General features: G+C 42.4%; 1 protein-coding gene across 4 annotated transcripts; it reads left to right on the forward strand.

Moving 5' to 3' along the window:
• Positions 1 to 25,795: 25,795 nt before the first annotated feature.
• DMBX1 (diencephalon/mesencephalon homeobox 1) lies at positions 25,796 to 60,034 on the forward strand. 4 transcript variants are annotated; one of them, XM_038413589.2, is made up of 5 exons: positions 25,796 to 26,172; positions 47,248 to 47,407; positions 53,362 to 53,540; positions 56,156 to 56,510; positions 58,213 to 60,034. In XM_038413589.2, the coding sequence occupies exons 2-5, from the start codon at positions 47,254 to 47,256 to the stop codon at positions 58,611 to 58,613; spliced, it is 1,089 nt and encodes a 362-aa protein (XP_038269517.1). In that variant the 5' UTR covers positions 25,796 to 26,172; positions 47,248 to 47,253; the 3' UTR covers positions 58,614 to 60,034. The 4 variants fall into 4 exon arrangements, with proteins under 4 accessions (XP_038269517.1, XP_038269514.1, XP_038269515.1 ...); XM_038413586.2 differs by having other exon boundaries at positions 47,248 to 47,406; positions 53,346 to 53,540; XM_038413587.2 differs by lacking the exon at positions 25,796 to 26,172 and adding an exon at positions 28,412 to 28,546.
• The last annotated feature ends 12,055 nt before the right edge of the window (positions 60,035 to 72,089 follow it).

Consider the following 72,089-nt stretch of genomic DNA (forward strand, 5'->3'; position numbering starts at 1 on the left):
GTGACATGCACCCTGTACATTGGTTAGACAAACCAACGCCTGCCAAAATAAACAGTACCCACATTGTACTCTAAAGGCACCTAGTGATTCATCCACTGTCATGGTATTTCCACTCCCAGTCGAACAAGTGGCACAAAAATTTAAAGCACCAGACAAAAAAGTAATCAAACTTTTCCCCCTGCAAACAAAAGCTGGGATACGGTTCAAGTTTGGGGTAGAGATTTGGGTTGAGTATTTGTACGCTGGTTTACCCATCCCTAGCTCTCACACCTCCCCCACCAAAAAAAAAACATTAATACAGAACTATCTTTTAATGCAATCAAAAGCTACTGCCAAAGAAAGAGGCTTCAATAGCCTATTATCAGCATTGTGTTTGTTTTTCAATATTGACGGTGTGTGTAATATAATCCTTGTTTATGATAATTGATTTTCCTTGGACTGCCTTGCTGGGGATAATATGCACACTTTTTACACTCCTTTTAAAGATCAAATGGCATATAGGCCTGGCGATTTGAATCTGAGTTGGCCAGAGCATTTAATACAATAAGAGTGAGCTTAAGGGAAAGCAGTTAAACCCTTGATATTTTTCTTACTGCATAGCCTAAAAAACCTTGAATTGAGAGGGAAGTTTGCATCTATTTTCTCGTCGTCTATTTTAAAGGCTGTCAGAGTTGGTTAGTCTCTCTCAAAATTAGTCCTTTGGATCATCTTCTTACTAAAAACAAAATCTGAGCTTTTTTTTTTAAAGCGATAGCAGATTAGGGCAAGAAGCTTTGTTTAGCTAAAGCGAGGGATTAGAGGAGATTTGCCCCCATAAAGTTGTGGTTTGATGGTGCTTTTATCCCTGGATGTTGCTAAAGCTGTGTTGCTTCAGGATTAGGAGCGTACAAAGAGTCTCCTTGTGCTGTTTCACAGCCCAGAGAAGGAAGGGGGGAGAGGCTGAGACGGGGGTACACAGGCTAGAGAATTGGTCACACAAACCCAAAGTTTAAATCCACTGACACAAACGTCGCTGGACACGTCGTGAATGCAAGATTTCCAAGACTTCTAGTGGGAATGCTGGATGGCAGAGCTGAATGGGGTTGATTTCAAGGTGGCATGAGCCACCATTTCCCGGACTCGCTTTCCTCCCTAAAAGACTTGCTTGGAGCAAAGAGAGCAAAGAAACTACAAGAACCCAGCATGGTTCAGGCATTGCTGCTGCAGAACAATGCAGCAAGCTGGGGAGCCACCAAGACCCTGTGCCATCTAATCATGTCAACTGAATGTTATAGGTGCTGGCTGATTAAATGGAAGGTGCGGCGTCGCTGAGAACCGGCCACCGCAAATTCTAATAGAGGGAGACAAGAATGGTTGATTAACAGACACAGCAGCCAAAGACACTACTTCTCCTCTGTCTTGCACCTTGGGGAGTCACTTAGACCTGCGTGAGATGGGTGTGAGACAACTCCAAGCTGACTCGGTAACACTTCCTTCCCCTCTTTGCATCGGTGTAAATGATTCCATAAAGTACAAAGCAGGAAAGATCTCTGACTTAGCTACCTAAGGCCCCAATCCGGCAAAGACTTATGTGTATGCTTCACTTTGCACATGTGAGCAGCTCCACAGAAGTCAATGGGTGAAATCCTGGTTCTGTTGCAAAAACTCCCACTGACTTCACTGAAGCCAGGATTCCACTCAAGGAACTCACCTGGGTAAAGTTAAGCACGTGAATAAATCTTTGTAGGATCAGGGCCTAAGCTCTGAGCACAGTTTTGCAGACAGCCTAGAAGATCAGAGACACGTCTCATTTCTCCCTCCAAAGGCTCCAGGGCATAAGTACGTTTTCCTCTGCACTTTTGTTTTTTGAAGGTGTCACTACTGGGGAAGTGACTTTTATCTAAAAGCCATTGCCAGCAGTCAGCGGTGATGTCTTTAAAGTGCTATCCACCCAGAAGTACAAAGTACTCCTGAAGCTGAACAGAACCCAGGAGCGCCTGGAATCCAACCCTGGAAGAACTCTCCACTGAAGAGAGTTTGAAAAAACTGGAATTATTTCCCTTCGAGAGGAGACACATCCATAGACTCATAGATCTAAAAGCCAAGAGGAACCATTGTGATCACATTGTCTGGCCTCCCGTACAATGCAGGTCAAAAAATTTCACCCAGTAGAAAAAAAAAAGACATGATAAAAAAAGTCTGCAAATGGTCTCGAGAAAGTAGATGAGAAACTTCTCTTATCCTCACTTCATGACCCAAGAGCAAAGGGACATTCAATAAATGGAAAGATGGCAAGTTAAACTGATAGAAGGAAATACTTTTTCACAGCACACAACATTAGCTTGTGGAACCCATGGCTCCAGGACTTCACTCCAGGACTTGCCCACAGGCACCGGTTCCCAGCCAATGGGAGTACGGAGCCGGTGCTCAGGGTGGGGGGCAGCATGCAGAGCCCTGTGGCCCCCCCACTGAGGAGCCGGACTTGCTGGCTGCTTCCGGGGCACAGCACGGTGCCAGGACTGGTAGGGACTAGCCCGCCTTAGCTCCGCAGCACTGTCGAATAGGCTTTTATTGGCCCAGTTCACTATGCTGACCGGAGCCGCCAGAGTCCCTTTTCTACTGGGTGTTCCAGTCGAAAACCGGATACCTGGTCACCCTAACTGCGGGGCTCCTTGCACTTTCCTCTGAAGCAACTGGTGCTAGCCCATGTCTGAGGCAGGATCCTGGACAGGATGGCTCCACGGTCTAACCCAGTCCAGCAATTCCCACAATCCTATGCCTAAATTGCTAGACTGCATGGCCTTGGGAGGAAGCAGAAATGGCTCTTCCTCTCCAGCAGCTTTTCAAAATTCTCCCAGGGGGAATCCCTGTGTGAAAAAGGCCTCTCAAGTTCTTGCCCACACTTCGCTGCAGAGAAACTACAAGTCCCAGCATGCAATGTTCCATCTAGGGAAGTAGAGCCTGAGATGATGGGATCTGGGCAGACTTTGCATCTCTCCCCTTGCAGAGCAGTCTTTGAAAAACCCATTCCCTTTCTTCTCCCCTGGACACTGCCCAGGTTTCAGATTAGCCCCTCCTTATTTCATCATAGTCAGGGCATTACCTCTTCCTCCCAGTTAGCTGTGGCATCTCTCAGAATATTAACTACATTCCCAGTGGACTTGGTACACAAAAACTGAGAAACATTACTGCCTTTTCCCAGGTGGGACAAAGTACTTCCATATTTGGGGTGATGTTCTCCAAATAATTTTCTTTTTAATTCTCCAGCTGGGAAGAACACACATTCCATTTATGAGCCATCAAAAAGAAAAAAAAAATCTTTTTGTGATCAAGGTTTTTGTGAAACACGGATTTTCAGGCAAATGTCAAGTGTGTGTTTGTGGGGGGCTGTGTCTGTTCTCCCCCCTCCCCACCTCAGTACTGTGTATGACTCCATCCTCTACATCACAGAGAGTTATGGGCTGGCATAGCAAGGTGGGAATAGACCCTGTTCGGTTTGATTCACAGGTCGAACTGTTGGAATTCGTACACATCTCTGTGTCATAAAACGGTCGTATAGCCACGCAGCATGCTGAGCTCCCACAGCGGCAAGAAAGCACTAGCAGTACGGAAGGACAAGGTCAAATGTAACTTTGAGCTGTTTTTTAAATGCATGCTGTATATAAAAGTGTAATCAGTTTTTTTCAGAAGTAGGGGGAAGGAGCAGCATTCGGAGGAAAAAGCCAGAAGAATCCAAACAATGTTTTTTATAAAAGTGCCTTAAATAGTAAATAAAATAATACAATACTAATAATAAAGTAACAAAAACAACATGCCAAGTCACTACAACACAACACTGATCCTACGCAGAGGTCTCTCTGCCTGACATATCAATGGGTGGCCTTGTTTGTTATACATAGGAGCCTAAATTTTCAGAGATGTGACTAGGGATCTGGAGTGCCTCCAATTTTTGGAGGCCCCACTGGTGACGCCTTAGAGGGGCTTGATTTTCAAAAAGGCCTGAGCACCGTGTCTCTGAAAATCAGTCTCCTTTCAAGTGTCTCAGGTTGGGCATCCAAAAAATTGAAGTTTCAGAATAGCAGCCGTGTTAGTCTGTATTCGCAGAAAGAAAAGGAGTACTTGTGGCACCTTAGAAACTATAAATTTGTTAGTCTCTAAGGTGCCACAAGTACTCCTTTTCTTTCCAAAAAATGGAAACATCCACGGTTTGAACGCACCCTGGATGCTTTACAGCTCCACATTTCACCCGTGTTCCTAGAGTACACTGTAAAAAACGGGACTGAGTGATAGAGAAAAGGGAAAAAAATTACAAAAATCCTACAACACTGTTGACGTGCAAGTTATTTCCATCCCGAGACAACTGTAATTTATGTGCCTCCCCTTAATTTATATTTAAACTCTGTTCCTTAAGGGAAAAGTGGTTGAAACACCATACACCTAGTTCTTGTATTAAAGCTGAGAGAATGCCTTTTTGCAGGGAAATGTCTGATCTCCACTGCTTGGGAGTTTGTCAGTCTTCTCCTTGTGAATTCATTCCTGTGAAAGAAAGAAAGAAAGAAAGAAAGAAAGAAAGAAAGAAAGAAAGAAAGAAAGAAAGAAAGAAAGAAAGAAAGAAAGAAAGCTTGTTATCATGACAAAGTCTCATTTTGATGTGATTTGTACAGGAAGCCAGTGACTCTGAAGGTGTCTGGATCCATCAAGAAGTAGCCTCAACAACGAACATCACAGTTAAGAGTCTGTAGAACGTTTTAAAAATTGATTTTGTTTTTAGCACAATGGCATCACTCCTGGTTCATAACTAGGACAACTACTACAGCACTACAAATACACAGTAAATGATAACAGCAGCGAACTGAATTGTACCATAGACTGTACTAACAGCAGAGAGGAGCCCAGTCCTGACTACATTCAAGACATTTGGGGAAGCTTAGGCCAGGATGCACCTATGCCAAACACTGGCCCAATATTGCTGCCCTTGACTATGGTCTGTGTATTTAACTATACTGCCCCAAGAGCACTGCCAAGAGTTCCCTTTCTTGGCCTACCTTGCCCTACTGGGATGGTAATTTGCAGCTGGTTTATACCAGCAGAGAGTCCCCCATCCTTCCCCACCAAAGCAACTCAGCTGCACTGACCTGCCATTAGAGAAAATGGATCCAAAGTGCCACCTAGTCCCTGCTCCGCTCCAGGGAGGGAGTGATCTTGTACACAGCCTGCCTCCCCTCTATGCCTGAGTTGAAGGTAGTCTGTGCAGAGTGGCATAAGGAGGTATATGGGGTGGGGGCTGGGGGAGAAGGATGAGATTCATACATCGCTATGTGCGCAAGTAGTCCAAATTGCAGTGTAGTCCATTGAAAATTACAAGGCTAGCATTGACTTGCCAGGTACACGATCCCTGCTGCTCACCTGAGACTTTTACAAGAGTCAACCCCAGCCTCCATGGATTTACAGATGGGGAAACAGAAGCACTAAGAAATCAAATGACTTGCCAAAGCTCACACAGGAACTCTGCAGCAAAGCCAGGAACTGAATCCAGTTCTCTTAACCCTCCGCCCCATACCTTAACCCCAAGACAATCCCATGGTGGTCACCCTGCAAGTGTCAGGAGTTCCTTACTTCCAGTCTTGAAATCAAGGGGGCTACTTGCCGGAGCCAGGTGAGCAGCACTTGATTCCTGGTTACTGACTTAAATCTTCTATCTAAAGGGCAATTGGGAGGGAAAGGGGAAGGAAATTAGAAAAGTTGTCATTACACAGTTGCAGGTTGGTTTAACTTGGTGTTTGATGTAGATGAAAAATTCCAGTCTTGTTTCTGAAGCCATCATGATACCATCACCTCACTTGTGCAAGTTTTTAAATGGTTTCTTACCAGTGGCTGATTCAGGTTCTCATTCTCCTTTGGTTACACTGGATCTCTAGGTGGAACCTGATACCATCGATAATGGAATTCTTCTCAGCCAGCTAGCGTCCACTCCAGGATGCTGGCAGCATCTTCATTTGGCTCTGGCATATAACGGTACCTCATATTGTGCCGATGGATGAGTTTATATCGGATCCGTTTGGTCTATGCTGTGGTGAAACTCAGATCACCTGTTAGGAAACCTTGTTCTCCTTAGCTTGCATACTGCATGTTCTCCTTAGGGGTCTATATTTCGTCATTATCACCTGAGATTCCAACCTCATGTACATTCCTTGTAGGTCTACTTAGTCCTGCCTTCAAACTAGCCAAGTATTCTCTAGGCCCTAATTGAATGACTTCATAAGGGACCAGGTCCTCAGCTGGAGTAAATCAATGTAGCTTTTTTGTCTTCAATGAAACTAAGCTGATTTACATCAGATGAGGATCTGGCTGATGGTCTAATAAAAATGAAACCAAGTGAAATCTGGGATGCTTTCATTGCATGCTGGGTAATTTTTCCTTCTTGGAAACTTCCTTTTCCTTCAGTTCTTCCAGTACAATTTTAGCATAATATATATTTGGTGCCAAATTGGCTTCTACAGTCACATTCTTGCTCTCCCTAAGAGGCAACTCCACAGCTTAAGGAATATTTCCATCTGCAGACCTCTGCTTGTTAAGAATGACACGGAAAGGCTGCTCACATCCCTCTAGACTTGATTATCACAATTCCTTATTGTAGCAGATCTCTCAAAATGACCCCCCCAATGGTTTCACTTTAAGACCGGGGTGTTATCCAGGATGGCAGCAAAGGAAATGCTAAGCACAGCACTTGCAGTGTCGTTAACCATCACAATTCAGCATATATTTCTTATCCCCGTTTCCCTACATTGCCCTTTTGCTCACTTAGGTAACCATCCACTGACTCGCTAGTATAGCCACCTCAAACCCGATGACTATAACAGGGTTCAAAAAAGAACTAGATAAATTCATGGAGGATAGGTCCATCAATGGCTATTAGCCAGGATGGGCAGGGATGGTGTCCCGAGCCTCTGTTTGCCAGAAGCTGAGAATGAGCGACAGGGGATGGATCACTTAATGATTGCTTGTTCTGTTCATTCCCTCTGGGGCACCTGGCATTGGGCCACTGTTGGAAGACAGGATCCTGGGCTGGATGGACCTTTGGTCTGACCCAGTCTGGCCATTCTTATGAGCCAGAGTCTTTAGTGCTTGCTTCTGCTTTGACTACATTGGCCCATGACCTGCCCTTCATCTAATAACATCCCTACATGCCTACATCCCCATGGCCTCTAAGTCCCCACTGGTCAGCATTTCCAAAGCAGCCGAAGCGTTGCTGGCATCTCACAGCTAACAAGCTGCTCAGAGCCCTGGCTGCAGCCGAAGCCTCAGAGGCCCTGACGTGGGATTCTCAAACTAGGTGGGGAAATGTCTGTTTCTCGCCAGTGGGGCCTGATCCTGTAGGAAAATGCAGGGCAAGAAGGAGAGAAAGGTATTGGGTGTGAGCAGGAGAGAGAGAGAGACTGGGTCAGCTGCTAGGGCATGAGCAACCTAAGCAGATGACCTGGCTCAGGTGTCCGATTCCAGGACAGCGGTCATGGCTTAGGACCCCACGCTGAAAGAGGCACCTATCTCTGGCCTGTCAGCCAGGAGCAGCTCAGTTGCTTAGGCGCCTACACCCTGCCCCTCTCCTCAGGATTTCACTCCTGAACTTTGCTCAGCGAGCCCGCTTCTGAAAATCCCTTGCTTGGGTGCTTAACTATCCCCAGACACTCTATAGGGAGCCCATGTGGCACAGTGTGCCACCTAATGCCGGGCAGAAAATTCCCCTTGTCTGCAGTCTGCCTACAGCCAAGCAATGCCTAAATCCTTTTAAAAATCTGCCTCCACCCCACCCCAAGATGGTGGTGAAGGAAGCTACAAAAGTACACCATGTATGGGACTGTATTTGTACATAGCATGTCTTTGCAAAGGACACTGCTTAGGAGAATGGATACCAGCTCACCTAGAGTTAGTCAGTCTAATTTGACCATAATCATTATTCCACTGTGTAGGAAAAGTCTCTCTCTCTGGTTGGTCGCTAACATTTTCTTTGATTTCTACACAAGGACTGGCCTATACTGAAGGGTTTTACCAGTTTAACTATGTCAATTAGGGCTGTGAATTTTTACCAAAAATAGTTATACCAGGTGCAAACCAGGCTGTGTCACCACTTGCCCTGAGACCCTGGGTGCCTCATAATGCTTTGTTGTTGTAGCTCTCAACCTAAGCCACCCACAAACAGCAGGTGGGTCACACCCTGAGTGGCTGTGTACACCCACAGCCCTGGTCCAGCACTTCTAATCCCAGCAGCCTGTCAGCAACACTCCAGTCACACTCTGGCCTCTACCAGCCTTGGTTACCCCTTGCAGGGTGACCCCAACATGCTCCCAGTCCCAAATTCTCCCCAAAATGTGTGTTCTATGCTGTCCGGCCCTCTCCTGGGCAGTTCAGTATTAGAGGTCTGTGGTCTTGTAAGAGGTGAATATTCTACAGTTTGCAACTTTCACAGGAGTTACCCAAACAGTTCAGTTTAACCACAACACTGGATTAGTTTTGATTAAAGAATAAAACAAGTTTATTGAACAACTAAGAGAGAGAGATTTTAAGTGAGTACAAGTATTAAGGTCAGAAATGGTTGCAAGAGAAATAAAGATAAAACTCTTCCTGTCAGCTAAAATTCAACAAAGTAGACTTGATAGAAGGTAAAATCCTTACCACCTGTTCTCAGCAATAGGGCTGAACAAATTCTCTGGGTCAGGGTTCCCCACCTCCTCCCAAAATCAGAGGGCTGGCTCCTTTGTCTTTTTAGGTGAGAGAGAGAATACCTTGGGAGTTTTGGCCTCTCACTTTTATGGCCCAGTCACCCTTTGAAATGTGTTTTCCTGAAGGTCACCCCTAGATAAAGTTGAGTCCAGCTGTGAGGACAGAGACATGGAGTTTCATGGTGAAAGAGGTTCCCTGTTATTTGCTCAAATGCAAATGGATCTTCCACACACACACACTCCACCCTGCTTCCTTGCCAAAATATAGCCACTTGACAGGTGATTGCCAATCAACTTTCATGACACCTGGCTAGAGGTGTCAGCTTGCCCTTTGCCTTTGACAAACTGATTTATCCCTTCCCCAGGCTTGTCTGGTAAAGACGTCAGTCATAATTTCAGCTTATGTTCCTAACTTTACATATATTTCACCATGGTATTATTAACCAGTGAGTTATTAGTTTTCCAATTATACCTGACAAGGCATATTTTGTACAAAGATCATTACAATTGTGTGTAGGGTGTGAATACAAGGATGCATTTCGTCACACTATACTTTAGAGCTTTACCAATACACCTATGTCAGTTAGGGGTGAGAATTTCCACCAATATAGTTATACCAGTGCAACTCATAGCATGAACACAGTTACACTGGTATAAAGGTGCCTTCATACCTGTATGTCTTATTCCTTTTCCTGAACAGGACTAGGCTACAACAATATAAGGTTTTTTATACCAATACCACTTGAACTCCACTGCTCCAAAGAGCTTACAATCAAAAGGGTTGTCTACCGCAGAAAGTTTTGCCAGTATAATTCACATGGCAAAACTTTCTACAGTAGACAACCTCTTTGATTGCAAGCTCTTTAGAGTAGGAACCATATTTTTGTGCTGTGTTTGTACATCACCTAGTCTATGACTAGGGCCTTTATCTGTTACCCCAATAAAAAAATCACAAAAATTACTATATTCAAATCAAATGAAGTCTAAATCTATCCAACATCATAGATTCCAAGGCCATTGTGATCCTCTAGTTTGACTTCTTGTATATCACAGACCAGAGAACTACCCCAAAATAATCCCAAGAACAGATCTTTTAGAAAAACATCTGATCTTGATTTAAAAATTGTCAGTGATGGAGAATAAACCATGATCCTTGGTAAATTGTTTCAATCGTTAATTACCCTCACTGTCAAAATTTACACCTTATTTCCAATCTGAGTTGTCTAGCTTCAACTTCCAGCCATAGGATTGTGTTAGACCTTCCTCTGCTAGACTAAAGAGCCCATGATTAAATATTTGTTCCCCATGTAGATATCCACCGTCTATGATCAAGTCACCTCGAATTTCTCTCTGTTAAGCTAAATAGATTGAGTTCTATGAGTCTATCATCTTGGTGAGCTCTGCAGCAATGACCCAATATCCATTTTACCCAGACTGCTCACCGTAGCCCTTGTACCTAACCCAGGGGTGAAAGTAATATTAAACACTTACCGGTACGGGGACCCAGCTCCGGCCCCCTGGAAGGGGCAGGGCCTCGGGTGGAAGGGGCGGGATTGGGGGGGTCAACGGCGGTGGTAGCAGCGGTGGCAGCTGGGAGCCCCAGGCCCTTTTAAATCGTCAACCCTGGAGCAGCTACCCCTTTGGCCCCCGCCATCGGTACCCCTGCCAGTACTGTCCCTACCGGCAGGGCCACCGACAGGTGGGGGCAAAAGGGGCAGTGATGTTAAAGCACTGCCATGGCAGCCCTTTAACATCGGCTGCATATGGGCCGGTATGGCTTCTTATCGGTATGCCATACCAGCCCACTTTCACCCCTGCTTAACCAGTATAACCAACACTTGAGAAAAGCCATAGACACAGGTGGGTGATGTGCCATTAATAGAGCCAGACTTCTTCAGACTGATGGCAGACAGATAGTCAGATCCCTCAGTGAGCTCTAATTAACAAAGCTCACACTCCAATCTTTATCTGATTGGATGACCATGTTAATTAAACTTGTCATACTCATTGTTCTGTTCTAAACATGCTTAACTCTTCCCTAAGCCTGTTTGATGATAAAACGCGGTTATTTTATCAATCTAGGCACTTATATGGCCCCATCACTGTTTTATCTTCGTACTTTCCATATACTTGAAAATAGAAATAACAACAGTTAGCAGTGAGGAAAATTCAGAATTTCCACAGGAAACTTGGATATTTCAACAACTGCGTTCATCACAAAACAGGACCAAAAATTGAAATTTCAACATTTTCCATGGAATGCAAATTCTAAAAAAAAAAAATCCGTTTCAAAATGTCGAAATGTTGACGTGTTCAGGATGATATGTGTGGCTAAGCAGAAGGGGCTGTTCAGGTTGGTAGCACTTGGTCTTTTCCATAGGGGAAATGGTTTCATCCCAACTACAGGCTGCATTAAGCAAGCCTGGAGGTCATGAATGCATGGATCAGCATGGCCAGGTCTGTGTCCACTAGGACGGGGTTCAACCTTCTGGCCCGATGGGCATTTTATACCACTGTGGTTAGTTAAATATCTAATAGCACTGAAGAGTCCAAAAGAATCCCAAGGCTGTGGGCTCTCAGATGCAGATGTCCTCAATAGTATGGGGGTGGAGGACTTCCTTCTTCCTACCTAGCATCATCTGTACAATGCCCGGGTTCCATCTCTAGCTAGTTGCTCTTCACTGGGGGCTGATTTTTCTTTTCTGCTACTAGAGTCTGAATGCTGCTGCTGCAGATAGATGGAACTGCCTTCATGGTATAGGTCACGCAGTTCTCACTAAAGTCTCTGCTAATAAAGTGCTTTCATCTGCTATGAATCACGCAGTCTGCCTATATTCCCATCTGTCATAATTACATATTGTTACCTGTTGTTCCAACAATTGGTTGGCATAAGTCGACTATGACAGTGAATAAAACCCAGTGCTAATGTGGAATACAGATGCCATTTATTTCTTCTTTCACATGCATCTGAAGGCAAACTGCTTTCTTTCCAAACAGACTTTGTATCAAGCTATGAATAGTTTATTGCACCAAAAGGCTGAAGCATTTTCAACTGACCTTTCTATTGTGTATTCTGATTTTTCCCTCCCAAACACTACATAATACATGTACACTTCTTCTCCTTAAGATTATCTATGCTTGATTAAGCTTTCTACCAGCTCCGGCTATTGCAGAAAGAATTATAAATCTGAGATAGCAAACTCATCTTGATTAGAAAAAGAATCTTTCCTTTATCCTGTATAAATCTTGTGGCTTTTTTTTTAATAGATGATTGCAAGAAACTGGGGTTGTATGACTTGATGATGAACCTCCTAAAAACCCAACCTGTCATCTAAAGTCTCTTTTGCATCAGACGACCTTCAAAACAAATCAGAAGGTAAAAACCCAGCTGGCATAGTGGTCTCATTGACTCCGTCAAGAGCTGCATGGCTTTAGAAATGCATTATCAGTCAGCAGCAATTTTTGATTTGTCCCCAGTGTGGAATTGTAGACATGGGCTTCATAGTGAACCAGAATGTGTTCATATTCCAAATGTTGACAGCTACATTTATATTAAGTTGATTCCCCCTCTGAAATTATCACAAGTGTAAAAAATTCTTTCTATAGATAATGCCAGCCTTGGCTACAAGGTATGTTGGTCTGGGTTTGAAAATTCACATATATTTGAGTCAACAATAGGTTAGGGGGTAGGAGAGGATGGGAAAAGTAGAGTCTATAATTCTTAATCATAGCTTTGCAGGGCTTAGCTGTACTCCCACTGTTGAAAAATGTTTCAAAAAGCAAAATAAATGATCTTCTAGTTACAAAAGTATTGATTTTTCCCACATCCAGTAATAAAGAGCAAGTCACCTGTAGGTAAAACTCTTGTAAAATATATTTTATACTATAATAGTCTGGAAATAGAGTTATATGCAACTGAGAGAAAGAGAGAGATGACAAATCTTTTCTAATAATGTAGTGGCTCAACATATTTCATGTCATGAATTACCTACCTAAAGTTGTTTTTTTTTGTTTGTTTGTTTTTTAAACCAGCATAGAAAGAATCTTCAGTAGTGCAGGCTTTATGGAGCTTGGTACTTTAGGGTTTTGTTTTGCAAATGCTACTGGGTCATAAATGAATACACCAAGGGCGAATCCTGATTGCGCTTGGTGCCAATGTCAAAACACGCACTGACTTCAATGGGGACAAAATCAAGCACCAAAGATTGAAATAAGTCCATGATGCAGAGGCCCTCGGCACAACCCATGATCCACCTTAGGGCAGATCTAAGAGCTGTACAGGTGTCAGACCCTGTCAGGGTCTCCAAGCTAACCTAGGGAAGCCAGTGTGGACTGTAGCAGTGAAGGCCAAGGGAGGACCCAGCAGCTCCAAGTGAACACAAGAACTGGAGCTGCTAACCAAGCTCAATTTTCTCTCTCCTACTCCACCCATGTTCCCACACTTCTCCTGAAAGCTGTGTGTGAAGTGGGCTTGACCCAAAGGAAACATATCCATTATTTCACACTTGGGCCAACGTACAGCCCAACTGAAAGCATCACAGCCCTCTGCAAGTCATACAGCTACCCCAGGGCCTGATTCAACTCTAAATCACACTGGAGCGAATGCAGATACATTTAATTGGTTGCCATGAAATTACTCTAGATTCCCAGAGCAGAATTTGATCCTACTGGCAACACTGAAGTCAAAGGCAAAACTCCCACTGAGATTGAAGAGACCAGGATTTGGTTCAAACTGTTCTGTAAAGATGTTGGAGTTAGATGGATAATTCCAGTCTTGATAAGTTGGTTTTGGAACAGTTTTTAGTCCCATTGAAGCCAATGACAAAACTTCCATTGACTTCAGTGGGTCAGAGTGGGGTAGAATCATAGAATACTATGGTTGGAAGAGACCTCAGGAGGTCATCTAGTCCAACCCTCTGCTCAAACCAGGACCGACACCAACTAAATCATCCCAGCCAGGGCTTTGTCAAGCCTCGGCTATATTGGGTTGGGTTCATGTTCATGGGAAGCAGAGCTGCCTTGCCATTTTCACTACCAGCTCTGTAGAGAGGTAAAACCTAACAGACCTGAGAGTCAAAGCTGCCCTACTCTTCCCACTAGCTACATGTGCTGGAGGGAGTCCTGGGCTGGAAAAAGGAGAGGAAGCATCATGCAATGGCTAGGGCACTAGCATGTGCCTTGGAAGATCAGAGTGCAATTCGCTGCTCTCCCTGTGCTTCAGGTCCCCATCTTTAAAATAGGGCAACAGACCTGTCCTACCTCACCGGGGCATAGTGAGAATTAATTCATCATGGATTATAAGGTGCCCAGATATTTTGGAAATGGGGGCCAGAGAAGAACCAGCAATAGCAAAGGTGAAGAACCACTGTGATGATATGCAGTATTGTTGTCGATGTGCCAATCCCAGGATTAAATAGCGACAAGGTGCGGGAGGCAATATGAATCAGTGACTTCTATTGGTGAAAGAGACAAGCTTTTGAGCTACGCAGAGCTCTTCCTCATGTTTGGGAAAGATCCTTCGAGTGTCATAGCTAAATACAAGGTAGAACAGATAGTTTAGCAAAAGTAGTTAGCACATATTCTAAGGGCCCATTGGAGGTAGTTATTCCATTAATATTCCTATAGTCAAAAGGACAAAACGGGGAGTTACTGGGTTACAGATGGTTGTATTAAGCGAAAAACTTTGCTAGACACTAAAAATCATGGTCTTCATAGGGATTTGTAGCTTATTACAACAATCTGACAGAAGTTGGTCCAATAAAAGATATTTCTTCACCCACTTTGTCTCTCTAAACCACGGTGATGGACTATTTCCAACTACATAATATTAGCAGTCCCTTGATGATGACGCTACTTGAAAATCTAAAGATTTCTAGGGGACTTCTCTTTCTGTATTTGTATTTTAATAGTATTTAAAGGCCCTGGTTAGGATCAAGATCCTATTGTAGTAGGAACTGTATTATATTCACATATGAAGAGACAATCCAAGCCAACCAAAAAAATTACAATCCCTTTCCCAAATTCCTTAAAATAGGAATGAATGAGGACTGTCACATGTTCTCTTTGAATGTGTTCATTTCTTCACAAAACTTGAATGGAAATCACTGTGACAGGTGAAGTCCTAGAAGCTAAGACCTGTTGCATCATTTCTGCAGTGCTGATGTGTTGAACACTGTGGCTTTTGTGGTGCATGGTGAATATGGCAAAACATTCAATGAATTAAAAGATGCTGTTAGTCCCATGCTCATTTGGGGCCTGATCCAAAGGCCAGTGAAATCAATGGGAGTTTTGTCCATTGAGTTCACTGTGCTTCATATCAGGTCCTTGATTCAAGCCTGAAAGCCGAGTTCCAAAACTTTTGCATCTAACATAGATGTGCGAGTGTGTAGGCTTTACATGCAGGAATCATGTATGTGAATGAATCTGTCCTCATGCCCTGCCAGTGTGACAGGGCAGCACTACTGCAGATGGGAAACTGAGGCATGGAGATCACATGACTTGCCCAAGTTCAGTCAGGGAATGGGTGGCAAAGCTGGGAATTCAACCCAGATCCCCTGAGTCTCATTGGAGTGCCTGAACCACAAGACCACCTTTCCAAACCGAGAGAAGCTGATCAGTACTTCTAGTAAACATAAGTCAACTGTAAAACGAACTAAACAGGGTGGCAGAGCTGCAAAAGGAAAGACAAGTGAGAGAGTCTGAGATCCTTTGCTGCTGAATTTTACAAAGCTGAGTTAGGAAAAGCAGAGGAGACAGAAAAAAATGAGCATTAAGGATTATTTTTCCTGCAGTGCATAAGTTGTAAAACACAGAAGAAAGTGGAATATTTTATGTCACTCCAGGAACTAGAGAGCAGTGCCTAGAAATACCCACATTCCTGGGCATTTCTGCAGCCTTTTGCCTTTTGATAAGTCTCTTCAATGTGCAAATAACAAAATCTAAATCGTCACCCACGTGTACAGCTACCAACCTTTAAAAGAAGTGGCTGGATCATTTTCCAGCAATGAAACGCTTTTCTCAAGCCAGCCAGCATCCCACAGTGTTTCCAATGAGCAGAGAGAATATAAAAATCACAGGGAAGACCATGCCATAAAGGAATCTTAGGAAGGCAGGTATATGGATTTGTTCGCTGTGAATTTAAGCAGAAGAGTTGCGAAGCCATAAAGGTTTATTTCCTGCTAAATTAATCCATGAGTGAATTTCAAACAAAGTTCCCCACCACTGGGACTAGTCATTCAGGCACCAGTTCAAGAAAGTTCTTCAGAATGCGCTTAAGGCCATCCCTGTTCAGCAAAGCACATGCTTAACTTTACGCATATGCATGAGTCAGATTGAACTATGGCCTGCCTGCCTGACTGACGTGATGTTTAATACTAAGGTTGGTCAAAAATCTTCCATCTATACTGTTTCTCAGCATAACAGTTTTCTGACAAAATAAAATTCCTCACAAAGAGCATCAGCTTCCTGTGGAAAATTATGATTTTTTTTGGTCAAAAATCCTAAATGCCCCCAAACTGAAACATATCCCTTTGGAAATGCTGCCATTATGCCTCATGGGAGTTGCAGTTCTGTTGCCTCATATGTCCCCATTCTCTTCTGTGGGCCAGGATCCCCAGCCAGACTATATCTGCCATGCTGCACCATGGCCAGCAACTCCCGTGATGCACCAAGAAGGGAGACCATGGGGCATCATGGGAGATGTAGTCCAACCAGAGAGCTCAATTTATAGAAGAGAATGGGAGCTTGTGGCAACCAAACTACAACTCCCCTGATGCATCACAGCAGCATATTTAAATTAGGGCTGTCAAGTGATTAAAAAAATTAATCATGATTAATCTCACTGTTAAACAATAATAGAATACCATTTATTTAAATATTTTGGATGTTTTCTACATTTTCAAATATATTGATTTCAATTACAACACCGAATACAAAATGTACAGTGCTCAGTTTATATTTATTTTTATTACAAATATTTGCACTGTAAAAAAACAAAAGAAATAGTATTTTTCAATTCACCTAATACAAGTACTGTAGTGCAATCTCTATCATGAAAGATTTCAGAGTAGCAGCCGTGTTAGTCTGTATTCGCAAAAAGAAAAGGAATACTTGTGGCACCTTAGAGACTAACAAATTTATTTGAGCATAAGCTTTCGTGAGCTACAGCTCACTTCATCGGATACATTCCGATGAAGTGAACTGTAGCTCACGAAAGCTTATGCTCAAATAAATTTGTTAGTCTCTAAGGTGCCACAAGTACTCCTTTTCTATCATGAAAGTTGAACTTACAAATGTAGAATTATGTACAAATGTAGAATTATGTAAAAAAAACTGCATTCAAAAATAAAACAATGTAAAACTTTAGAGCCTACAAGTCCACTCAGTCCTACTTCTTCTTCAGCCTATCGCTCAAACAAGTTTGTTTACGTATGCAGGATGTAATGCTGGCCACTTCTTGTTTACAATGTCACCTGAAAGTGAGAACAGGCATTCGCATGACAGTGTTGTAGCCAGCGTCACAAGAGATTTATGTGCCAGATATGCTATGCATATGTCCCTTCATGCTTCGACCACCAATCCAGAGGACATGCGTCCATGCTGATGACGGGTTCTGCTCAATAACAATCTGAAGCAGAGTAGACCGATGCATGTTCATTTTCATCATCTGAGCCAGATGCCACCAGCAGAAGGTTGATTTTCTTTTTTTTGTAGTTCGGGTTCTGTAGTTTCCAGATCAGTGTTGCTCTTTTAAGACTTCTGAAAGCATGCTCCATATCTCGTCCCTCTCAGATTTTGGAGAGCACTTCAGATTCTTAAACCTTGAGTCGAGTGATGTAGCTATTTTTAGAAATCACACATTGGTACCTTCTTTGCATTTTGTCAAATCTGCAGTGAAAGTATTCTTAAAATGAACATGTGCTGGGTCATCATCCGAGACTGATATAACATGAAATATATGGCACAATGCGGGTAAAACAGAACAGGAAACATACAATTCTCCCCCAAGGAGTTCAGTCACATTTAATTAATGCATTATTTTTTAATGAGTATCCTCAGCATGGAAGCATGTCCTCTGGAATGGTGTCTGAAGCATGAAGGGGCATATGAATGTTTAGCATATGTGGCACAAATACCTTGCAATGCTGGCTACAAAAGTGCCATGAGAATGCCTGTTCTAACTTTCAGGTGACATTGTAAATAAGAAGCAGGCAGCAATATCTCCCATAAATGTAAACTAACTTGTTTGTCTTAGTTATTGGCTGATCAAGAAATCGGACTGAGTGGACTTGTAAGCTCTAAAGTTTTACATTGTTGTATTTTTGAGTGCAGTTATATAACAAAAAAAATCTACATTGGTTAGTTATACTTTCACGATAAAGATATTGCATTACAGTACTTGTATGAGGTGAATTGAAAAATACTATTTATTTTGTTTATTACTTTTACAGTGCAAATAATTTTTAATCAAAAATAATAATATAAAGTGAGCATTGTACACTTTTATACTGTGTTGCAATAGAAATCAATAAAACATCCAGAAATAGTTAATAAATTTCAATTGGTATTTTATTGTTTAACAGTGCAATTAGTCACGATTAATTTTTGAGCTAATCATGTGAGTTAACCGTGATTAATCGACAGTCCTAGTTTAAATCAAAATATTTCAGTTTTCCACTGAATTTTTTTGGTATGCAAATATCCAGTGAAAACTGAAATTGTCTATGGGAGAAACCTATTTTTTGACACGCTCTCTGTAATATAAGGAAATATGGATGTTTCCATTCTAGCTTCAGCCTGAGTGATAAATACGCAGTCGAGTTCCGAAGAGCAGCTAAAATCGGCAAATGTTCACCAAAGGTCTTATCCAAAACACATTGAAGTCAATGGCAAGACTACAACAGGCTTTGAATCACACTCTAAATTAACATTTAGGAGTTCTTGAGATCCCTCAAGTGTGAAAACTATCCTAAAGAAAATGAATACATATTGAATGTTTTTTATTTGTGTATTTCTCCAAGTGAGCTGAGAGGATTCAGATCTGGACTTGCATTGCAAGCTAGTTGTTGGCAGATGACACCATAAGTCAAAAAAGGATGGAGTTTAGCTCCTTAAGCAACATTTTCCCCAGGTCATGTGTTCAGATCAGCAGGGATATGTTACAGGTAATGGTACTCATGGGCTTGGATCACGGATAAATATAGCTGGGGGGAAAAGGTGTCAGGGGTTCTGGTTTAGAGCATCTTAAACAAGTCACTTCACCTTTATGTCCTTCTCATTCCCCTTGGTCTGGCTTGTCTATGTAAAGCACTTCAGGGTAGGGATTGTTTTTCCACTATGTGTTTGTACAGCTCCAAGCACAAATGGGGCCCTGATCTTGGCTGAGGCCTCTGAGCATTCCCATAACACACACACACAACTAATAACATCGACCTGTTGTTACCAAACTTTATATTCCATCCACACTACAGACTTCCCTTTGTATTCTTTCCGCTATCCTCCTTACCAGGAACCAGAGGCGGAAAAAAATTGATCTTTTAGCCTGGTTTTCCTAATATTCTTGGTATATTTGAAATAATAGGGTAAAGTAGCAAATGATTTATTTCTGTTACAAACTGAAGCTAATGGCAAAAATCCTCTTGACTTCAATTGGGAGCAGGATTGGGCCCACAATTCAATTTTTTTATTAATAATAATAATAATAATACTGCAGGATTTTGCTGAAAACATAAAAATAGCCAAACTATTGTAATTAAGCAAAAACAGAAAATCAAGAAAGAGAGAGGGGGAATCAAGCTTTCTCCATGTTTCATGACATTCAGCTCACCTTATGTTGGAGGATCAAAATGATAAAAGACGTGACATTGCAATCAAGGTATAAACTTTCTGTAGAGAGGTTCAAGTTGGGAAAGATCTCTTGTCATGAATAAAAGGATTTGAGAAGATTCCAAAGAGGTGTTAAAAAGAAAGAGAAAGGGCGTGGTCCCTTTAAAGCAGGTACCTAAATCTGATCTGGAAAAAAAAAAAAAAAACCTTTAAGATGAAGGCTTTGCTAATAACATGTCCAGAAGATGGCTCCTGGCAAATTGCTTTGTTATTCTTGTCAAAAAAGTCCCTTGGAAGCAGTCAATTTTAAACCATATATCAAAATGATTAATTGCCCTTAAATGAGCAGATGTTGAAGTACCCTTGAATAGAGGCACAGAGGCTACAGCCTTTTTGGATTGCAAACATAATGTATTCATGGAGTTGGAAAAATATCATTAGGGCTATTAATTAGCTATAAGCACCCAAGGTTTGGTGACTCCAAGGTGTTCACATGAAAAAAGGCAAAAAAAGCTTAAGGGAGAACTGGTTGGCTGGAATAAGGTTAGCAGGTGTTTCCCACAGTGCTATATAGTCCAGATTTTAGGAATAGGGCAGAGAAGCCTTGCTCACTTCTGGGGAACTGTGTAGAATCCAGCATCAAGCAGATAATAGGTCCAGAATTCATGTTAAGGACATAGGATTTAGCAGAGGGACAGTACAGGTTCCAAACTACAGTGATCCCCATGGGGTTCATTGGAAGGGGAAAATAAAGGGACTAAATCTGACATGGCATGGGGCTTTTATTTTTTTAAAAATCAGTTCACATTAAATATTTGGAACACACTAAAGGTGAAGCAAATGTGGTATGAGAGTTGTGTGTGGGTGGTTGTATTGGGGAGCAGGGTTTTTTTGTTTTGTTTTGTTTTGTTTTTTTGTTTAGAGATGTGTTATGTGTTCCAAATTAGGAACTTTTATGGCAGCGTGGACCCTGGTGAAATATAAATTCTCTCCCCCTCCACTAATCTTGGACTTGTCTCCAAGAGCAAAAGAAGAAATACAGCAGCTATGGCTTGAGACATTTTAGTAACAGAAAATCCTTAAAAGTGAGCCTGTTTAGGACTTTTTCAAATACTGCATGGAATATATTTTCAATGAATTCATGGAGGAGGGGGGGAAAGGAGGCAGGGGAAAAACTTTTTAAATCTGTTTAAGTTTATAAACAAGATTAAAGAAACAATGTCAAGGGTCTTATGGAAATGGTGATAGTGCCCCTTTAAATAACAGCAAGTGGAGATTTTCTATATCACTGTGCAGTTTAAATCTTTCTTGATGGACTGGACATTAGTCCTCCTTAAATCCTTCAGAAAGCTGCTTTAAGGAAAAAGGCTGAGAGGAATTTCTTCTCGCTTTAATTGCTTAAGAAACGGTTCCCACAATGAGCTGTGGCCTAGATTTGCTTCTCATTTAAGTTCTGATTTTTAAAAGTTCACAAGTTAATCCCCTCTCAGTCTCACACGAATGCAGTTGGCATAGAGGACAAAGTACTGGACAATGTCTGGAACATTTCAAACCAAAAAAAAATGCCCCATCCCGAAAAAAAACAAAAAAACAATAAGAAGTGGCCTTGATTTGGTTAAGTAGCTATTTTAAGACCTTGTTACCATTATAATTTGAGGTGACTATAAATCATTTTGAACTGTACCTGCCATAGATGCAGGGAGAGAGAGCTTGCAGTTGTTTGCAGTTTTCTATATTGTCCATATTCCAAGGGGTTAGACAAAAAAATAACTTTGGCAATCTAAAATTAGTTTGTGAATATACTAAGAACCTCTTGCTCCCCTGATCAGAATGCAAATAATTTACCAAAACTATGAAAGAGAGAGAGAGAGAGAGAGAGAGAGAGTTGTGTGTGTTTAATGCACTAACTGTTTAAAGATTGAACAACTTGGGGTGTTTTTTTCTAGCTGATGCTGAACCATTAACACAAAATAATTTTCTCTTCAACATATGATTTTTATATTTGCTGGATTAAAAAAAACCACCACCACCACCACCAAGAAATAGGGAATTTATGTCAAAATTAACTTACAAATGAAATGGGAGAAAAGCGCATACATTTCCTCCAACCTTATGCAGTGCTTATTCCACTGAAACTTTAAATGTAGCAGTTTCAAAATGAAAAGAATTAGTTGTATTTAACTTCTAGGTATTCAGGTGGATGTGGATTAATATTTACACACACACACACACACACACAACCCCCCCCCCCCAAAGGTCTGTAATCACTTAGCAAAGATGTAATGAATAGTCTTGAAAGGTGAGGTTTTTCTAATGACTAGACCCAATCAGTTAACCAAAATATTCCAGTTAATATTAATAAAATATTCTTTCCAACTGGAGAACGAATAAATTTTTTTCTCTCTCAAGCTTAAGATCAATAGCGTTTGGAGTGTGTGTGTGTGTGTGTGTGTGTGTGTGTGTGTGTGTGTGTGTGTGTGTGTGTGTGTGTGTGTGTGTGTGTGTGTGTGTGTGTGTGATTTTGGGTTGCAGACGAAAACGTTCTAAATGAACATTTGCAATATTTGCTCCACTCCCCGTTTTTTACAATGCTTGAAATATAGATGTATATTTTTTCCCCCAAGAAAAACAAAAATCCTGTCGCATGGACTTTAAACTAAAACTTTGTAGAGCAACTTATTTCCACTGGGTAAATAAAAGGGGAGGGGAGAATCGACAGGGAAGAAATGTTTTACCAAGTGTCCCAACAAAATGAAATCATTTTTCAAAATGAAAACAAAGTATTTCTGACATTGTGTTCTTCTTTCCTGTATAAATCGCATCCCTAGAGAGCTACAATATACCAGTGTTTTAGAGGCAAACTGTGTCTATTTTCAATATAACTCTCTTAGGTTTATTTGTGCGTTGATATATTGCCCACATCTATACATTAAAGCAGGGCATAAATACAATAGATCAGGTAGAACAAACTAGCCAGAAAGAACTATTTAATTAAGGTTTCAGAGTAGCAGCCGTGTTAGTCTGTATCCGCAAAAAGAAAAGGAGGACTTGTGGCACCTTAGGACTCAGGTTACTCCTTCCTAAATATATCGTTCATCTATTTGTCTAAATACGCAAAGAATTAAATGGAGCTAGTTACTTGTTAAGGGTGAGTTAAAAGCAGAAATCTGTTCATTTGATTTGTGATGCTGCACGTACACATTGGGGAGATATTTACTTTTCGGTTACCCTTTTGTCATTTCTTCTGCAAGAAAAAATTTAAAGCCAGCTAAAAATATCCTTTTGTCAGGACCTCAGTTGCTAGGGAGAGAGGGAATATCGGGGATCCTATGCAGGGAGAATTGGGAACTGGGCATTATTATTCTGAGCTGTATGCAACAGTTCTGCCACCACCGATTAAACCCGTGTCATGGGCTCCCAACCTCAGGAGATGACACCAAATAAATGAGAGGGCTCAAGTAAGTTGTTACAAACTTCCCAGGCGCTGTTATGCCCAGGAGAGAAGGTGGTTTGGAAAAGAGGGGAAGGACAGTGTCTTCCCAAATCCGAGATGCCCCTGGCACAACTCCCATTAACTACGCCTCCCCAGACAACCAAAAGTTCCTCCACCAAGGATTTTCTTGGGGCTGGTGTGGAGGAAAGGAGGGAAGGGTCATGGCGATTTCGTATGTCGTTTTGAAGAAAACGATTGATTGGGACGTATCATATCTCTTCGTGCTCCGCCTATGCCATTGCCAGGGCATTTGATGAACTAATTTTAATTCACTTGAGTTGAGAGGAGAATGTGATTTAAAAACCGGGGAGAAACCTTGGTCGTTTTCATCCTAGAATTTAAAAAATCTACTATCTAAACGCTACCTTATTTTGTTGAGGGTGAGTGGGTAGGCGCTTAGTTCCTCTGTTTTATGGCACCGTTCATCGAAGATTAGGGGTGACAAACACTTTGAACCAAACCTTATGTCTCATTTTTTTAAAAATCAGTGTAAAGTACAGGAGCTGGTGATCATTAATAATAGCAGCAACAACAACCAAAACCCCCCCCCCAAAAAAAAACAAAAAACAAAAAACCCCAACACCCTGTGTTTTGGTTCTCCTTTGCTGGGAAACTGTTTGCCACATGCAAACACTACGGGATGCTTTCTAGGGGGCACGTCTGGGAGAGAGGGAAATTGACACGAAATTGATTAAACTCTTGGGTACCCTTCCAAGTGCCCCCGTTTTATTTCGCAATCGGAGACTGCCTGGCTAGGGAGGAAAATGTAAGAGTCAACGCCACGGGAAGGCTGGGGTTTTCCCTCTACAACACTGCATAAGAGCCATGCGGACCCGTCCCCACCCTATATTCTTTGCACACCCACCCACCCCACAAGTTGGAAGTTGGGGTCGGGGACACAGGCGAAACTCAAATATCCCAAGCACCACCTCCGGCTGAGGTTTGCTTTGCCTTTATTCACCATTCATCCCCTGCCCTCTTCCAGCACGGGCTGTATGTGAATATATTTAAATAGATTCCCCCCCCCTTCTGGGACATTCACTCGCTTTCCCCATCCCTCGGCAAAAATGACCCCTTGGGTATTCTGCGGCCCTGCACATACGAACACTTTCAGATGCGCCCCTCCCCTTCTTTTGGGGCAGAATGTATACAAAATATGCAAACTTAAATTAAAAGGTACTTCCCTCTCCCCCTTCCCCCCCACACCCCTTCTTTCTTGTTTCCTTAATTCCCTTGCCTAAACGGTTTTGCTCTGGGAGAAAAAAATCTTTTCTATAGGAGGGGGGGGGAACCCTTCAAGAAGAGAAGGGTATTATTGTTTTAATCCTCTTACCCGCAGTCATTTTAAAACAGGGTGTTTTGGAGCCTGAAATGGCGTCTTGTCTCCTCAATCCCATCCTAAATCCTTCTGGGCTGGGAGAGAATCGAAAGGCAAGTACCCTGGCATCTATTAGCAATCCCTCTAAAGGCTTTAAACTGCTCTTTGCTGCTGCAAAGGCATGACAAAGCTGAAAAGCAAATAAAACTAACGCTCCAGTTAGTCAACTCGGCCAAATAACTAGCCCTGAGAGCTGCCTTCAGACTGCAGACAGCCTGGAAGATACCTGCAAAGTTTAAGTGCAGGAGTATTCAGGGGGAAATGAGAGTAAAAAGCATGGGGAGAAAATATTAATATTTATTCCCTTCACATCCAGGCACTTAGCCTCTCCTATTTAATTTGTTTTTCCTCCCTCTTGTTCCTCTCTTTGGACTGATGATTTGTGAAAACCAAATCTCTCACAGTCTGGTTGCGGCTTCTTTCCCTTAAGCAGGGGTGTATTGAAGTGGTCTACAAGTAACCACACATTCCGTCATCCTTACCTTGCTTGGAGTGTGCTCCTTGGAGGTCTTCCTACAATAGGGGAAGGGCCTTCGTTAATTTCCCCCCGGATCCTCTTTGTTTTCTTTTGCAAGAAAGAATGTTTAAAAACAACTAAAACGTTGACAGTGTTTCTAATAGACCCAGACTAACCTCGACCTATACAAATCTACATAACCTCAAGCTTCCCTGGGCTGGGGCTGTAGGAGTCCCCACTAGGGAACAGGACAACTGCAAGTTCCACTCCTGCATGGCGATACTTATAGAAAATATCAGAGATACACCTTGTTCCTTCTGCTCTCACTTGGACACAGAAGATGCGTGTGAGGACAGAATCGGGCCCGTGGTAGAACAAACATTTTTACATCCCAGAGCCTGTAGAGATGGGTCGGCCTGACTTTTTTAGCATAGACCCGGCCAATGTCTTTGCGGTGTGGGAAATAAGACAGCTGTGTTCACTGAAATGTAAGAAAGTGTCCAGAAGTTTGGTTTCCACTGCGATCCTGCGAGAAAAGAAACCAAACTGGCCCCTTTATTCATATCTGAGGGCATTATGGGGGGGGGGAGGTTGGATTTTCCCCATAAAGCAGGAGTCTACCTTAGAGTCCTCCTGATGCCTAACCTCAGCCAAAAGGGGTGTGGGTGTGTGTGTGGACATTTTATAAATATGTACACACGTGTCTCTCTGTGTGTAGGCATGTTTATAAATATGTACTCACCTTCCCCACCCCAAATCAAATCTATGTCCCAGATTCCTCACATCCAGCTCTCAGTCCCTGTACCCAGGATAGAAGAGTCTCCCCTCTTCCCACGACTGGCTTCCCATTATCTCCCAGTGATTTAATTAGGCGTTTACACCTGACTAGACTTGGAGTAAATGACTGGTAAGAAGTCTTATTAAAAAAAAAAAGAAAAGAAAAGAAAACCAGTGGGGGGGGGGGCAGAGAGAAATGTATCCGCAAGCCCTGGTTTGATTGACAGGGTGAAGGACCATTGAAAACCTTGCACGGTTGCTGCTAGGTCTGTGTGAAGCTCCTTTTAAAAATCCTTCCTCAACCCTCTCCCCCGGTAGATGGCAGCTTCCCTGGACCCTGAGACAACTTGGGAACAAGGCAGGAGAACAGAGGAAAGGGGGAGGCAGGGACAGCAAAGGGCTCAGACTCTGCTCTTAAGGCAGCACTCCGCTCCGCTGTCCCAGCCCCTCCGCTCCGAATCCGGTTTCTGGCTACGCTCCAGAGTGAGACTTTACACCCGCCGCTTGACCGGTTCCACTGAAGAGAACCTAGGGCAACATTCAAAAGGTAAGACGCTTTCTGATCTCCTCCAAGAAAAAAAAAAAAAAAACCCAGTCACCATGCGCTTTAACTTTAGCAGGAGGCTTCTCCTTACCTAGCACGCATGGTTTGCCGCTCTTGGCGATCCATAAGTGTGGAAAGTTTGGTTTGGGGTGAGGCATTTTGCAGAAGGCTTAAGGGGCGTTACAGAGCGGCTTCTTTCTATTCAAATAAAGTTTTAGGACACGTTTTAAGTGTAGAGTTGTTTGTTTGTTTCTTTTTCTCCTTGTAGACACTTCAAACCCCCTCCGGGTGTATTTGATGCCCTAACGAATCCTTTGAAGGAAGCAAATCAAATGTAGATGTGTGACTGAGGAAACGGGGCGGGGGGGACACCACTCTCACAACTCGTGTGCCATCAAAATCCCGTGCCATATGCTTGCCGATTTTGTGGAGTCTCTTAACTCGTCCCTTTGAGAGAGAAAGCTTTTTATTTGTTCGGGTTTTGCTTCATTTGGAATATATTAGTTTACTCCAAAATAAGGTTGTGAGTTATTTTTTCTTACATTTAAAAAACTGCAAGAAATTTGTCTTTTTTTTTTTTTTTTTTAAACTTTCAGCAGTTGGCTACGTGAATAAAATTCAGACTCACTGATTCGTTTAGCTAACGATTAGGTTATACCGCATGTAAGGAAGCAGGTTAATATATGGGTTTTAATGCTTCATTTCCAATCTCTGAATGTCTGTCAACCTTCCTAGTTGGGGCAGTTCTCTCTTGAGCGCTGCAGATACATAATTAGAAAAGTGAGAGGGGTTGCTTTAGGTTTGGGCTTGGCTGTAAACACACTTTGCTTTTACCGCTCGAGTCTCTCTCTTTCCTCTTTCTTTTTTTGCCAAAGGGCCTACATAGCTAACAACGCATCTCTTCATTTATAGGAAATAAATAGGAGACTGTAAAATTCACCCTATTTACATAATGATGTTTTAATAAGCCACACAGCCTGGTGAGAGAGAGCCGGAGGCAAAAATCAGACAGATTCTGGGAAGAGACAAAAGCCCCTTTGCACAAGAAAAGGGGGTGACGGACCCCAGTGTCACTAAAGCTCAGTAGTGGTTGGGACAGGTCTCTCCTGCCAGGCGGGCATCCGAGAGGGAGTGAACATTCAGATTGTGCGTCTGACAGAGTATAAACAAAAACGAAGCCCAAACTGGTTTGAAGTTTAACACCGAATTTCCCTCCTCCCGTGCCTTTTAAATATAAGTCCGCACAACTAATGGTGAAGGGAAAGAACTGCTCTCTCGCTGCGAGTTATCTAACGCAGAACTTGAGATGGGAGGGTAGAGACAGGACTCGGAGAAGCGCTCACTTAGGGTGTGTATAAACTCAGGACTTGCATTGTCAGGCGCAGTTGATAAATGAAGGGCTCTGCAGTCGAAACCTATTTGCACCTCCATTATCCGGCGAACCAAATGGGGATCCGCATGCATATTTTACCGCAAAACATCCCATACATCTCAGCCAGAGTCTTCCCTCCGGCCATGGCATAACAGATAGGGCAGGGAAGGAGAAGGAAGGGGGCAGAGGGACACGGCATCCATTCATCGTCACTGCTTAGGCAGGGAAGTAAATGTTTAGCCAAGTACCTTCTGTCTAGGCAATCGGCCATTTACACCCTCCCCAGACCCTCCCATTCATCAGCAGCACACATGTGCTTAATGCATAATCGCGGGGGGTGGGTGGGTGATACACGTCTCTCCCCTTACACAGAGCACCATCACACGCGTGTGATTACAAGACACGTTGCAGAACCTGCAAACGTGAGCATCTAAGTAACCCTGTCAAGTTCTTTAACCACCAAACTCGACCAGGCAGTGGGGTTCTCAGGCTCGGGGGGGGGGGGGGAGGATGGGGTACAGAAGGGACAATGTAGAACACACACGCCTCTCCTTTTTCTGAGGCGCTCTCCTGATACAAATCCTGAAAGGGGTGGCGGGGGGGGGGGGGGCGGAGAGCGCACATAGGAATCTTTTCTCTGTGCCCTTGTCCTGAACGGGAAGCTGCTTGTAGGGGCGAGCCGACTCTCGGAAACTTTTGCTAGCTTCAGAAACAGGGACAAGTTGGAATCAGTTGTGCCTCTGAAGGGCAGCCTGCAAGCAGGCCTGCAGCTAAGTGATAACAGTTGGAATCAAGGGCTTTCCCTCTTAAGTGATACAATTATTAATCGACGGGCATGCTTAATCATAAAACGATTGAGCCGCTCTGGCTGTCTACTGCCAGGAAACTTCGCGGCCCCCCGCAGAAAAGGTCCCGAGTTCTGTTTTTAATTCGAAATGTGAAGGACTTGAAGAAAAATGAGCTTAAAGCGAACTTGGCAGCCTCTCTCTGACGCACCCAGATCAGGTAGGAACACAATATAAATCCTCCACGTAGGCACAGAAACCTCTGCCAGATGTAACTCGTCAAAACGATGGGAAACTACGAGGCAAAGAGCAATCAATGCGCTTGCTTTTCCTGTGTAAAAAACTTTATATGGGTATTTCTGATGTAAAGGAATCTTACATATTCTTATCTTACAGCGATGGGTTCATTATTCCAGCTACAGATTTTGGGGCACTTTTTGTCTATTGGACACTTCAGCCGAAAATATCCCATCTGTGTTTACACAAACACACAGTAGCTTGAATGCACTAAGCTTTCTCCAACTACCTCCCTTTTCATCTATCATTTTGTACATGTTTCTGTTGAGACCGATTTGGAAGTAAGACAAAATCTGTGTGTGTATACAATGATCGGAAGTGTGTGTGTGAAATATATCTACACACACTTATATGGAATATTATTTAAAAACGATTTCACTCAAGTCTCAGATTCACTTTTTTTCTAACATGAAACAGGAGACTTTATTTCTAGCCTTTTAAATTCTTCAGTCCTTCCTGGGTGTATTTAATATTCACATTTAATTCTCAAGAGTGATTATTTATATCTCCGATGAAGCAGTTTAGTTCCGTTAAGGCAGAACTATATATATATAATATTTAAAACAAAAGCCCCCAAAACAGTTCCCAGGCCATCACCCCAGGTGAGGTGAACTTCTGACACTGTTGACAGCAAAATAAAACCTTCGGAGAAGGAGAAAACTGAACTGCTAATGTTATAGGCATTTAAATTCAGCATACTGTTTGGGCTAAATGCATCTCAATTTCATTTTAGGGAATGCAAATCTGGACAGAACTTTTTCCTTGTCTCCCTAAATTCAGGACGAAGTGTGTGGTGACTGGAAGGTGGGGGGAAAAAGGATAATTATGTGACAGTTTGAGGGTTAGCGCTCAAAATTTTATTCTAAGCTGATTACACCTCTGAAGTGGAAACACCATTTTGTCCACCTCTTCAGAAAACACACACAACTGCTGTGATGCAACATTAGGACACTTTCCCGATCTTTGAACTGGTTTCTATTGTTAAATAATAATAATTAATTAAATCCCCTTCTGTTCCACTTGGTTGGCTTCTTAAGTTTTCCATGTAAATGACAGTAATAAATATCTAATCATGCCCCGCAGCTGTAGTCGGTTCTCTGAGCAGCCCTCATTAATGAAACATCAAGTCACGGAAAAGTTTGTTGGTTCCTGTAAACGATTTTTGAAACATTGTGGAAACAGTATTTAGGAAGTCGCAAGAGGACAACGAAAACTGCCCAGAATTACAGTGCTGCTAATTTTTATTTTAAAACCAGAAACCGTGCATTTGGGACATTTGCCTCATGGCTAGTTTCGCCTTCTAAATTAGTGACAGCGTATGCACACGAATCATCTTCCTTTTGGCATAGACTGAAAACAGCCTTGATTCATTTAGGGATTAAAAAAAGAAATAAACTAAAAAAAGCACCAAAAAACAGCCACCCTCTTTTGCAGTTCATCGTTACGAATCTTTTTTAGAAATACCTTCAGAGCAAGCACACTTGTAGCACGTACTGTCTCCCAAACTCCTTTTTCCAAAAAAAAAAAAAAAAAAAAAATTTACAGGTAATTTTTAAATATACTGCTGTCAAGGCACTATTTTAAATCTTGTTATTCTAACTAAAAAGAGCATTCCCGGAATAAGACCCACAGAAATGAAAGGTAAGAAAGGGCTACGATGTATTGCAAAGTCCATTTTCTTTTGCAAATGAGAAAAGCAAAGAATTAAACGGAGAGTAGACAAAACAGAGGAGGACAAATACAGAAGAGACAGAAAATATAACCCCCTTTGCTTAAAGAATAAACGAGCCAGCTTGAATCTGTACACGATCAGAACTGCACTTTTTAAAAGCATTTGAAACGGATCTCTTAAAACGAGATTGTCTCCAAGGGGTTTCTCCACAGAGAAGTGGCATGTGGCCATCAAAAGAATGGTTCCCAAACAACTAATAGGGCCGTAAAGAGCTTTTAATGCTGGTGATAAGGATAAGGCTAAAATTAAACCATGAGAGTTGGATTTGTTCTCCTCACGCTAAACAAATGGAGTGATTACATTCTTTCCAAACGCATCAGTCACACTACATTAAGAAGCAGAGAGCTAATTATCCCAATTAGGAGGCTGATTTATAATTAATGGCTTGGACCAAGTGATAATTGGATGTTAATGGATAACAGTTTTGTCTGGAAGTAGCCTCTAGCTTCCCCTAAGGCAGGGGTTGAGGGTGATTTTTTCCCCCCCATTCTCTTTCCTCCTATTTCTGCTGGCAGCACAAAGCAAATGAGGAAATAAATCTGTTATTAGCTGATTCAGTGATATCAATCATAATGGAAAGGGCTTGGGGGAATTGCTTTCAAGGCGGTTTTGTGGTTTGAGGCCTGATGCAAACAGGGAGCCAGAAGAAGTAGAATATATATCAAGCAAAACAGCAAAAACAAACCTTCCAAGTCACTTGCCTACTTGGGATCCTCCCTAGCTTTGGGTGAAGTTATTTCAGGCGGACAGCCCAAGTCAACAGCAAATAGCCCCAGATCCTGTACACAGAACAGATGCTATTGGTACAATCACTTGTAGTTTAGCTGGCTGTAATCTGACTCCTTTTAACTAGAAATACTGCAATGGATTGTCAAAGGTGTCAGTTTTAAACTCATTCTGTTTCCATTTCTGGATTTCACCTCCCCAATTTGCTCCTGAATTTTAAAAATTCCTTTCCTGAGTTTATTTTTGGTGTCACTTCCTCCGGATTTTAAATTGTGTCACCAACACACTCCAAATCCAATGATTCCAGGTAAGGGAAGAAATGGGCAGTTTAAATGCCCATGGCCTGAGGCTGATCTTACTTTCACTTTTTTTTAGCACTACATTGATTTTAGTGGAGATTTAACTGATTTTGAGTCCTTGTTTGGGACAGCATCTAAGCAAGTATACTTAAATCCTCTTAAAAAGAAAAGGAGTACTTGTGGCACATTAGAGACTAACAAATTTATTAGAGCATAAGCTTTCGTGAGCTACAGCTCATTTAGCTCATGAAAGCTTATGCTCTAATAAATTTGTTAGTCTCTAAGGTGCCACAAGTACTCCTTTTTCTTTTTGCGAATACAGACTAACACGGCTGCTACTCTGAAACCCATTAAATCCTCTTGAAACCATTCCCCAGCCTGGAGTGTGCAGTCAATGGGACAAAAGCACATGCTTAATGTTCAGCATGTGCTTAAGTGCTGACAGTTTGCCTGCATCAGCACCTTTACTGGTCTGATAGCGGTATCTGGTAGCAGCTTCCTAACTTGCAATGGCAACCAAGCTTTCAGGAGAACCATTTTTTTCATTTCTGCCTGATCTATGCAGTTCTAGGGCCAGATTCTGCTTCCATTTATGCCAGTGCACCCAGTGGAGTCGCTCTGAATTTGCTCCAATGTAATATGAACACAGAATCCGGCTTCATGCCTCCGCTGCAAGCAGAGTACAAACTAAAGGTGTCTTCTACCAACCCCAACTCAAGAGATGTATTAGAATGGGGGTAAGGTGCAGAAAAGGGCAGCAAAAATGATTAGGGGGGATGGAACAACTTCCATCTGAGGCGAGATGAAAAAGACTGGTCCACTTAGAAAAGAGACGGACAGCTAAGGGGGGATATACCAGAGGTCTATCAAATCATGACTGGTGTGTAGAAAGTGAACAGGGAAGTGTTATTTACTCCTTCACATGACATAAGAACTAGGGTCACCCAATGAAATTACCAGGCTGCAGGTTTAAAACTAACAAAGGAAGTACGTCTTCACACAATACACCGTCAACCTGCGGAACTCATTGCCAGGGGATGTTGTGAAGGCCAAAAGTCTAATTGGGTTCCAAAAAAGAATTAGATAAGTTCATGGAGGAGAAATCCATCAACGGCTGTTAGCCAAGATAGTCAGGGGCGCAACCCCATGCTCTGGGTGTCCCTAAACCTCCAATGGCCAGAAGCTGGATCTGGACAGCAGGGGATGGATCACTTGATAACGGCCCTGTTCCGTTCATTCCCTCTGAAGCATCTGCCACCAGCTATTGTCGGAAGACAAGATACTAGGCTAGATGGACCATTGGTCCAATTCTGTATGGCCATTCTTATGTTCTTATTTCCACTTAACTGCACTCACAGCCCTGATCTAAATCAAGGTTACTGTCATGACAAAAGTACCTGGTGGGATAGGGGGGTGTGAATGTCCTTACATTAGCTTTTTACCATTGTAACTTGATTGATTTCAATGGAGTTACTCTTGATCCTTCCTTGTGTGAAAGAAGGATCAGGGCTCTGCATCTCTCTGACCTTCAGGACACATCTCAAAGCTCCTCTTCCCTCCCTGGCATTTAAATAACTGGAAAAGTAAGAGTGAAAAAAATGTGGCAGGGGGTGAATTTGAGTTTTAAGTCACCTTGCTGATTGGTGGGGGTTATATTAACTTGTACTGCTGCAGTTAGAGTATGATTTGTGCTGGTCTTTTTACACAGTCACAGATGCCTGAAGTATATACAGAGTGACAGGTTTCAGAGTAGCAGGCGTGTTAGTCTGTATCCGCAAAAAGAAAAGGAGGACTTGTGGCACCTTAGAGACTAACAAATTTATTTGAGCATAAGCTTTCGTGAGCTACATCCAATGAAGTGAGCTGTAGCTCATGAAAGCTTATGCTCAAATAAATTTGTTAGTCTCTAAGGTGCCACAAGTACTCCTTTTCTATATGCAGAGTGGCTCTTTCCCAGCCAATCTAATGAATCTAAATAAATCTTCAAGTGTCCAAATGAGAAGCTCCCCTTACCATTCTGGAGAGTCAACTGGTACCTGCTATAGTGTGCCGATAAATCTTACCACAGTCAGCAGGCAGTATGCATCTCTCTTTCCTTGGCATCAGCCCCGTTATTGGTGTCATAAAGGAACAGAACCAAATGTTAGAAGAGGCTCTCCTTCGGGCCCAGAGAAAGGGACAGTGGCAGAATGGGCCAGGCAAGTTTTGCACAGCATTTGGTTTTGTAGCCAGCAGATGATTGCAATGGATTTTGTTCCCCAAACCAGCATTCTCTCCTAAACACCAAAGGCACCATATCAAAGAGGGTGAACTATCTCAAAAGACACCGGACCTGAATGGGGACCTCTCTCACCTTCAGCTTTATCCTTTTGGGTCAAGATCAGAGAGATCAAAGCTAAAAGAAGCTGCAAAAAAAAAAAAAGAAAGGAAAAAATATCAGCATGAACAGTATTAGGGCAAACTTTTCAAATCTGGTTGCATGAAATTAGACTCCTAAATCCATATTTAGGCCTCTAAATGAAAGTAGCTTAATTTTTCAAAGGTGGTAGGTGCCTGGAGCTTCCATTGATTTCAATAGGATTCTGAGGTAGTGGGGACTTCTTTAAAACAAAGACACTTTTATTTAGGTGCCGACTTAGGTGAATACTCACTGATCAGTTCAGGAGTCTATATTTTGGTGTGAATTGTTCATTTTATTTTAAATGATGGACTTAGATGTAAAAAGAATCACGGTGAGTGAAATGGGAATAGTCACAGCGACATCATTAAATACTTTAAAAACAAAATCATGAGAGACCTGGTTGTAAGGAAAATGCAGATGAAAATTAAGAGACTGAAATAAGCCAAAATATTTTCATCGTTATATAGCTGCTGCTAAGGCTGACCTACTTTTCTGAGATGCCCACTAGATTCCGATTATTGTGAAGATACAGAGGAGAAAACAACCATTCCTCTTTGTGAGTTTCTATAAAAAGAGAAAAATGGGGAATCTAAAAAACTAATTCAAGAAGTGTAATGCTGCAATTTTTTTAAAGCAATTACCTATCTATTACACGAATTTAATTGTTGGGTTTATTTTGAGTTAATCCAAACTCTTATTTTTACTGTGGGCCTGATCCAAAGTGTACTGAATTCAATGGTTTCAGAGTAGCAGCTGTGTTAGTCTGTATCCGATGAAGTGAGCTGTAGCTCATGAAAGCTTATGCTCAAATAAATTTGTTAGTCTCTAAGGTGCCACAAGTACTCCTTTTCTTTTTGTGAAATCAATGGGAATCTTTCCATTGACCTCAGTGTGTGTTGAATCTGGCTCTATAAAACCACGATCGCAGATTGTACAGCAATGCATCTTCCATAGGACTTGGTGTCATGAGTTACAGGTATGGAGAAGAATATGGCAGGTAACATCACTTTGTTCTTTTACTTAGTTTGATTCTCTTAGTATTTGGAGGGTGCATACAAGAATCCTTTAGGATATTCTAAAAGACACTGTGAAATACAAGGTAGAATAATGGGATGGGGTGAGGGTGGAAAGAGGAAAAAAATCCTAACAGATTAGTCTATTAGGCCCTGGAATAGTGTCTATCTATTCTATCTCCAATTTCGGTGGTGCTAAAATGAACAGAGTAAATATGTGTCTGTTAAGGAGAAAGCAGCACTGTGCATCTCCTTGTAAGACATGAATGACACAGGGCACAATTACTTCCTACATTTTAAATTGCCTGCTGATGGGTAGAATTTACCCACCTACACTAGATTCTTGTATTGCGTTCATCACAGTATCTGAGTGCTTAGAGGAATGGGAAGCATTAGATGAAGTTACAGTTATCTCCATCTGCTTTATTTCCATGTTGCTATTATTTAAAGTATTGATCCCATAATTAAGGTCACACAAATAGGCACAATAATTTTTTCCCCCTCCTGAACTGATCATTGAGTATTCACCACAGCAGAAATGGTTTAAAGATTATTCCATGGGCAAGAGGGAAACTAGCATTAATCCAATGCCAAGATTGTAAAATCAAACACTGAAAGGTCAGGAAAGAAGTTACGTACAAAAGCTTCTTCTCCTGGGACATTAAAATGTCCTGGAGTTGTAAGCATTGTTGTACAGTCCTAGAAATGTAGGGCTGGAGGAAACCTCGAGGTATCTTGTTCATCTCTGCACTGAGGCAGGATTATACCTAGACCACCCCTGACAGGTGTTTGTTTAATCTGCTCTTTAAAAGCCTTCATAGAAGGGGATTCCACAACCTCCCTAGTTAACCCTATTTGGCACATCTCTGCAAGTTTAGAATAAGGTAAAACACTTAATGGCATCCCATTCATCCAAACCAGCTTTCGTATGAGCAGAAACACCTAACAGAAAAGTCCATTGTGCATTGCATCCTCATTATTAGAAATTGTAGATCAAATAAAGCCTTAAGCCTATTACCCTGCTGAACATCCATGGGGGGAAAAAAATCTCTATGCTCATTAAGTTCTCCGCTTCTGAACTAGATTTCTTCAAAACTGGCTTATTCCTTAGATCTCTGTGAAATCTAGAAAACAAGCAATTTCTAAACAAAATTGCTTTAGCTATGGGTGAGTTGTCTGAGCAAAAGATTTCTGATCAGAATGTAAGGGGAAAGTGTACATTGGAAAGCTATACATCTAAAACATACATACACTGAACTCCAATGTCCGGATGCTTTCCAAGAGTCATCATAAGGTCCAACTCAAAAATAATTTATTTGCCGACATTATGAACAAGTCCAAAGGTGCTGGAACAACTTGCATAGTGGGAGTGCCGAGAGCCATTGAACCAAACTGTAAACACTGTAGCTAATAGAAACCACTTCAAGCCAAAGGGTGTGACAGCACCCCTAGTTCCAGCATCTATGTGAACAACTGTAAAAGAGTGCTACCACTTCCCTGTTAACGCAATGAATCAACGGGGCTACATAGCTGATTGCAAGATCAGAGCCCCAAGTCTGGAGCACTGGGAGTTTTTTTCTCCAAGGAGGCATCTGATTACAAATAGGGGCCATAGGTTCAAGCAGGGTGCCTAATTCCATGCACCTAAAGCCACATTTTGGCACAGAAATAGACAAACATGGGCACCCAGGTTCTCTAGTGGCAAGTGTCCATGGGCCCAATTCTGTATGGCACTGATCATGGCAGGGTGTTCTCAATTCCCACAGAGATTAGGATGACGTCTCAGATGATCAAACCCTAAGCTTACACTGAGGCATGATCCTCCATTTAATAGGTGTCAAATTCGCTGCAGCCACAACTACTTTACAGACAGAATTAGCCACAACTTTTCTCATGCTGGATGCCAGCATCCACACATACAACTGTGGGCTTTGAAAAGGTCTAGACCTACCTATTTATGCAGTTTTGAAAATCCTACCTGCCACTTTTCAGAAAAGTCACGTCATTTGCCTTTAAAATAAGCCCATTTTACAGAAACAAATGGAGTGGTAGGCATCGGCCAGACAAACCTATACAAACAAGATTTGGGAACTGCTAGCCAGAAACATGAGAATGGATTCTTTGTTTTTTTGCATATAAACTGTCAGGTTACACATCTAAACTGCTTGTAAATTGACAGTCACTTGATTGCACGGTGCTTTATTGCTAATAAAAGCCACAGCTGTGAGCCAATGTCCTATTTCAAGCCAAAAAGGTGCAACTTGGCTTGAGTGTTATGGTCCTTCAGACATACTGGTGACATAGATTTATAACCGACCTGGCTACTGGAGTATTTGCATTTTAGTTCCATTAAATCTGAGAATGCAACCAAAGCTCTCTTCATCAAAAGTTCTGCTGCAAACACTATATATTATAACCTAGTAGATCAAGGAGCGTTACAGATTTAACTTCCATGACGGCACATTTACCATTATCCTTATGAAAACTGTCTGCAAACATTTCAGTTTTGTCCTGATCCTTCATGGCTGAAACCAGTGGTCGTTCTATTGTTGACTTCAATGGAAGCAGGATGGAACTCTAAGACTATGTCTACACTACAGCGGTAAGTCGACCTAAGTTACTCCAGCTATGTGAATAACATAGCTGGAGTCAACATGGCTTAGGTCGACTTACTGAGGTGTCCACATTGAATTGGGTCGATGAGAGACACTCTCCTGTCAACTTACCTTACTTCTCTCATTCCCAGTGGTATACCAGGGTCGACCGGAGAGCGCTCTGCCGTTGATTTAGTGGGTCTTCACTACACCCACTAAATTGACCCCCAGTGCATCGATCACCGCAGCGTCGATCCTGCAGCAGTGTAGACATAGCCTCAGTTTGGATCCAGAGTAAAATTCCTAATGCTTTTATCTTCCTTTGGCAGATAAAAGAAAAGGAGTACTTGTGGCACCTTAGAGACTAACAAATTTATTAGAGCATAAGCTTTCGTGAGCTACACGAAAGCTACAATTTTTTTTTTCCACCAAATGCATCCGATGAAGTGAGCTGTAGCTCACGAAAGCTTATGCTCAAATAAATTTGTTAGTCTCTAAGGTGCCACAAGTACTGCTTTTCTTTTTGCGAATACAGACTAACACGGCTGCTACTCTGAAATTTGGCAGATAAGGAACCCTTGTTACTTTGACTAAGTATGTAAGAGCTTTGAATAAGATTGTGACTATATGGACACATTTTCCCAATTATTTGGTTTCATTTTTAGGGTAAGAATAAGGGAAAAGAAAGGGAGGCATAAATATATATTTACACAAACCTACTGTACCTGTAAACACACAATTGAAATATTCAGTTGACAACTAGTGTGGTCAAAATAAGAGACTAGGTGTCAAGACAACACTTGGGTTCTAGTCCCAAGTAACTTGCCCTACAGTATTGCCAAACTTAAGCATTTGAAAATCTGGAGTCGGGCCCCCAGAATCAGGTGATTGGCTTAAAAATCAAGATTTTAAAAAATTATATTTGCAGGTTCCTTTTATTTGCCTTGGGCCACACTTTCATGCTTCTTTTTCTCTGGGAACACTAGAAACTTACTTCTTTAAATGAACGCAGAGATTCTCCCATAGTCACATGACTTCAGAAGCTGGGGCTTTGAGGGAAAATGCCGGGTACTATAAGAATCATGATAAAAGTGCAAAGTCTGGCAAACACTGGCAGGGTGACCTTGTACAAGTTATCTCATTCCTTTGCACCCCAGCATATGAATTTGTAAAATCAATATAATCAGAGCTCCCTACCACATAAGGGTATTGTGAGGTTTGTGCAACATTTATGATACCCCTAGAGATCCTGGTATGATACTTGGAGTGAAAATGATTAGCAGTATAAATATACTTCGTATGGGGACACCATCATAGGGCCTAATCTCATCAGCCACACTATCAGAGGCTCGCTCACCTGCACATCTACCAATGTGTTATATGCCATCATGTACCAGCAATGCCCCTCTGCCATGTACATTGGTCAAACCGGACAGTCTCTACGTAAAAGAATAAATGGACACAAATCAGACGTCAAGAATTGTAACATTCAAAAACCAGTTGGAGAACACTTCAATCTCTCATCACTCGATCACAGACCTAAAAGTTGCAATTCTTCAAAAAAAAAACTTCAAAAACAGACTCCAACGAGAGACTGCTGAATTGGAATTAATTTGAAACTGGATACAATTATTTTAGGCTTGAATAGAGACTGGGAGTGGATGGGTCATCACACAAAGTAAAAATATTTCCCCCCCTCCCCTCCCCGTTCCTCAGACGTTCTTGTCAACTGCTGGAAATAGCCCACCTTGATTATCACTACAAAAGGTTCCTCCCCCGCTCTCCTGCTGGTAATAGCTCACCTTACCCGATCACTCTCTTTACAGTGTGTATGGTAACACCCTTTGGTTCATGTTCTCTGTGTATATAAATTTCCCCACTGTATTTTCCACTGAATGCATCCGATGAAGTGAGCTGTAGCTCACAAAAGCTTATGCTCAAATAAATGTGTTGGTCTCTAAGGTGCCACAAGTCCTCCTGTTCTTTTTATAAATATACTTGTTTTGATATTCCTTAATCATAGCTCTCAAAACTATCGGACAATATAATTAAGATGAAAATCTGCCTAATATCTTATTCTGCGTATTTAGATACAGGAGACTATTGTACTGGGCCTATATGCAAATAATTCAAAATTTCACTCACTAAAATGCTTCAAGATCTCATTATTGTTTTCTTAAAATGAAAAATATTGTCATGGTTTTAAGAGACCTTGGAAATGAATGGGATGGGGGCAGAAACCAGATGGGGGTGGTTATATCTAAATCATCAACAAGAAGTTTGAATAGAATTTACGAAAATCCATGTAGAAATCTGTTTTTATTTTCTGTGAGTTTACACTTAGCTGAACAGATGAAGCTTAATTCTGGGATCATTCACATCAGTGCAAACCGGGACGGTAACTCAGTTTAAGTCCCTGTAATTACACAGGTGTAAAAAATATTGCAGGTAACTCAGAATGGAGTGCCTCAATTTCCAGAGCTGTCCTCAATAACACCTTTATTACAGTATTTTAACAAAATCCTTTGAATTTCATTTTCATGATGCATAACCCTCACTCTCTCTGAAGGTTGAATGAGGAAAATGATGGTTTTGCCATATTTCAATAATTATTTATACTACATCCACTGCAAAAAAAAAAAAAAGTTTCCTTAGACATTCAGCTCATTCTCACAAGAGCAACAAAACTGATTGAAGACTTACTATTTATTATATGATGTGAATTTTGAACCATCTGGATCTTAAAGATTTAAGAAATAAAAGAAGAAATTGTGGAACATGTCTTGCAAGGGTCATTTATTTACAGCTCCCCAGACATGTAATGCATTCAGCACCAAAGACATACAAAACCTCATATCTGGGGTTAGAATGTGCCTTTTTGCATATATTTTTGTCAGATAAGCATAAGCAGAGCAATTCGCTATTTGTCTCACTGACTTAAAGTGTGGCTGTACCCTAAAAGAGGTAATAAAAAAAAAGCTAATAAAAATAAGTGAATATTCCCATTTCTTGCCATAATTTTATTTTCAGTGCACCTAATTGATTGACTGCAATTGTGACAAAAGTGTTATTAATATGGAGATACCATCTTTTATTTCAATGGGCTTTGAATCAGGCCCAAACTGCTGACTCAAAATTTGAGTTGCATTGAGCACTATATTAACAAATGGATTTTTCTGTGCCCTTTTCGTGAGGGATCCTGCATGATTAAACACATTGTTAATATGGAGCTAAACTTGCTCCATTTACTGCTAACCTTGCAAACTCAACCTGGGATCTGAAAATCAAGCTGAGTTCTTTCAGGCTCATGCGTCATCCCTAGTAATAAAGATTCTGAAACTGGAACTCAGTTAAGAATTCTGTCTATGATGCACAAGCCAGGCTAGACTCCATCTCCAATGGCTGCTTTTATTCTGCAGAGGTAATGCTGGTAAAAAAATAAAAATCCATCAATAGCTTATTTTTTGTCACTGCATTAAGCAAACATAGCTCTCCTCACACACCCAGAGCAGTTCTGTTGTGGAAGAAGGAGCATGTTTTTAACAGTCACTCTTCTGATTGTAATTGCACAGTAAACCCTGCCATCATTCTGTGCCTGGATCTCCCGTTGAAGTTGCTGGGCTTTTGCAAACTAATTAGTGGCAGGTGGCTAGGTTATCAGATACTGGAGTGAGGAGCATGGTATAAATACCCAGAGGATCTCATCCAATGGAATCTTTTCCCTGACTCCAGTGGGCTTTGGAACCAACAGAGATGACGGATCTAAGTTGATGCTCCACTGAGTTCCATATTAACATTCATTTACCTGTGCCTTTAGTGACGTCCCCAACCTGAGGGATTGTGTAGGCTGCTCCTGGATTCCCCCCCATAGCAACAGGAGCCAAGAATCCTTTGGTTTGCTGGGAGGTGGCTGGGTGTTTTTAATGATCATCCCCATCTGGCTAGGAGACTGCAGCCTTCTCTCCCAGGGGCCAAAGCTATCCCCGTTTGTCACCTACAGAATATTATACTTCAGTGCAACCTACACACAGGCTACCTTTGAAGAGTGCTGGAAAATCCAGCTGGCATAGATTGTGCCTGATTGCTCCTGCCTATGATCCACACAGCACTTTCACAGTTAGCACTGGTTTTTACAATTCTGCAGACTGCACTTTGCTCGGAGGTGCAACCCAACCTGCTAATTTTGAACCTAGAGAGACCTAAGTGTGTTTTGGTCCTGATTAACCTCCTCTCCTTACATGCTTTCACCACTAATGAAACACTAGTACACCTATGGCTCTGGAATTATTTCTGCCATTGCTCTATTAGCATCAAAATGTAACCTTTCAGCACTTATTAAATAGGCATTACCATGGCACACATCACTGTAGTATCTGAGCAGCTGGCAAATATCAATGGATTAAGCCCTGCACCACCACTGTGAGGTGGGGAAGTATCGATTATCCCCTTTCATAGAAGGGAAACTGAGGCATAGAAGTGCAGTGACTGCTCCAAGAACCCCACAAAGCTCAGATTGTTCAACTCAGAGCACTGTGCCTTAATCACAAGACGATCTTTCCCATCTAATTTCAGGATGTGTGATAAGCCCAGCAGAAGGAGAAAGCTTATCTACATGAGGAAACGGACCAGAAAAGCTGTTGCAGAATAGCGCCGAATGGCGATTGTTTTATTCTGGAATAAAAATCACACTATTCTAGAATAATTAGTTGTTTCCAAAGTGGAGTAATTATTCCGGAACAAAGTGACTTTTATATCAAAATAGAGGGTCCACACAAGGAGCTTGTTCTGTAATAGCTTTTTTGGTCAATTTCCCTGTGTAGACAAGACCTCGGACTTTCTCTTGAGGTTCGAATGGGAAAATAAATTGGATTTGCAGGCTGGAAGGAGTATATTTTTTTTTAAATGGACTTTGCTTTGTCAGTTTCATGTAAATTATATTTAAATATGGATTGCTCACTTAAACTACAATGGAGGCGCTTTAATCAAATGACAAATTAAAGCAAGCATACAAATATTCCTACACTCAGATTTTTCAGAGCTGTAATAAATCTTTAGTTCTAGCTTTTCTTCACACTATCAGGAACATCTTAGTGAGAATGTGTGTGTTTATCAATATACAATGTATTGACAAAGTGTATATTTACATTTTTAAATAGACATTTTATTTTTCATTAGAAAACCTCCAGGAAGTTACTTTAATAATTTAAAAAAAAAAAACAACAACCCAGGACAAAACCCTTTAACAAGGATGCAAGACATTTGTGTTTCCTTTGCACATTTTGTACTTAGGACAGAATTACACCCCTGGATACCTGCATCAAATGCTTATCCAGCATTGATTGGGAACTTTGGCCCTGGCTTATTGAACAGATATACAGGGCCCTATTGTCAGGCTAGTGTAAATTAGTGTAGCTCTGCTTACATCCCCTGAGACTCTAGCCCTACCAAAGTTCCCCATTCACACAAGCATATGGGCTACATCCTCAACTGGTGTAAACAGAACCACACTGATTTACACCAGCTCAGGATCTGGCTCTCCACATCCCAGGGAAGCTATGTTAAACTGTACCACTTACCATAATAGTCGCTCACTATACATGAGCCATTCCCACTCACACGGGTAATTCCATTGACTTGAGAAGGGATGATTTGCATGAGGGAGGGATACTTGGGTAAGTAATGGTTGAAGGATCAGGCCAACAAAAAGCATACACGTAGGGACCAATCCTGCAAAATCATAAGCATCAACCCCCGCTGAAATCACTGAGCAATGATCTGTTCTGTTCATTCCCTCTGAAGCACCTGGCATTGGCCACTGTCGGAAGACAGGATACTGGGCTAGATGGGCCAGCAGTGAGAGCAATGAGCACCTTGCAATCCTCAGTTAGCTAGAGAGTTGGACCAGGCCCGATGGAAGTAAATGGCAGCCTTTCCTTGAAAACATCTTTTTTTTTTTTTTTTTTTTTTTTTTTTACTAAATCTGCCCAGCCCCAGTAAAACCCACTGTTCCCTGCAGTATGCGCTACATATAGCAGCAGGACACACTTTTAAGTCCCAACCCCAAAATCCAATGGATGTTCTGGATGCACAAGGAATGCATGGCTGGACCCTATAATGTTTACACTCATTGCAGACAACTAATTTGTAAGAACCCTCCCCCCCGCAGTCCCCATTTCCTTTCTCCATGACTCAGACCTCTCTTGACATCTGTGGCACGCACACACAGGAGTTGCATAGGAAAGGAAAGCTACACCCTATTATTTAGAAGAAGATGAAGGTCCAAGCCCCATTTAACCAATGACAGCTTAGGATCTGCTCCTTTGCTGCCCGGCGTTAATTTACACAAAGTAACACCTAATCAAACTCTGCTTTTATTCTCCAGTTGGCTGTGGTTATTACCCAGACCCTCCAGCCAGAGAGAGACATAAAAGATGCATTTGCAGATTTTGAAAATTAAAGCCATCTATACAGCCGGTGGGGAGGATCAGCTTATTTGGTTGCTTAATGAAATATAAAGATTATTTTAACCAATGTAAGCACAATTCGACAGCTTGTGAAACCCAGCAGTGGTTTGATGAATGGCCTTCTCAATTTAAAAAAAAAAATTGCTGCATTGTGTCTTTTAAATATTTAATTTATTCCGTTTCGGAATGTGCATAGAGGTAAATGACAACGAAAGCGGGCCTACGTGCGATCTCAGTTAACTCACGTCTGCTAGATTAAATAGCCTATGAACATAGAACGCCGATATCCTGGCTGGCTCTTTCATATTTCTCTGTCTGCCGCTCTGTATTTACTAAAAAAAAGAAAAGGAGAACTCGTGGCACCTTAGAGACTAACACATTTATTTGAGCATAAGCTTTCGTGAGCTACAGCTCACTTCATCGGATGCATGTAGCTCACGAAAGCTTATGCTCAAATAAATGTGTTAGTCTCTAAGGTGCCACAAGTACTCCTTTTCTTTTTGCGGATACAGACTAACACGGCTGCTACTCTGAAATCTGTATTTACTGTGCATGGTTACAAAGAAGTTACATCTGTCATCTGCCAGTGCAGCATTCCAGACAGTTATTGAGAAAACTGGAACATCTATTGACTGGTTTCATGTTACTTTAACTATTTGTAAATCTCCTTTTTCAAAAGTATGCTTTTTCTTCCAGGCCAGCAAGAAGAGTTTAACACAGAGAAAAGCCTTTTAACAACCAAATAAATAGAAATCTTACCAGAGAAAATGCTTTCCCATTGGAAAAAGTGGGTCTTTATGGAGTCTCACATAAGAACGGCCATACTGGGTCAGACCAAAGGCCCATCTAGCCCAGTATCCTGTCTTCCGACAGTGGCCAATGCCAGGTGCTTCAGAGGGAATGAACAGAACAGGCAATCGTCCAGTGATCCATCCCCTGTTGCCCATTCCCAGCTTCTGGCAAACAGAGGCTAGGGACAGCCAGAGCAGGGGTTGCATCTTGGCTAATTGCCCTGCCCATCTTGGCTAATTGCCATTGAGTAACCTATCCTCCATGAATAATCCTCTCCGATAATTCTGTCTTGCAAGGGGAATTTCCATTTCAGTGATGGTTTCCAAACGCACCAATTTGGGATTTTAAGTTACAGCCAAAGGTGTACAAACTGCATTAGAAAATAAACTGATCCAAGCTCTGGTTCTGAAAACCTCCTATGCAGATCATGAACCTGGCTTACCGTTGTTTGTAAATACAGATCTAGCTTTTAAGTTGGATGAGCAAATGCAGAAGCTGCCCAAGGTCATATCCCTCCACTGGTTCAAATTGTCTTGGGTCCACAGACTTCAGTGGAGCTACCCAGTTTATCATGTATTTTTACTCTAACTAAGAATCTGGCCCAAATACTCAATGATGCTGCTACCTATATCAGACTCGGGTTCTGAGTTCTTCTGGCCCTGTTCACTAGTGCACGCTAGTAGAAAATGTCCCTGTATACGGAAGACTAGCAGAAGGCTTCTGCACTGCTTAAGTCCCACTTAAGCTCCATTTTGAAGGCTTAAAATAGCACATAGGTTTTGTGTGCGCTGTCTGTGCAAGAGAGAAATTTACCCTATAGCATAAGTGATGTGGGAAATATATTGAGCTGCCCGCTAGTTTTCTTCAAATATAAGACTGAAGAACAGCTTTGAAGTGAATTTAGAACTGTTCAATATGAAGGCTCTAACACCACAAACTGAATCTACGTACAGGATATGGCTGGTCTTGGATCAGGTTTCCATGGAGTAACTCGTCTAGCGTATTAGAAAGACCTTTCCTTCAATGGCGACAATATGGATGGAGCTTTGTGGAAAACAGGCATATCCTCCAGTCTACCTATTGTTAATCCTGTCTGTCCTGATTCAGTTTGTCTCAGGATTGCACAAAATTACTCTGTCACTGTATAAAGCCTCAAGAATGTTTTGGACCTATGGAAATATCTCTGTGGTAAGGAACATTCCCTGCATTGATGCAGCAAAAGAACTAGATAGCTGAATAGGTCTTTGATTCTAGTCACGAGTGAAAGACTCCTAGTTTGCTCAGTAGGTGAGATCCCATAAACATCCTACTCTGTTGCAAACTCCCATAGAAAGCAATGCAGCTTCTGGTTCCAGATGCACAGAAGTTCTATGGATGCCTTGTGAAGTCCTTGTATGTTTGGGTTTAGTTTTGCATTCCAGAAGTCCTCAGTCAACGAGACCTTTGACTGAGGATTTGCACCCTCCTGTGTATTGAGATTCTTTCCTTGGTGGTATAAATCTTTTACATGGAAAAATGAAAACTTGTTAGGGATAAAGCTGAAATTTAGAGAAACAAGTTGTTGTTCTTTGAGTAATGGTGGTTAATTTATTTGACACAATAGATCTATGAAAAGACAAGATTTGGGCTACATTTTTGCCTTCAGATACAGACCTCAAATTGAGGTCAATGAGACTTGGGCATGACCTCCAGCACCTGATAGTAGCTCCACGGTTTTCTTTCTCAGGCAGCCACTATCTTAACCTGCTAAATAACCTAAAGAGAACTGTCCCAGCCGCTTTCTCTTATTGTAGTTTCTCCATCCTCACTTGATGACTGCTATTTCATCTCTATTTAACACGTTCTATTAGAGGATCTCAAATTTATTTACAGACATGAGTTAATTCAACCTCCCAACACCGCTGTGAGATTGGTATTAGCCCCATTTTACAGATGGAGAAACTAAGGCACAGCAAGGTAAAGCGACTTGTTTTGAGGTTGCCCAGGGAGTAATAGCAGAAGAAAACAGGGGAGGGGGGGTAGGATAGTCTACAAACCGTGTCCTTGATACTGAGGAAACTGTGTCTCTCCAAATGCCAGATACACTCAATGATCAGCAATTTCGCCACAAGTTTCTCTCTCTCACACACACACACACACACACACACACACACACACACACACACACACAATTTTTTGCCTTTCATTTAAAAGTTACTTGGAAAAATTCTTTGTATTTCCTAATACTATTTTGGTGGGTACATTCACATGCTGTTTCCTATAGTGGCAGGTAGGCCAGAGGGCAGGTATCACGCTATTTTCATTGCTGACTTGAATCCCAGCATCGCTGTCTCAGGTCCCGAAGCTCACCGCAGTTCGAGGGCCTTGCCATTCATTCAGTGGGCTTTGGATCAAGACCCATGACCGTTATTTGTATTTCACGTCAAAGCTTCCAAGGATCTAACTAATCAGACTGTTCAGAGAGGCCGGCAGGGACCACAGTGATCGTCTAGTCTGACCACCGTCGTAAGCAGGCCACAGAACTTCCCTCTAAATAACTCCTTTTTATTGGAATGAATGAGTTTCTAACCAGGCCTTTCCTGCTTGGGTTGTTTTCGGTGTAGGCCAGCATGCAGCACTATGGAGTGAACGGTTACTCTCTTCACGCCATGAATTCTCTGAGTGCCATGTACAACCTTCACCAGCAGGTGGCACAACAAGCCCAGCACGCCCCTGACTACAGACCCTCGGTGCATGCCCTCACGCTGGCGGAGAGACTGGCTGGTAAGAACAATTTATGGATTTTTTTTGCATTGAGCCTGGCTCACGCTGAGCGAGACTCTTCCACTGTGCAGAATCTTACAGAGGCCTGGATGTTCTATAGAAAACTCTATAGATCCCCATGGACAAACGTGGCTGGATCAGAGATACCTGGGTAGTCAACTCACCCCTGAGCACAGATACAAACTACGAGGCTCCCCCTAAAGACTCACTAGGTCCTTAGTGTGAAATTCACCCTGGGCAGAGGGCCAGTGCCCCATCTATGTCCTATTTCAGAGCAGAAGTGGGATTGGAGTGGTGCACTGACCTTGTGCCAGCCATCTGCCCTGGGGTGAATTTCGCCCGACAGGCTTAGATACTTGCTTATTCTCTACATGGTATTATGTTGCCTCTTACACTTGAAGCCCTTCTCCCACTGAAGGTTTGCTCTCCTGCAAACCCTCTCCTCCCATCAGCATTTCTGATGTTGGATCCCTCCAGAACATCCCTTGCCCGATCTGTCGCCCTCGGGTTTGGCACATCTACATCAGAGTGTAAGAGCTTCTGAAAAGGGACCGTGTCACCATCTAGCCTTTGTAAAGCGCTGTATCAATGTACAGCACTGTAGAAATACTGAAAGGAGAACTAAGCAGTGCAAGACACCCCACTTATTGGCTTGACAGGACAACGGTCAGGAGGCATGGGGCAAAGTTAGCAGGGACAGCAGATAAGAAAATGTCCCCTGTGGGACAGGGACTGTGTAGTGTGTGCCCAATGCAGGCTCTGACTTGTTGGAGTTCACTCGCTTGCGACTGCAGTACAAATGATGGACAGTAATAATAATGCCCTGATGTGGCGGTCGCTAGGGGGGGCCTGCCCTGAAGAGCTCACAATCTAATGGGTTTGGCATGGAAAGGCATATCTTGCTGAGCCGCAGCTGGAGGGCAATTGCATCCCAACCAGTGTTGCAAGAGTGTATGAAAAATTAGTTGCCAAGTTGTAAGTAAAACTAGGCAATCTCCAGCTGACTGTCAGAACTCACTGATAAACTAGGGTTAGATGAAGATGAATCTCAAGAACTTTGGATAAGCATCTGGGTGTTTCCCTGGTCCTTGAGCATATAGATGAGGGATAGACATCTCATGGAGGTGGTGTGGTCTAGTGAATAGGGCAGGGGTTCTCAAACTGTGGGTCGGGACCCCATTTTAATGGGGTCGTCAGGGCTGGTGTTAGACTTCCTGGGGTCCAGGACCAAACTCCAATGGCTTCAACTCTGGGTGATGGGGCTCAAGTTTCAGGCCCCCCCCCCCGGGGCTGAAGGCCTTGGGCTTGGGCTTTGGCCCCACCCATCCGGAGCAAAGGGCCTCAGGCTTTGGCTCTCCCAGCCAGGGTAGCGGGGCTCAGATTTTGGCCCCCTGGCCCAGGGCGTTGGGGCTCAGGCTTTGGTCCCCCTAGGGTCATGTAGCAATTGTTGTTCTCAAAAAGGGGTTGTGGTGCAAGGAAGTTTGAGTACCCCTGGAATAGGGCCAGGATGAAAGTAATATTAAATTCTTACCAGTACAGGAGCCTGGCTCTGGGCAACTGGAAGGGACAGGGCCTTGAGTGGAAGAGGCGGGGCTGGGGGGGGTCAGCCTCCTCCAGCCAGCCCATCCACGCTGCCTGGCCCGTGCCACCTGGGGTTCTGGCCGCTGCCATGGTAGTGGTGGCTGGGAGCCCTGGGCCATTTTAAGTCACCGGCCCTGGGGCAGCTGCCCCTTTTGCCCCCCATCCATGAGCGGCCCGGGAGGGGGTGGGGGGGCAAAAGGGGTAGCGACATTACCATCGGCTGGGTACAGGCCGGTACCGGCTTCTTACTGGCACACAGTACCGGGTCACTTTCACCCCTGAATAGGGCAAAGGATTGGGAGTCAGGAGGCCTGATTCCGCAACCTTGGGCAAGTCACCTTCCCTTCCGTGGGCCTGTTTCACCTCTTACCCTTTGTCTATTTAGCTTGTAAACTGTTGGAGACAGGGACTGTTTCACTAGGTGTTTATATAGCAGATAGTGAACTTGGGGGCCTCAAGGTGCTACTATAATACACAGAATAAGGATCTCTTGGAAGGCTTCTGACCAGGAAATCCCAAGAAAACAGCTAAATTCATACACTGTGGTTTTACATTTCTGGCCCAAGCCATAAACAAACAGGCAAACACAGGGGTGGCTGAAATCAGCGGGGGGAAGCTATTCAGACTCCTTTTACTGTTATTCAGAGCAAAGATTCAAGTTGGTTTCAGGCTACTTATTTTATCTCAACCTTTTGTTAACAAAGAGAACCAATCTGGATAATTTCAGTAAATTAGTCAAACTGTCCTCTTCTGATTCAAATATACCTTCCACCAATCTGGTGAGCAGCAGAGGGGACCTGGCTTCAGTTTACACCGAAGCAAGCAGGCTCCAAACGTGATTACTTAGTTCACATTTTGTTACCACTGAATATCTTTTAGCGCAGGGTTATAGATCACACTTGCCTTCCGGGGACAGTAGGAATAAGCCAGCACAAAAGCAAACAACCTTAAATTGGAAAACAGAGGTTTCAGATTGTAACTGCAAAGCCTCACCTGCAATTCATAATCTCCTCCTTGCACTGAACCTGAAAACATAGTTAAAGCATTGAAATAATTGTTGTCTAGATCCTTGTTAGTAGCCAAATTAAATATTTGAGCCACCACCTTTGAGAAACTGGCAGGTTTAACCTCCACTGTGGAATGTTGGGAATATTCCAGCCGGTAGATGTTAAACCATGGTCTCTCCTCCTTGGTTTTGATACCTGATGTATTAAACTTAGATGCCATGGGACTTAACGAAAATATTGTAGGGATCTCTTGTCCTGAAAGAATATTCCTTTCCTCAGAAAAGCAGTCAGGCAGCATTGTGAGGTATTTCTGAATGCATAAAGGATACTTACTGCCTTCTCCTACAAAAGTGGCTGTATTACTAGCATCTAATAACTCATTGCTTCCTTGAATGCAGAGATCTCTTTGTTTGTTTGTATTCTTCTGGAAACTTTTAGCCTGATTGAGCCTTCCCTAGGTCACTAAAGCCACTCTTACTCTGGCAATAGTCTGGGGAAGCATCATAGAATCTGGCCTAGAATGAAACAGCTGGAAGTTTGGAACTGGAATATTCAAATAGCGCAAAGCTGATTTGCTACGCTCGTTAACTAACATATTTTGAACTAAACTGTGTGGTTCTGGGATTGGCCTGACAGCCGGCTTTGTTTTATTGTTTACATTCATGCCATGGGACTTATGACAAAAGCTCACATAAATAGCAACGCCCGCAAAACAAGAGCCTTACTCTGCCTATGTAAAATTAGGTTTGCTTTCTAGTGTGTCCATTCCCTCTGTCTGAACGATCACATTCTTAGCTGTATTAAAAATGATGCCATACACTATTAAAGCTGGAATTTAAACAGGAAAAAAATCAAATGTATTTCTCATTCAGGCTCTTTGTTTACTTCTTTTGCACTTGACCGGGAATCACTACTGCTCCATTTAGCTCTGATTCCCATGCGCTACCACAGTGTCGCGTTTGGGTTCACAATCTTGCAGAATTCAAAGTAAAAACAGCCTATTTTCATTGACTTTTCAAAAACCAACACTAAAAACATGTCTACTCCTGGTAGGTTTCATAAACCCTCTTATTTATTAAGCTTTTAGTGGCAGAATCGAGAGGCCTGATTTTTTCCAGCCCATACCTAATTTTTTCCATCCCCAGTTTTGTGGGCACAAATAAACTGAAGGCATAATTTGTAGCCTTGAGACACCTAACGAGTTCATCTCCTTGGAAAGGATGGGTGGTCAGTGACTAGGACTCCGGACTGGTACTCAAGAGAACTGGTTCTGTCACTGAACTTCGGCAAGTCACTTCAGTCTCCCCTCCCATTCTTTGTGTGTCTTGTCTATTTTAAAAGTAAGCTCTTCAGGACCAGGTCTGTCTCCCTCTATCTCTCTGTACAGTTACTTTAGACAGTCCTGTAAAATATGGATGCTAAAAAGGTTATAAAAGTTAAGCTCCTTTTGTTCTTGAAATTGTCTAGCAAACTGTCAGCCTTCTATAAACAACCATTAAAATCTCAAATTTGGGTCACACCTAAGTTGGCATGGGGTCCCTTTAAAATCCATCTTTTGCATCAAGTCCAATTAGCTGGGTTAGCTCTTCCCCATCAGCACCCTGTTGCTCTTGTATGTCCTCTGAGACATAGAATCAGAGGACTAGAAGGGACCTCATAAGGTCATCTAGTCCAGTCCCCTGCACTCATGGCAGGACTAAGTAATTATCTAGACCATCTCTGAAAGATGTTTGTCTAACCTGCTCTTAAAAATCTCCAATGATGGAGATTCCACAACCTCCCTGGGCAATTTATTCCACCCTGACAGTTAGGAAGTTTTTCCTAATGTCCAACCTAAACCGCGCTCGCTGCAATTTAAGCCCATTGCTTCTTGTCCTATCCTCAGAGGTTAAGGTTTTCTCCCTTCTCCTCATAAAAACCTTTAATGTACTTAAAAACTGTTATCATGTCCCCTCTCTGTCTTCTCTTCTCCAGACTAAACAAACCCAGTTTTTTCAATCTTCCCTTATAGGTCATGTTTTCTAGACTTTTAATTATTTTTGTTGCTCTGCTCTGGACTTTCTCCAATTTGTCCACATCTTTCCTGAAATATGGAGCCCAGAACTGGACACAATACTCCAGTTGAGGCCAAATCAGTGCGGAGGAGAGCGGAAGAATTACTTCTCATGTCTTGCTTACAACACTCCTGCTAATACATCCCAGAATGATGTTTGCTTTTTTTGCAACAGTGTTACACTGTTGACTCATATTTATCTTGTGATCCACTATGACCCCCAGATCCCTTTCTGCAGTATTCCTTCCTAGGTAGTCATTTCCCATTTTGTATATGTGCAACTGATTGTTCCTTCCTAAGTGGAGTACTTTTCATTTGTCTGTATTGAATTTCATCTTATTTACTTCAGATCATTTCTCTAGTTTGTCCAGATCATTTTGAATTTTAATCCTATCCTCCAAAGCACTTGCAACCCCTTCCAGTTTGGTATCGTCCACAAACTTGATAAGTGTGTACTCCGTATGCCATTATCTAAATCACTGATGAAGATATTGAACAGAACAGAACCCAGAACTGATCCCTGCAGGACCCCACTCGAAATGCCCTTCCAGCTTGAGTGTGAACCACTAATAACTACTCTTTGGGAATGGTTTTCCAACCAGTTCTGCACCTACTTTTTAGTAACTCCATCTAGGTTGTATTTCCCTAGTTTGTTTATGAGAAGGTCATGTGAGACAGTATCAAAAGCCTTACTAAAGTCAAGATATACCATGTCTACCACTTCCCTCCTACCCACAAGACTTATTACCCTGCCAAAGAACATGGGTTGATGTGGGGGGAGTTGAGAGGATGGGAATATATAGGCCTACTTTCACTAAAGCGTCCCTATTTAGAAAAGCACTTAAGCCTGTGCATTGAAATCAATGGGATTTAAGCATATGTGTATATGTTTTCCTGAATCAGGGCCCATGACCTTAAAGTCTGGCTCTCCAACTTAGTGCTTTGAGGACTGTGATAAGCTATATATGAGAGACAACAAAAGCCAAAGTGACCTCTAGTCCTGACAGCAGTGTGCCTTCTAACAGCTGGACCCCCAAAAAAACCCAAAACAAAACCAGAGGCAGCTGTTTTATGAGTTACATGTCCTCACCCCATTAATTGACCCAGAGCCTGACTCTGCAGAATTGAAGCTAGTTGGACTTCAATGAGAACAAGATCAGGGCCACTGGGAGAACTGCTCCACCTTTAGGCCACAGTCCCCACCTCCTTGTTTGTTTGGTGCCAGTGACAGGCCTTATTTCAGATGTCAACATGCAAATTCCAATAATTAAATTGGCCACTTTTCTTGTCTTCCAACGGCTGTACATTTCAAGACATCATTTTGGAGGCCCGTTATGGATCCCAGCATCGCAAACAGAGGAGAAGCCGCACAGCCTTCACCGCCCAACAACTGGAAGCCCTGGAGAAGACTTTCCAGAAGACTCACTATCCAGATGTGGTGATGCGGGAACGACTGGCCATGTGCACCAACCTACCAGAAGCCAGAGTACAGGTATCAGCAGCGTTCCACCTTGCTTGCTCTAATAGGGCTATTTAAGAGCTATATGAAGAGGGCCCCCTGGGTTGGCTTGATATGTAGTTCTTTCAAAATGCTTCCATAGTAACCAAAGGAGGAGGGTTTTCTCTGCAGCAAAAACTGGACATAAATCTTTGCTTCAGACTCAGGGAGCTGCAAAAGAAACAATCCACACACACATTTTTGAGGGTTTGTGTTGTCTGAGGGTAGCCCTGGCTTTCATTTGTGCTTCCAACTTTCTTTGGAGGGGAAATGGCCACAAAAGTCAACTAATTTATTTATTTATTTATATGACTGTTTCTCTGGCATCCTCAGAGGCCTGGGAGCACAAGTAATTCCAGCTGTTCCCTCCCAACCATGTCAATATTTATAACATCTCAGACCATCTGTCCAACATTTTCTGTACTCCTCCAGTGAAACAAATAACGAGAGCTGGTCGGGAAATTTTTCACAAAACTTTTTGCAGTGGAAACTGCCAATTCATCCGAATGGAAATTGTTTGAATGAGGTGGTTGGTTATGAGGGGGTTTTCAGTTTGAATTTAAAAAAATAATAAAAAAAAGCTTAGATATTGTCAAAATGAGACATTTTCAAAACAAAAAAACAAAATTTGAAAAGTTCTAGGTTTTGGATCAACATTATTCTTGTTGAGAAATTTACGTTTTAAAAAAGGAAAATAGAAAGGACAAAAATCAAAACCAAAACAGAATTGTTCAAAGAAAACCTCATTTTGATGGACCTGAGCTGAATTTATTTTTTGTTCCTGAAAATCTGAGATGGACTTTTTTGTCACAATTTGAGGTGAAGATATTCTTCAAAATCTCAAATCCTTGCAGGATGGGAAAACCATTTCTCACCTAGCCCTACAAATACTAATGTGTCGCATGACTTACTGATATTATGAATGCCTGCTCAGTATAGGTTTAAGGTGCTACATAGCAGGTCAGCCTTAACGGAGACAAATGGGAAGGGGACATGAGCTTTCAATCTAGTGGAAAAAGATATAACATGATCTGATGGCTGGAAGTTGAAGTTCGACACATTCAGACTAAATAAGGTGTAAATTCTTGATGGTAAGAGCAATTAACCATTGGAACAATTTACCAAAAGTTGTGCTGGTTTCGCTATCATTGATTTTTAAACTCAAATTGGATGTTTTTCTCAAAGATCTGCTCTAGGAATTATTTGGGGGAAGTTCTGCAGCTTGGGCTATACAGGAGATCAGACTAGATGATCACAATGGTCCCTTCGGGCTTTGGAATCTACAAATTACAATCTTGAGCAGGTTGTCTCCTGAATTTATTCCCAAATTGAGATACATTGGGATATTGTGTTGAAATGGTCTCTCTCACTCACACACACACACACACACACACACACACACACACACACACACACACACACGACTTGGAGCTGTGAACAGAGGTTGTACTAGTATTAGCAATTGGATATTTTCCTGTAACTTAAGAGTAAGAATCTTTGACTTTGCTTCAAAGAGTTATTGGTTCAATTCCCACCAAGGAAACTTCCTTCACCACGTTACCTGGCATACTGGAGTCAAATGTCCTATGATATCAGATACAAATGTCCTGCTGTATAGCTTTAAAGGATTAGACCAGATATCTTAATGTGAGACATGGCATCACACAGATGATATGTATTTGGCCCAGCAAGGGTAAAAACCACTCGAGACCTGGTTCCCAGTTCAGTCTCGAAACACCACAATACCACAACAGAGGTGCATTCATCATAGAGGGGGCTTGTATACAACATACATAACAAAATCAGTTAAATTGCAAAATTTATCATTTGTTTTGTGGTAGCACTTAGAGTCCACACTCAGGGATCAAGGTATTAGTGCTAGTTGATATGCATGCACATACTTCATGCCCCAAACAGCTTACAGTCTAGAGACTCTAGAGTATTCTAGTGTACAGAACACTGAGACTCGGGACATGTGGGTTCTAGTCCCAGCTCTGCCACTGGCCTGTTAGGCGACCTTGGGCAAGTCACTTCCACCCTGTGTGCCTCAGTTTCCCCATCTGTAAAATGGGGATAAGTCTATAGATCTGCATTGTAAAGAGCTCTGAGAAGAAGAGCACTACATAAGAGGTTGTTGTTGTTTAAATCCATTCAGCTAATCATTCAAGTCAAATAATCTAAAGTGTTGGCAGTAATTAATGCATATGTATGTCCTCTATAGTATGACTTATTCTGACTGCGTTTCTATGTAGTTTTGGTACAAGCTAACGTGATATAGGCTGTTTTTAGAAAGCTAGCGGAACATTGTGTTCTCTACCTATTTAATATCTCAGGTCTGTGAGTAACAGGCATGGTTTAATACATCACGTGTGATTTTTTTTTTTTTTTTTTCTTGACAGAGCTGTGTTTTCTTAAAGAACCAGCATCAAGTCTTGGGATTTTAAACGTATCTAAGGGAGTTAGGCACCCAAATTCCATGGAAATGCAGTGGAATTTGGGTGCCTATATACCTCGGGTTCTCTTCAAAATCCCAGTCTATTTGACTTTTTGATTTTTTGCATTAATTGGGGTTTTTATCCTGTCTCCCGGTGGCTGTTTGCGCTATGAAGGTTTGGTTTAAGAACAGAAGAGCCAAATTCCGGAAAAAACAGCGCAGCCTCCAGAAGGAGCAGCTGCAGAAGCAGAAGGACTCGGAAGGGAGCAACAGCGAGGGGAAGACGGAAGCTCTTGGGCTGGAAAGCCAGACTTCCACCCCTGACACAGACAAGCCACAGAGCCAACCAAGCGAAGTGAGCACGGAGCTGAACCTCACCTTGTCGGAGCAGTCGGCCAGCGAGTCCGCAGCAGAGGACCAAACGGACAGAGAGGAGGACTTTAAGAACCCCTTGGAGGAGTCCAAAGCAGACAAAGGTCCCGGTGTGGAGAGCAAGGCTCTGAACTGCAAGAGAGCCAGTCCAAAAGCAGGTGAGGGTCAATGTGCGTGTAGAGGCCTGGCCACAGGGCCAGATTGGGAGCCAAGCATTTGTAATCCCAGAAGCTGAGCATTGGCTAGTACAGTATGATATGCCCTAGATCATGGGCTTCCCCCAGCCTGGAAGGGGGAGGTCACAATTCCTTGGGAGGGAAACAAACTGGTCCAGGTGTGTGATGACCATTCTTCCTTTCTTTATGGATGCAGAGAGGTCCTCTCTGTTGTAACACGGGGTCCCAGTGCAGGGAGGGCTGAGATTCCCCTGTTAGATTAGATGAGAACAGGAGAACACAGCTCAGTGACAGCATGCCATTCACAGACATCCTGGGCACACACTTCCCCATTGGATAAGAGTCCAAATGCCCCCTGGGGAACACACACTTGCTAAAAACCTGGCTCACTCTCGCAAGCCAGGTCTGCCAGGCACTTTAATGAGGTAGGTGCCAGTTGCGTGTGACCCAGTAGGGCAAACATGCAAAAAGAGTTTAGCACAGAAATAGTTCATAGTATGGAATCAGAATCTCCTCTCCTGATGGACTGTAATGGCTTGTAAAGGATCAGAAAGGGGTCAAATCCTAGCCCTCCAAGAGCTTGTTGTGAATATACCACAAAACCTGCAAGACGGACAACCAGGCCTATTCTCTCCAGAGAAGACAGTGGCAGGTTTGCTCATACCTGGCCAATGCATTTCCCCACTAAACACAGAACAAGTACATCTGTCCTACTCACGTGTAAACCCTCTCAGGAATGAAGTGGAAGGCCACAGGGTTACAGAGATGGCCCTTACTGAGGAACGCAGAAATTGACAGACTGTATCCAGCTAGTGAGCCATCTTATCTTGACTCTGATGGTGGCCAGCTCTTGCAGTGGGCAGCTATAGAAGAATCTGCCCATGGCAAGTTTCTTCCTAGTGTTCATCAGTTAGAGATTGACTTATAACATGAAACATGAGAGTTTATGCCTCTTCCAAATTATTATTAATTATTATTATTGATTTTAAATATTCAGTCCTTTTGGGACTCCTGTTTATCTCTCGGTTTCAGAGATATCTTGTGTCAATGAGTTCCCCAGGCCAATTTGTGCCTTCTGTGGAAAAAGTATTTCCTTTCTGGTCAGATTTAAATTGGTCACTTTTCAATTTCCTTGAATGGCATCCCCAACCCCGCACCCCTCCCATTCTTGTATTTTGAGAAAAGGTGGCTTGAATCTGGAGTGGTGCCATTTGGAAGAGTATTATAGGGCCCCAGTCTTGCTTGCTTGTTTCTCCACCATGGACTCGGCAAACAAGGTCTCCTCTGAACAATCAGCATGGAAAAATCAGTGCTTCATTCTGGTTCTATTGGGTTTTCACAATAATAGCCCCACTCTGTCGCTTTCCATGGGCTTGTCCGAGCCTTGTCTGGAAAGGATCAGGGAAGGCAGTTACAGGAACACTGGTCCAGATAGTTCATTCATCAACACCCTCACTGCAATTTGGCTTCTGGTTAATTAACACTCAAATGTGTGAGGTGATTTGCATACTCCATCCCTGCTCCAGAGAACTTAGTTTGTATAAAAGATCCACTGCACCCCTCTCCTTCCTCCTTCTCTGTAAATCAGCTGCCTTCCTCAACCACCACTCTCCTTAGGGAGATTGTTCTAGTCAGCTGCCACATATGTCTAACCCCCCCCCCCACATCTTGTCTTCTAACGCAGACTCTCCCATCAGCGCCACGGTGATGCCTTCCTCCAGCAGCGGCATGTCTCAGACTCGCTCCTACTCCTCCTCGCCTCTGAGCCTCTTCCGTCTCCAGGAGCAATTTCGCCAGCACATGGCAGCCACTAACAACTTGGTCCATTACTCCTCCTTTGAAATGGGGACCCCATCGGCCATGCCCTACTTGGGCATGAATGTCAACATGGCGCCCCTCAGCTCTCTCCACTGTCAGTCGTATTACCAGTCGCTTTCCCATGCCCAGCAGGTCTGGTCTTCGCCCATCTTGCAGGCATCTAGCTCCCTCCCTACCCTGAACAGTAAAACGACAAGTATTGAGAATCTAAGGCTCCGGGCAAAGCAGCACGCTGCCTCCCTCGGACTTGACGCCTTACCAAACTGACCGCAAGGCAGCAGGAGAATGCCCACCCTACCATCGGCCACAAGAGAAGACACCTTCCGCTGGCACTAAACGTGTGGCTCTTTTGCCAATGCACAGCTCTCATCTCCACCTGGATCAAGGTGCTCCCTTTCGGGGGATACTTTAAATCCTTTACTTCTTCACTCGCTCCATTTTACTGCTACTGCCCCCACTTCCACTGAAGTATTTAATAAGGAAGGAAAGAGAGCATGTACTTAGATGTTAAAAAACTCTCCTGAGGACCAAGGCGTTAAAACTGTAATGTCCAGAAAGATCCCTCTTTCGTTGATACTGTGATAATGTGCCGACTGTGATTTTTGTTTTGTTTTTGTTCTCTGGAAAACCTAGTCCCCCCGACGCACCCCAGTTTCGTACTGTATATAGATTCTATTGTTGAAAACATCCTTCATTTGTGTGTTGCTGTCTGTGATGCCTTATGCAGAATTATGGAGCATTTTGCTCTTTCCTCCCTCCCCCTTTCCTTCAGATTTATACTTGTAGTAGCTAGAATCAAAATTACAATCCAAAAAAAACCCCGCAAGCTCTGAGCGGGTGGTGCTTTTTCAGCCAGAGTTCTGAATGAGTCTAGCAAGAGAAATTCAGAGAAAAGATTCTGAATGCCATTATCATATCTTCTCCAGTTCTCCGTTAAAAGCAATCCTGCAAATGCCAGGAAATGATGTAAAGGGTTGTTTCCTGTTAAAGCACTTCCTGATGGTAGGGACTCTTTTTTTTTTTTTTTTTTTTTTTTTTAAAAAAGCACTTCTTCGAAGACAGAGGATAAAGAATTTGCCACCGGGATCTGCTGGTTAGAGAGCAAGGAAAAAGGAAAGCACTAGATTTTTGTCAAATTCACAAGACTTTTACCGAGGTTGCTGTAGCTTTGTTCTTCATTGAAGTGTACACTCTGCTATTTATAAATGATGTGTAAAAAAGCATTTTGGTCTAACTTGGACAACAAAGAATAATAAAAAGTTGGTATGAACTCCTGCTGTGTTCATACACTATTTGCATTATGTGGCGGTTCCTCAAAACCATGATTAATTCAAGCTGTGTTTAGGAAAACTGTCTCCATGCCAAATTCTGTCCTCAGACCACAAACCCTGGGGGCTCCCCTGCTTGTCTCAGAAACTAACTAAGTAGAGAATGAATGCAGATAGGCTAGAGAGGGACCTGAACCAATACCCAGATCTAAACACTCCTGAGCTTAGGAGATGACTTAAATCCAAACCCAGATCCGGATCTGAATTTTGCAAATGGCCATTCCTCTCGGTAGAAGGGCAAACCAAAATCCCAGATCCAGACATCCCACAACCCAGTGGGATGTTGAAGATCTGAATCAAAATTATACATGAGTCTGATCATCGCTGATACTGTTAATGGAGCTATGCCAGTTTACACCAGCTAAAATCTGGCCCGTGTGTGTGTGTGTGTGTGTGTGTGTGTGTGTGTGTGTGTATCTGATGAACTAAAAGCTTTCATTGATTTCTGTTTTGCCTAGCTGTGTTCCATTACCAATGCGATTACACTAGCACAGAGGATAATGGCCAATTTACTTTTCTAAATGTGGAAAAAAGAATACAACCTGCTCGACTACAACAGTCTCTCTCAAGCTGTTCTGCTAAAAGTCTCTCTCGGTGAGTTACAAGTGGTGACCAGACCTGGCTGGGAAATGATTTCCCTCCCCCTCTTTGAAACATTTCAACAAGAACTTTTTCCCCCCATGGGGGGTGACTTATTGAAGACACATTTTCAACAAAAGTGGAAATAAGTATATGTAAACTTCAGTTCAGACAAACGTTTTAATGGAAAATGTTCATTCAGCTCGAGTGGTTGACAGGATTACGCACATCACCGACGCTGCAAAATGCAGCCCTATACCAGGTATTTTGTCTGGAATCTTCAAAGAACCCAAATCATATTGGCACCCTCTCCCTGAGGCCTTCTTGAAAATCCCAGTCTTTTTATTTTTTTATAGCACTTGGGTGCCTGCCACCCAAAATGACGGACTCCAAATATGAGCTTTAATTTTATTTTCCCCCAAATTACCTGTTTGTTTCCTCTCCTCCCAATCTCCTACTGCCCTCAGGATGATGGTGGGTAGATGTGAAGATGGATTTAATACAGCAGAGCAACTGAAAGGCATTTTAAGCACCCAAGGCTAAATTTTGCCCCCGGAACTGAGCTGATGAGCTACTCAAGCTGTTTTTTCCTTCCCTCTCATGCTCACACACCAACTTTGATGGCAGACCAGGAAGCGTGATAGCGCGAGACATTGAGAAGGGTGGCCTAAGGGACTTGACATTCAATTCTGATATGGTGCGACTGGAGTCAGTGACATCCTTTTGCAGAAAAGAAAAGGAGGACTTGTGGCACCTTAGAGACTAACAAATTTATTTGAGCATAAGCTTTCGTGAGCTACAGCTCACTTCATTGGATGCACCCGATGAAGTGAGCTGTAGCTCACGAAAGCTTATGCTCAAATAAATTTGTTAGTCTCTAAGGTGCCACAAGTACTCCTTTTATTTTTTGCGAATACAGACTAACAGGGCTGCTACTCTGATCCCTTTCCTGGTTAGGACACTAATATTGTTACGCTAAGGGATAAAGAAACACACCATAGAAGATTACAAGGATCAAAATCTATCAGAGCCCGACCTCTGCCTGTAGCCCTCAGGAAATGGAGTGTGTCAGATGCACCCACCTGACCCTACAATAAACTTCCCTCAATCCTCCAGAGGAAGCAGAAACTTCCCTAAGGTTCTTGTCATCTTGCCTCAGGAGGATCGCCATGTAGCAATCCATTGAACCTTATGTGTATCATGTTACATATCTAATCCCATGTATCTCCAGAGATAGCATTGGTATCCAAGATACAGGTCCTGTTCTGACCACTGAGTTCCTTCCCTTCTCTGCTCGGGTCACTCCATTAAAATCAACAGAGTGACACATGGATAAAACTGGAGCAACAGAACAGTGAGTCAGACTCCTGGTCTTCTTTTAATCCTAATGGCAGCTGATCCAGGGGCAGAGAATTTCAATCTTCATCACTCTCTAGGGAGGAATCTTTCCAAGTTGTACATGTTTGTTTATTTCCAGGACTGTCTATGCCAAATTTGCCAGTGTAGCCCACAACCATAAATACATACGAAAGACAGATCATGTATCCCACTCCCAGGAATTGTAGGTGTTCAAATAAATTAGAACCCTGTTCCCAATCACCCCACATTTCGATTTGAGCAAATCTGGTACCCTTGTTCCATCTTCTCTTACATTCGACCAAACTAGACTGAATTTCAAAGTTTTGATGAATTTTCAAAAACAAAACTGAGGAAAACTTTCAATGATTTTTTTTGGAAGATTTTCCCCTTTTTTAACTCCCACCACCACCACTTTAAATCAGCCATAGATCTGCTCAAATTTTCTAAATGTTCACAATTTTTCCCCTTTTATCACTTGTTCTCATTAGATGTTGACACACCACGTGTACATCACATGTAGTGCAGATACGTAAGACCCAAATGTCACTTAAGTAGAAGACAGTGTAATGATCAGTGCAGATAGCACCTCCCAAGTTAGATGGTGCTTTATCTTTATCTTGCTTTCAAGTTGTTGTCCTAGCATTCAAAGCAGAAGTAGTGCACTGAAAAAAACAAAAACAAACCCTGCGCCTCTCCCACCATCACCCTGACAGTGTCACTACTCTGGGGCTGAATGAAATTTTTTTTTTTTTTTTTTTTTTTTTTTTTACTTAGCAGGGTTTTGTAGTCCACAGCAAACTGTCAAATATTAATTTTTACAGTTTATGTATTTGTTTGGGGAGAAGACTATTCCCCAAACAAAACGCATAGCATAGATGTAGGAATGAACATGTTGGCTTCCTTATCGATGACCAGGCAAGGACCTCCAGAATCTCCACAACTTCTATTTTACATGGGCCATGAAAAGAATATGAACCTGGGGACTGTGCCAATGTGCATGAGATTTTTTTTTTTTCCCCTCTAGCTCTGCTCATATTACCTTCCCTCTGCACCACATGTGGCCAAAACCTACAATTTTGCGTTCATAATAGATTTTCCAAGTACGAGCCCATCCTGTGAATTGCTGGGAGCCTCTGTGCGTCATAGGATCAGATCCCACCTGAGAAAACTACTGAGTAAAAGGGTTAAAACAATGCAGAGTAGGAGTTTGCAGTAAGACTAACTTACTTGTGATGCAAGGAAAATGTCCTGGGACCAATGAAATCAGTGGGAGTTTTGTTCTAAGTAAAAGAGTGTAGAACTAGATGCATAGAGAAGAAATGCTGATTCTGAGTAGGCCTGCTACCATAGAAGGTTCTTTTAGTGCTGGGTGGGAGGGGAAAAGGTAGGGAATTTATTTGCAAATAATCTTTGAAATTCCTGAATTTGAAATAAAAGGGGCAGGAGTTGCAAATTTTGTCTGCATTTCCCCCCCCCCCCAAAAAAAAACTTCAAAATTTCCAATTTGAAACATTTCAGGCAGGTCTACAGATAGTTGGAAAAAACTGCAAAAATTACATCAATATTATTATTTTTTTTTACTTTAAAACTGTCAGCATCTGAAGAATTTCTGCTGGTTCTAGATTCTTGTAACCATGGCAGCCAAACAGTCTTGTGCATCTCTGATCAGGAAACACCCAAGTGGCATGGGCATAAGTGGGGAATTTGGGGCTGTTTTCTACCCTTGAGCATTGCATCAGACTTTCATTGACATGACAGAGTTTTTAACAGACTGGAGACAAAAAGATGGTCCTTGGAGTTTAATGTGTAAAAGGATTAAACAAACCTTTATGAAGGAAAACCAAAATCAAAACCACCATGATATAAAGGTCTAATTATATAGCCAAAACTAGTGAATTCAGAGAATTTTCCTTTTGGCTATACAAGCTGTGTTAGTCTTTTTACCCCTTGTATGCCTCTTTGCCGGTCTTTACAATTTACTCTGGAAGGAGACAAAAAGCCTGTGTTGTTTGATACATCTAAACAGCTATTTATTTCTTAAGTGACTGAGGTTCACACCTGAATCAAAAGCACAATGATAGACTCGGGAAAGAGAAAAGGCAAAGGAATCCTACCATAGCAACTGAGAAGGATTCTCCATCTGATTCAAAACCAAATCCAGTAACAATTAACATTCTGTATATTCAACAGATGTTCTGTAGATCCACTGTTTTGTCCTTGACCGTATGGCCAGAGCCACTCGATTCATTCTCGGATTTCTCACACTACGCCAAGGGACAGTTTTAACCTCGATTTAAAGACAAGAGGCCAAATTCTCCACTCCCGTAAATGAGTTGCAACTCCATTGACTCCAATGGAGCTGTGCTGATTTATGCCCAAAAGTGTCGACAAGGTTCACGATTGGCCACTTGCATGAAATCTTATTAGTTTCTACGAGCCGCGTGGAGCGAAATCAGTTATTACTTATAAAAGCTGGAGGAGGAACCAGACTCTGCTCTTAATTGTATTGGTGTAAAATTGAAGTAATTTCACCACCTTCACTGGAGTAATGCCAGATTCACATCTATGTAACTGAGAACAAAACCGGCCCAAGTATACAGCATATTTGTAGTATACTCAAAATAGACCATCTTTCCAGCCTAGATGATCTACTACACACCCAGTGAAACAGCCATTTGTAAATTGTTTGATAAAGACATTAATTAACCCCACAGGAAGTTAATCTAAAGTTTAGATGTGTCTTTGCAGTTTAAAGTAATTTTTTAGTATTTCTTCTCTAAGAGTATTGATGGCCCTTTTGACTACTGACCAGAGTTGTCCAGTTAGCTCCAAAGTGTAACCATGTGTGTGTCAAACATATCTTGCAAAGGAACAAAGATTTATAAAGGGAAAAAAATCAGTTATGTACTGTACAAACTGCTGTAAAATTAAGCTGTAGTGTAACAAATTGTGCTTTAGAAGTCACTCTCTGCAAACCCAAACGTGTGTATATTTATTTATTCTGATAGTTAAAAGAAAAACCAAGAGTTTATATTCATTTTGAAAAAGCGGCCGCATGATACTATGTACCACTTGTGCCAGTCTTGCTTTCTGTATAGTTAGTGCTTGTTTTCATACTCCGCTAATAAAAAAAATGCAAGGAAAGCTTTTTTGCCCCTCGCAAGTCATTCATTAAAAGTGATTTGGGCGGATCGACAGAAATAGAGATGGCGAGCGGCCTGAATTGTTTTGCGCTGGCTTTGTGGCGATTTTGGCTGAATATCATCATTATTATGCCAAGGTTGTTACAAGGAGGAGGGAGAAAAATTGTTCTCTTTAACCTCTGAGGATAGGACAAGAAGCAATGGGCTTAAATTGCAGCAATGGCGGCTTAGGTTGGCCATTAGGAAAAACTTCCTGTCAGGGTGGTTAAGCACTGGAACAAATTGCCTAGGGAGGTTGTGGAATCTACATCAATGGAGATTTTTAATAGCGGGTTAGACAGACACCTGTCAGGGTCTAGATAATACTTAGTCCTTCCATGAGTGCAGAGGACTGGACTAAGTGACCTCTCGAGGGCCCTTCCAGTCCTATGATTCTATTGTGTAGGGGGAAATTTCCTAATGCAGAGGACCTTGCACATGGTAAAAAGCCCCATAGTTAAGTCAATTAGGACACCAGACAAGACAAAACCCTAGAGAACACAGAGTAGGGAACTTTCATTGGCATCTGGATATAGAATAGCCAACTGTAGTTGGGCCACCATTCATTTCACTCTCTCTTGTGGCCAGAGGTGTTTCCACAGGGCCCTCTGTCTGCCCCCTCTCTTGGGGCTCCCTAAGGAGTGCTGTACAGTCTCTCTCAGGGTAGTCATCAGCCATCCCCGGAAACTGAGTCAGTAGCTCAAAGTAATTCAAAATAGTCCTCAGCGTCCCAAACACAAGATCCATTCTAGCAGCCCCATCGCTTGGGCCCATCTCCACCACGCTGGTTGACGGCGGAGCCTTTATTCTATCTAATAGAGGCCTAACATTCCGGCTCTGCCTTCCTTCCTCGGTCAGCACTCACCCACGCTGTGCGGAGGATACCATTTTGGTTTCTGTATAAGTGCCAAAATGGTATTCTGGCCCCACTACCCCTTTGCCCAGGACCACCTCTTCTCTTCCAGTTTCGGGCAGCTCCTGAGCTCATGCTTACACCAACATCCCTGGGACAGCGTCTTCTACCCCTGCCTTTAGTCTTTAAGGGCCAGTACACCCCATCACACCAACCTATCTGGTTATTTCCAGCTGCCATGTCTCAGAATCACTGTTTCTAACATACTGGGGTCACATGTACCAGGGCTTCTTCAGCTGAATGATAAGAAAGCTTTATTGTGACAACGCATTTAGGCTACACCAGGTACATGGCTGGTTCAGAGGACTTGCCTCTCAGAGTAAAGGAGGAACCTGTTCCTATGACAGCATGACAATGCGCTCTTTCTTGTTCCAGGCAAAGTCACAGTTTAGCCCAAAAAATGACAAATGATGGTTGCTGGCAAGTCTCAGGGAAGCGAAGAAGAAATCTTTATAAAACTCTTTCTCTGCTATTAACTCCAGGTTCATTTGGACAGGGAGACCAATCTATCTAGCCAGTGAAAAGTGTACAGATGGTGTGCAGCGAGCAGTAACACACCTACCCTATTTGTGAGTTAAAAGGCCTAATCCAATGCCCGGTTAATCCAATGGAAAGACTCACTTTTCCAAACTTTTTCTGACTAAATTTACCAACATTCAAGTTTTCAATTAAACTTTATTGCTGAATAATAAAAAAAAAAATCAGACCAAACTTTCACAAATATCTTTGTCCTCATTTTCAAAACTCTTCCAAATTTTGAAATTTTCAGAAAAAATATTGAAATTTTGGTAAAGAAATGAAAATTATGTCATAATAAATAATTACTAGCTAGCGCCTATAGCATTTTCATCCATAGATCTCGAAGAGTTTTATATAGGGCAGGATCATTATCCCCATTTTACATATGGGGAAACTGAGGCAGAGAGAGTGATGCCACTTGTCACCTAGGAAACCAGTGACAGAGTCAGGAACAGAACATTTTTTTCTAAACAGACCTTTGAACAATTCCCAATCAACTCTAGCTATAATACAGTTGTCCCCTGCCCCAGGTATAGGGTGACCAAAGAGCAAGTGTGAAAAATCGGGACACTTTTTTTTGAGTGTGGTGGTGAAGTACAGTTGCGGATATAAGACAAAGCCCCTAATATGGGACATGTGGTCACCCTACTCAAGTAGAATATACTAAAAAGCAGCAGTACAGATAGAACTGGCAGTGGGCTAAAGTCTTGGTCAATCCATGGTTTCAACATGGCTGTTGAGAGACATACAGGTTCTGACTCTATTTTGATCATGATGGAACCTGGTGAGGGGACAACTGCTCTGTGACTGGGCCCTCTGACTCTGTTACAACGGGGAATCGACAGGGCCAAAAGGCTCAATCAACCCCTACTGAGATTGGAATCTATAGTTCCAGGAAATCATACCTGATGCCTAGGCCAGGAAAGCCATCCCCTAAAATTACTGACAGGTTTGTTCCAGAAAAATATAATGTCAGAGAAAAAATAAGACTATTTGAGAAAGATTCAGAGCTCAATATTAAGAGCATATGTGGTATTTTGATCCATTTCCATAACACATACATAATATTTGCTGTAGGAAGGGGGAATTAAAAAAAACCCTACCACAGTTAATATTCTCCCATGGATACCCCATTTGCTGATTATTCTTCAAACTGTGTAATTGGGTGTCTCCGGCAATATGATGAAATGTGCCACAAACATCAAAAAACGGTGCCGAATTAAATCTGCTTTTCATAATCTCCTCTCATTTTCCAGACCTGAGACATTTTATTCAATTTTTCCTGTCTAAGTTGATATGTAAAGCCATATAAACATATCAATGCAAATAAATACATATATATTTTTCAAACTCACATAAAAATGCACTCCTGACTAAGATTCACATCAAGTGTCTACCACATTGTTGCTACTCAATGGTAATTCAGTTTTTTGTTATGTGTTGCATTATTTCTAAGAATGTCTAGAGAGCTACATGCTACTGATTTTTGTTTTGTTCCCAGTTTCCCGTCTATCCATCATGTTTTGACGTTATTATCTGAACCTGATTAAAAATCTTTCCCATTTGCATTAACAGTTAAATAAAAAAATCTATGCCAACTACCCTTAATATTATTCAAAATAAGGAAAGAAAATAGGATCCTATTAGATGCTGGAGTTTTCTATATTTTCATAGATTAATGCTGGAAGGGACCATTATATGATCATCTACTCTGACGTCCTGCATAACACAAATCAGAGAATTTCACCCTATATTAATAAATTCAGCGTGTAAATTTTTCAAAAGTGACTGAGTGATTTAGGTGTCTGGAACATAAGCACTTAAATCACCTAGGTCCAGATCCTCACAGGAATTTCCATTGATATCTGTGGGAGTTGGCCAGATTTATAAAGGGACTTAGGCACCTGTTTTGGCACATTCCCCCATATGGTCAGGGTTCCTCTGTGCCCCCTGCTGCCTGTTTTTTTGGGGTATGTGGTGGCGTTATAAAAACACTCTTGTTGCTCAGCCTCATGAAATAACCTGATATGAATCCTGATATCAGTTCTACTTCTAAAGAAATTCCCTTAGGGTATTGTCACCTTAATGACTCTAGACAGACACTCCTACTTCACAGTTTCGAGGCCCAATCTGCAATACCCCCTATAGCGAGTAATCCTTGTGCCTGCGGCAGGAGTTGCACAGGAGAAGACTCTCACACTGGTAGTGGCAAGACTGTAGAGAAGGGGAGAGAGAAGATGATGATGTAAGGGTAATAACTCATCCTACCTAGACTGTGCTTATCAGCTTAGTGGCTAAGGTCCCGATCCTGCAAAGAACTGACCCATGAGCTTAACCTGAATTACACGATTAGTCTCACTGAGTCCAGTGAAAAGCTGCTCATGTACACAAACATGTATGAGTCTGCATATGCAGGCCTTGGTCTCTCTAGTGTTACCAGCACAGCCCTGAGGCTTGCCCTTGATTGGTGGCACCTTCCTCGTCACCCATCCCTTAACGGGTATGTCTGGGTTTGAAACAAAGCAAGCTCACCAGGGTAGGGACAGAGAGCTTGCCAGCTGCCTGAGAGACACCCTTGCTGCCCAGTTCGGTAGCAGGGCAAAGAGATTGCCTTAAGCTGTAATTCATTACCAACACATCCTGTCTTTATTAGTAAAGCAAGATATTGCTTTGCTAGATTCACTGTATCCACACAAAAATACATGGGAGACTCAATAAAAGGGGAGGATGGGTGTTGGGGGGGGGGAATAACAGTGCTAAACAACCAATAGGAAGTGTGATTCTGCTTGGGGTTTCAGTCTCTTCAGAGACTAACTCTTCCTCCATATTTTCAAGCTTTTTCTTACAGGAATCAGAATGGGAAAATCAGGAAAAAGTTCTCCCAGTCTATTACATGAAATGGAAACCCAGGTAGTTTTATATTAATCAATGTACAACAGAAATACAAGTTCATCAATTATGGTAAATCTCATCCACAACCTTTTCTCGACTCCATCGTAAGAATAATATGCTCTTATATAGCACATTTTCTTCCTTGATCTCAAAGCAAAAGTATTTTTATTCCCATTTTAGTAGTAGGGAAACTGAGGCACAGAGTGATGAAGTGACTTGCCAAGGGCCACTCAGCAAGCCAGTGGCAGAGCCAGGAACAGAAGCCAGGTGTCTTCTGACTCCCAGTTGAGTGCTATAGCCAGTGGACCACACTGCCTCTCACAACATAGATTGTTCTTCCATATGCCAGGTCATTCCCACTCCATCACTGGAAAAGCAGTGATGTGTGATGGAGAAGAGACAGAACTGAGACTCACAAGACCTGAGTTCTAGTCCCACCTCACTTACTGACCCGACGTGACAAGTCACTTGGTCTTCATCCCTACGCTTTGTCCATCTTGCCTAATTAGACTGTAAATTCTTTGGGGGCATGGACCATCTCTTACTATGTACCTATCACAATGGGGTCCTGATCTCAGTTTGGGCCTGAAGTTGCTTCTGGAATATAAATAATAAGACTCACTTCTGTAGCTACATTGTCATAAAACAAACAAAAAAACTGAAATTATTTTTTTTAAAGTGCTCCTCCAAGCTGCACACTAGCCTTTGCCCATGTGATCTCAGCAACGTAACCACAATAGACTCATAGACTAAGGCCAGAAGGGACTATCATGATCTTCTAGTCTGACCTCCTGAACATTGTAGACCACAGAACCTCACCCACCCACTAAGTGATCTTAGTCAAGTCACTTAACTTCTCTGTCTCTTCCCTAACTATAAACTGGGGACAATAGCACTTCCCCACCTCACAGAGAGGTTGTGAGGATTACTACAGTAATGGGGTATAGGTATATCTTACATAGTATTAAGTAGCTGGTTGTTAGTTTTCACCTGATTTTTTTTTTTAAAAAAATGCAGTTTCAGGTTAATAAGAAATAAAACAAATGTCTTTAGCCCAAATTCCTGATTTTTGTTGAAAAAATTAAAAACCAAAATCAAAATCTGTTTTTCATTTTCACTGAAATATTCTGGGAGGGCCTGGGGAGGGAGAGAATCTCCAGTGGAATTTGTGTCATTCCACAATTTTTTGCAGAAATAAAACTGGAACTTGCCGACCCGCTGTTGTGCAAACTAACTTGAGCTCACCTTTCTGAACCCACCAGGGATGCCAAGCTTATCCTGATCAAGGTCATCTGCTGTGGACAGACCTGTGTACGGTGGGGCAGGTTTCTTGCTATGCCTGAGACCAGTTTAGCACTGGAGAATCAGGAAACATTACAGCTCTATGAATCTCTCTCCTCACACCTCCCAGATTCTGCTAACATGTTTGCCTAAGATCCCCATCACACCCACCTTAAAGAAAGGCATTCTGATCTATGGTGAAACATGACACATCCCTGAACCCACAATAACACCGTAATTCCCACCCCACTAACCCCATGTTGGAGCCTACTACCCAAGCAGGAATGTTTCTGAAGTAGGACCAAAAAAAAAAAAATTACATTAGTGACTAACAAAGAGTTGAAGAACCAGTGAAGCAGAAGGGAGATAGAATTAGTTTTGCTTTCAGACACACACACACCCAAAGGTGTCAGGGCTGCCTAAAAATAATACCTCTATCTCAGCCAAGCTTCTCTAACCTGTTTAAACAGAGAGATCAGAGATGTGCTTTTGATTTCAGACAATTCCCCAATGTTGTTTGCTTGCTTTGTTCTCACCTGTGCGTTAACCTCCCAGGGAGCTTGCCTTTTTTGCCTCACACAACTGTGTTGTTATAACTCTGGCCATATGAACCAGGGGAGGGTCAAGATTTTTCACAAGTTCTCAAGCACACAAAAGTGGGGCCTGATTTTCAAAACTGCTCAGTGGTCCCCACCAGCTTCCGTTGAGAGCAACAGGAAAAAGCCGGCCCTAGGTATGTCATTCTGCCGAAGGATTTCAATTTAACAACAAACTCACCTGAGTTAAATCCCGGAGCTCACCTCATAGAATCCATTCCCCTTTGATGTGACTGGAAGCTCCTAAGCCCTGACGATAACCAATTACTGAAATAAACTCGTTAGACGTTCATTTACCCTAAAGGCCTTCTTGTCTCCTGAGATGGCCATGCACAGGTTTCTGGTGGCCAGGGTCCTGCTCCAGTTCCTCAAACTGAAGCCCTCAGCTGACAACACCCCAAAGCTGGTCCTAGATAGGTGCGTGGCCTGGACCGGCAGCCGGAGCACCTCAGCTGCTGTGATGGGAGATGAGAGGGAAAAGTGGTCTTTCCGATGGGTGCCAGACCATTAGGGCTTAGGCGGCTGCTCGGCCTGTTTGTTGTTTATATCCCTGGCTTCAGTCCCGCATTTGGGCTAATAGTCATGATGCACATGTAGGATTTTTGGTTCTTGTAACCTGGCTTGAAGGCTCCACTGATTTAACTCCCCTGTCCCTCTAATTAATCCAGCTTCCTCTAGCTGCCAGATTATTTCTGGAACCTTCTCCTGGGGTCATAGAATCATAGAATATCAGGGTTGGAAGGGACCTCAGGAGGTCATCTAGTCCAATCCCCTGCCCAAAGCGGGGCCAATCCCCAATTTTTGCCCCAGATCCCTAAATGGCCCCCTCAAGGATTGAACTCATAACCCTGGGTTTAGCAGGCCAATGCTCAAACCACTGAGCTATTCCTCCCTCCAAGGGGCCCGATCCTGCTGAGCGCCCTCTGCTCCCCCAGAGACGAGGGCGAGGTGGTGACATTCAGCACGTGGCAGAATCGGGGCCTGACATGTAACTGTCTGCCTGTTCCTGCTGGAACCTTCGCTCCTTGCACAAGGTGATCTTCCTACCAGCTGCCTTTACAGTACACACCAGGAGATGCCTCGCTACCACGGGG

The sequence above is a fragment of the Dermochelys coriacea genome, chromosome 8 (assembly GCF_009764565.3).
Source record: "Dermochelys coriacea isolate rDerCor1 chromosome 8, rDerCor1.pri.v4, whole genome shotgun sequence".
Lineage (NCBI taxonomy): Eukaryota > Metazoa > Chordata > Testudines > Dermochelyidae > Dermochelys > Dermochelys coriacea.

What these genes read in the sequence shown, in the direction of transcription:
- DMBX1 (XM_038413586.2), top strand. Translation starts at nt 47,254, where the DNA reads ATGCAGCACTATGGAGTGAACGGTTACTCTCTTCACGCCATGAATTCT. An exon ending in CGCTGGCGGAGAGACTGGCT is followed by an intron (nt 47,407 to 53,345) that starts GGTAAGAACAAT and finishes TTGTCTTCCAAC; the next exon opens with GGCTGTACATTTCAAGACAT. An exon ending in GAGAGCCAGTCCAAAAGCAG is followed by an intron (nt 56,511 to 58,212) that starts GTGAGGGTCAAT and finishes CTTCTAACGCAG; the next exon opens with ACTCTCCCATCAGCGCCACG.